At 37.3% G+C, this 67713-nt stretch overlaps 1 protein-coding gene and 1 long non-coding RNA gene across 2 annotated transcripts; one reads left to right on the top strand and one right to left on the bottom strand.

Moving 5' to 3' along the window:
- Positions 1–13303: 13303 nt before the first annotated feature.
- Positions 13304–34779, top strand: LOC118803432 (macrophage mannose receptor 1-like). Its single transcript, XM_036563918.1, has 11 exons — positions 13304–13328; positions 21699–22088; positions 22570–22926; positions 25166–25540; positions 25633–26016; positions 26114–26491; positions 26603–26950; positions 27209–27574; positions 32064–32438; positions 32923–33005; positions 34699–34779. The coding sequence occupies exons 1-11, from the start codon at positions 13304–13306 to the stop codon at positions 34777–34779; spliced, it is 3162 nt and encodes a 1053-aa protein (XP_036419811.1).
- A 6755-nt stretch (positions 34780–41534) lies between these two features.
- LOC118803435 lies at positions 41535–66842 on the bottom strand. The gene is made up of 5 exons (XR_005006858.1): positions 66804–66842; positions 57097–57152; positions 54764–54814; positions 47179–47229; positions 41535–41580 (listed from the first exon to the last, which is right to left on the bottom strand). It is a non-coding gene; the product is annotated as an uncharacterized LOC118803435 (long non-coding RNA).
- Between the last annotated feature and the right edge of the window lie 871 nt (positions 66843–67713).

Here is a 67713-nt window from a genome sequence, read left to right as displayed (position 1 = left end):
ATAATTTGACAATTAACAAAAGACGTCTACATGTCTCTCCCACTGGTGTTCATGAGAAAAGCTGCAACAATGTGATGATTGAGTCATTCAGCCAGCGACACAACCAATTATGTGGCGACAGTGACACCTGGGGATGTGGAGGAGAAACCCCACAAGAGATGTGAAGCACATTTTATCACAAACTTACCCAACATTTACTTTCACTAGATGTAGTGAAATCACTGTAACACAGAACCTCATGAACGTTTGATACTATTCTTAAATTAGACATTTCCAAGAGGCCTCTTCTTATGATCACATGACAAATATTTTAAATTTAGTAAGTAAAATTGGAACAGAATTGTTTTTTGACTGACAACATTTTTTATACCGAAATTTACAATATGGTGGACTGAAAGAACCTCTATTTTTTTACATGACAAAGCAGCTTTTAATACACAAATAATATGTGAACACAGACTCTCTGCTACACCCTGGCCACCACCTGTTCCTGATTCCCTCAGGGCAGTGCTTCAGCCAGATGAGGTTCAGGACATCTGGGCTACAGAGGAGCTTTTTTTCCACAAGCCATCACTTTCTTGAACAGTTAAAATATTACACAAACAATATTCCAGCTTCTAAACTGCACTTTTAATTATATTAGTATATACAGTAGTATCACACTCAACATTCCATCCTCTGAAACTGCCGCCTCAGTATACTTTCAGAGAACAAACATATTTTTAAACCAAACTATACCAACGTATTAAATTCTGTATTTCTAAATATTTTAGAAACATAATATGGTATAATGTAATAAACTACATTTTAAAAACCTCTGCCTACCGTCTCTATTTGGATATAGTTTTGTGTTTTTGTCGTTTAGCCTCTAACAAACATTGCACTTTGGCCCCACTAAGAAAAAATAGTTTAGTCATCACGGATACCTTTTTATTTTTGTTTTGTATTGTTTCATTTAAGGGTTTATTTGAGATTAATAAAACTAGTTAAATTGCATTTTACCACATTAGGTAAGGTTGAAACATTTCTTACAGTGTATTTGTGTGCAGCTGCACTGTGAGAAATAAAGGTTCTGTGAGGCGAGACGGGGTGTGTGGAGTGAGTACAATGTAGACAATATCATTTCATTGGATTATGGTGCAGTTATGTTCCCTGACTAAAGGTACTAAGATGTAGCCTTGAGAGGCTACCACCCCAGCAACAAGAGGGGTCCTGCCCCAGAGACATTCCTTTTTTTCTGAGAGCGTGAGAGTTTCCTTTTACCAGTGCAACATCACCTCTGCACACACATGCAGACGGGTCAGTTTTTGGGTTTTTTTGACTTGCACCAAATTAGCCCACCTATGATACCTCCACTCCAGAAGATCAAAACTTTAAGAAAAAAACACGTCCATGACTTTGTCAAAATACCTACGGAAGTAAGCATTAAAACCATTATCACCCCAGTTACAAAACCTAAAATTATTGATGCAAAAAAATCAGCTATTTCTGAAAAAAATGCTGCCAAAAATGTGCCCAACGAATGTTTCAAATCATTTTTTACTTTTTTTTTTTTGATCACCCGTACTGTCTCCTTTCTTTCATTTTCTCTCCTTCTTTTCTCCTCTTCTTTGACTTTTCTTTGACACATCTCATTAGTGTAATGCTGTCTTCTGTTCTGCTCTACCAGTCTGTCTATCTTCTGCTCTCCATCAGCTTTTTGAGTGTTTTGTTCTTTTTCAGATGCTTTTCTACCGATCTAACCAACTGAAGTCCATTAGTGAAGAGCACCATGGTGAACTTCAGAGCTTCTTTGGAAAAATTCTTCTCAATCCACTTGACAGCGTCTTTCTCTTCTTCTATAAGTTTCCCCAATGTGATGACCAGCAGGAAGACATGAGGACCAGGAGCAGACAGTGAGACACACTGATCTATTTCAGCTTTCAGGTCTTCTTCAGAAAGTGATGTATTGAAGAGTGCAGGAGTGTTAATGACTGTGATCTGTCTGCTCTTCACTGTGTCTTCATGTTTCTCACACTGACTGTTCACAGATTTAATGGAGAAATCTTCCACAAATGCCTCTCTGCCCAGGATGGTGTTTCCTGCTGCACGTTTTCCTGCTCCATTCTCACCCAGGAGAACAATCCTTAAAGCTGACACTGTGGAGATAATATAGGGTATATATAATATAACCAAAGCAAATTGTTAACTTAAACACACCCTCACACTGTAGAACATGATATATACAGACAGAAAATAAATAAATAAATAAAACACCGCAGCAACATACTATGTTCACTCATGCTTTTTATTCCCACTTGCATTTAGTAATATAACACATAATATTTTTGCATTCTGATCATACACTGATCAGGCATAACATTATGACCACCTCCTTGTTTCTACGCTCATTGTCCATTTTATCAGCTCCATTTACTATATAGGTGCACTTTGTAGTTCTACAATTACAGACTGTAGTCCATCTGTTTCTCTGCATACTTTGTTCTTCAGTGGTCAGGACCCCCATGGACCCTCACAGAGCAGGTACTATTTGGGTGGTGGATCATTCACAGTCATACACACTGACGTGGTGGTGGTGGTGTGTTAGTGTGTATTGTGCTGGTACAAGTGGTCCAAGTGCACAGTGAAGCTGAGATTCTAAAATAATAAAGAACAAAACCTAGCTTGCACAGCCACACTTAGCTCCCAGCACTCAATATTTAATAACTTAGTTGAATAATAAATAATAATAATGAATAATATACTGTATAGCCCAAAAACATTAATTATTTAATAATCTTAGTCAAGCTTTGCGTTGTAACTGGAAGCAGTGGTAAGCTTATTCTCTGCGCCTTTCTTTCTAGAACTTATTCCGAATCACCACCTAAACTGAACATAAATGAACATAATGAACATAAACTAAACTACATCCATTTTTATTATTATATTAAAACACCATGTAATATGTTCCCTCATGTGATTTTTGAAACATTGGATCCAATGAAGATCAACAAAGGAATAATCCTCAGTTAAACCATCCTGGAAATAAACAATTAGATTCAACAGATTTTATTCACACCTATACAGTGGTTTTCCACCTGATGGTGGCACCCCAGTGGGCCGAGGTGGTAGTGCAGGTTTTGCCAACTCCGCAGCTTTCTTCTCTTCAGGCTGAAATACAGCACTTGCTGCCAAATTAGCCAAATTAATCATTAAGTGAATCAGAAAAGGCTTTTGTGGTTGTTTTGTGGTCATTCCAGTTTTGTTGATATTCAATTAAAATTCAGCTTCCAGTTACCTCCTATGGAAGCATCACACCCTGCTGGTCTCTACAACAATTTCCAAGTCAACCTATACTAACACTGAGACAAGACCAAGTCTAAATAAGGTTGACATAGAGACAAGACCAATAACACTAGTTTATTGTCTTGAGAATGGATTTGTGTACTACAGCAAGAGAAAAGAAAGAAACCCAAAGTTGTGACCAGCTTGTGTGCAGAGATACTGGGTGGCCAAGTTAAAGAGGTTATAATGTTCCATAATTCTCCATAATTTAGTTTTTGCAGTGAACATCATAGTTTCGACAATGTTTAAATTTTCATTATAGTTTTGTCAACTTTTACAGTTAACAAGTACCCTTTTTCACCGCTTTTTTGTTTTTGTAAAAGTTTTCAAAAAAGATAATAGCCCTGGACCATGGTTGCAGTTTATAAGAGGTAACATATTAAAGTGGAAGGGAGGAAAAACTGATGAGAGTGATCTGGAATCATGCAATATTACATAAATGGTAAAAAGAGGTTTTAGAAATAGAAGTAATATACTGACCGTATCATGTCCATTATAACCCTGAGATTCCTTACACATGATGACAGTGAATTGAATGAACATTTACAGTAAGACTTAATTTCAACCTATCAAAGCTGGCCACAAGTTCCTACAAGAATCACCTTACATTTAGTACTATTCATTTCAAAACATTTCTAGCCATTCAACCACACACCTCAGGCATCTAGTTGCCTGAGGTAAGGCAAGCTGTGAAGTTGGCTGTATTTTTTCTTAATTTTTATTTGGGTTTAAACAATGTTGCAATATATTTTCATACAAAGACCTTTTTTCCCCTAGCTGTATGCATACATTCTTCATTGAATTTAAAATATTGTGTGTACAAACAACAAAGGGGATGTGACAGAACGAACAGACAAGTTTCCCTCATTATACCAGCAGGAGGTATTTAACTTAGAATACTTACAAGAGCTAAACTCTACCTTCCTGATCTGGAAATAGGCCCAAGCTTAGTTTTACCTGTCCTTAAATAATGCCTAGGCAAGTTCAGACATGATCAGTAGAACCTTATTGCCCACTTCCCACACCTGTGCCCATGTGCACTCAGCCATTTGGCCCTTGGGATTCTCAAGAGCCAATTGCTCAACAGGCACAAATCTCTCAGACAGTGCCAGGCCAGAGGGCCAGAGAGATGTCCCGGGCTGAGCCAAAAATGCCTTTTTTTGAAGTTGGGGAGGACACTGAGAATTACCTATTCCTCTTTGAATGGCTGGCAAGAACCTTGGGATGGCCAGTTTAAGAATGGGCTTTTCGACTGACTTCGACTGACTTGGCAATGGGCTTTGCCAATGCTGACAGGCAAGGCCGTTGAGGCATATGTGGCCACAGATGATGAAATGTCTAACTTATATCCAGACCTCAAGGAGGCACTGCTTGCAAAGTTAGACATATCCTCTGAGACCTACCACCAGCGATTCAGGGGGAGGTTAGTACCAGCAGGAGAGACACCAAAGGATGCCTATCATCAACTTAAAGGCCTTTTTCGCCAATGGGTGAAACCAGAATTGCACAGTAAGGAAAATATCATCCTGGAGCAGTTGCTGTTGGTCCTACCAACAGATGTCCGCACCTGGGTCCAGGAGCATGAGCCTTCAAATGGACTGATTGCAGCACGGTTGACTGAACAGTACCTGAATGTTCGACAAGGATTGCCGCGGTCCTCACTGGCACCACATAAGGAAACAAGAGTTGTTGAGGGTAATGTCAGCTCTTATCCAGAACAAGGCCCACCTAAAGACACGTGAGACAGACAAAAAGGCAAAAAGTACCTTGGTTTGTTTTTACTGTCAGCATCAAGGACATAAGGCATCTATATGACTTCTTCAGAAGCCCAAGCTGCCTAGCTGCTGTTACAGGACAGAGAGGGAGAAGTGACAAGTGATCCCAGAGAAATATGTAGCAGCAGTTTGAGAAGTAACATTTTGGTAGTGGTTAATGGACAGCCTTTGCAAGCCATGTTAGATACTAAGTGCAATGACTTTTTGCTGCTTAGCTTGGTTGACCATTCTGAACTGACCAAAATACAATGTGTACATGGTGATGCCCAGTCCACTGTTAACTTATCTTGTGCAGTCTCAAAACACTCCCAAACCTGGTGTTGAGCTACTTCCTACTGTGTCTGATAGCCTGTTTGAGGGTGGGAAGAGGGGTCCAAAAAAGTTACATCATAAATGACATCTTAAGAAAGCTTTAGGATCACTCATGCATCCACCACAAACCACACCTCTTACCACTAGTCAATGGCAGGTCCCCACAAGCATAGACACTCTTCAGTGAGAGGATACTTCCTTGCTCACTTGTATGAACAGGTAGAAGAGCAGAATAGCAATGGGTCACTTAGCTGTAAAGACCGATATGTGCTTGAAAACTCTTTATTTATTTGGCAGATTGACCTGATAACCATTTGGATGTTCCCACTAGTTGCAGATCTTAAGTTCTACATCTTGCACACACACTATTTCATGGGCTGGTCATCTAGGACAAAATAAAACTTACCTCAGGCTTAACTGCTGCTTCTTCTGGCCTTCTATGTATTTTGATGTCTAGAAATACTGTAGATCATGTCCTGACTGCCAAAAAACAGACACATTTGACATTCTGATAAAGCACCTCTGCAGCCCTTGCCCATTATTTCCACACCCTTCAGACATGTGGCTATGGATATCATAGGCCTTCTTGAGAAGAGCAGCTCTGGGTTGAGGTACATATTGTTGCTTGTGATTATGCCACACATTTCCCTCAGGCATTTCTGGTATGCTCCATCACCACCTCACCTGATGGCCTTGTTAAAAAATCAATCAAACTTTCAAATCCATGTTAAAAACATTTGTGTTGGACACTGGAAAGGACTGGGACAAGTGGTTGCCCTTCCTTCTCTTTGCATGTTGGGAGGTACCTCAAGCTTCAACTGGGCTCTCCCTGTTTGAGCTCCTTTATGGGTGGTCTATTCTGGGACACCTTGATCTCTTGCACCACCAGTGGGAGGACAAACCTGAAGTTGGTAAAGAGAAAGGCATAGTCAACTTTGTATTGCAGATGAGAGATTACCTGGAGTCTTATAGAGAGCTGGCCCGTCTTCACCTGGAGAGAGCCAGCACAACCAGAAATCCTGGTATGACCAGAAAGCTCATCCATCTTAAAGATGATGTTCCTATCTGGCAAAGGCCTTATCGAGTCCCAGAAAGATTGCTCAAACCTCTTAAAGTGGAGATCCACACTATGATGGATCTAGGGGTCATCGAGCCTTCTGATAGTGAATGGTATAGCCCAATAGTGTCTGTTCCAAAGCCTGATGGGTTTCTGTGAGTTTGCATTGATTCAGGAGAATCAAAGCAATTTCGAGGTTCGATGCTAACCCGATGCCCCAAGTTGATGACTTACTGGAGCATGCACAGTTTATAACACCATTTGACCTATACAAAGGGTACTGACAGGTTTCGCTGACAAATTAATCTCAGGAATATACAGCATTCCGCACTATGGGCCTCTTTCCCTTCATGGTCATGCCTTGTGGACTACATGGTGCTCCAGGCTCCAGTGACCTTTCAGCGGTAAATGGACCTCATTTTAAGAGGTTATGAAGATTACTGCTCAGCGTATTTTGATGATGTGGTGATATTCAGCAATACCTGAGATGATTGTCTCATGCATGATAACACTGTTCTTAAACACATTGACAGTGCGGGTTTGACACTCAATGTGGCCAAAAGCCCTGTACCTAGGATACTTAATTTTTTTTCCACACCTTTCACCAAATAAACACTCGTGCATTGAATGTGCTCTTGTGGTTTGCCATTAATCTTTATTATAACTTACAACCTTGTCTGAGTGATCTAAACTCACCTGCAAGCAAGGTGTGACAGGGGATATACATAGGTGTGAAGGGTCTGGGTTCATCCATTTAGTAATTCAGGGCTGCTGTAAGCAATGTTCCTAGGAGATATTTCTTCACTCTAGACCATCAAGTATCACACTTACACAGGATCTTGAAGGATATTCTGTTGAAACACTTTTTAAACATATAAAATACCTCTTTCCAAAAGACCTGTAATACAGAGCATAGACAAAATATGTGAATATGATTTCCTATTTGTGTTCTGCAGTTTCTCCAACATGAATTGGTATGTGTTGGACCCAACTTTGACGCTATCTCTGGCGTTCCTAAATATCTAGCAATTACTTTCCATTTAAATTTCCTCCATGTGTTTGAATTGTATTCTGTGTTACACCTATATTTATTTCTGATACCCATCTTTGCTTTATATTTGAGGAGCTATCTAGGTTTACAGACAAAAATATTTGATGTAGTTTACAGATTATTCTCCACTTCCCATTTAACTGTTCAAATGTCTTAAAATTGCCATTGTTCAATATCTGATATAATTCAGTTAAACCATGTTCTAACCATTTTTTAAACATTGTATCTAAGTTGTTGGGAATAAAGATTTTTATGTATCCAATGTTTGTTAGCAGTGAGATTGTTTTGGGTAGCTCAAGTGCTGATTGTATTTTTCCCATATTTTAAGGTAACTGTAGTCCATTGTCCCATTTCTTTTTTTCTTCTACAATGGAAGAATGTGCAGGGGCTCTGGGCACATGCTTTTGCCAGTGTGTACATGTTCTACTCTGGATCCACATTAGTGATGGCTTCATCTGTGCAGCCCACAATTTATATCCTAATTAAGTTTAAGCCCCCATCTGACTGTCACATTTAAGGCCTATTTCCTGGGTGCTTTCTTTGTCACATGAACTGAAAATTTTATTTATCCAGATTATCAAAAGTAGACTTTGGCACTTAAATGGGTAACATCTGAAATAAATAAAGCAGCCTGGGCAAAACATTCATGCATATTAATCATAATCATACATTTTAATACAGCCTAGTAGAGACAGAAAGAATGTAAACCACTGGTCCAAGTCTTTTTTTAATACACTGAAATATTTTCTTGTAACTGGCATCATAAACCCACTTTGTATTTTTATACTTTGTGGTATGTATTCTGCCATTAATATCCAGAGCTTCTGTTTCCTCCACATTGATTTTGTGTCCTAAGTAATATCCATATTGAGAATGTGGTATTGTTGTTGCTGGTCAAATATAACAGCACATTATCTGCATAAAGGGATAATTTATGCTCTTCTTTATTTCAATTCTATTCATGTTAATATCATCTCTAATGAGCTGTGTTAGCAGTTTATAACTAATGGCAAACAAGAGGGGTGAAAGAACCGTCCTGTTTACAGCTGCATTCTAATGTAAATCTCTCTGATCAACAAAAGTTATAAAGTACAGTTAAGCAACACTAGAGCTGTTCAATGCTCTAAAGTTAGACTTGCATTCCAGTCTTGGAGATAGTAGGCAGGGAGATTTTACAATAAAAATTGGTGTGACAGAGACCTGGAGGGGCCATTTTGGCGAAAGCAGTTCCAGTGAGGCCTCCTGGTTCTCCAGTCTTCTAACGTCTTCTGGCATCTCCATAAAGAAGAAACAAGACAATAGACAAAAGTTTGAATGTACAGTTAACCCCTTTCATGGCAGGTCCCACTGGTGGACCCAAAATTTTATTACACACTTCTGTAACTTCTATAAGAATAGCTCAATCAGTTTGCACTGAAGTCCCTGTAGTAACTGAATAATAAGGCTTAGTATGCTATAAGCCTGGGATTTTAAGAGATTAAGCAATATCAGAGATCTGCAATGTATCGAGTATATTTAGACTTGCATGCCTGTGTTTTAAGAAGTCATGCAGGGAAGTTTTATAGTGAAACCAATGTTTTGACAGAGATCTGATGGGGTCATTGTGTGGAAGCCTGCTCCTGTGGAGCCTGCTGGCTTTCCAGTCTTTCTAGCTGGACCAATCAGGGGGTGCAGGGAAATTTATGTCCTCAAAGGACGTCTTACAATGAGCCCCTCTCTTATCCCCGGGGATTCTGGCTTCTGGCTGTTCCATGGAAGGGTGGAAGCAACTTATGTAATTAGTAGAAAAATAGTTTTTGGTGTAAAATAATGTTGGTTTTATGAAACATGTTCTCTGCTACATACCAAATACTTATAATATTCAGTGTCCAGTATACTGGACATTTGGAAGTTATATATGGAAATATGAAAAAAATTATCACAAACACAACAAGACACAAATCAAACACTGAAGTGTTTCTAAAATTTAATAAAAACATTTCTGAACTCTTGGAACTACCAGGACTTCTGCATGAATGGCTTCTAAAATATTAATTCATTTTCATAATAATATTTGTTATTATAATGAACAAAGAGCTTTTCAACACAATTTAAAATATAAAATAGATTTACATTAATATATCTAAAATATATTATATATATAACATATCTAAAAAAAAAAGTTAAACAATCAAGATTGTTGATGAAAAAAGTCAGAAAACATTACACAATCTATATTATACTGTATATTACAGTGGTTCTTGGAAGTTTGTGAACGCTTTAGGATTTTCTATATTTCTGACTTAAAACTTCATCAGATTTCTGTCCTGAGCCAAATTAAATGATACAAAAATATTAAACATGGTCATTTATTTATTGAGGAAAATGATCCAATATTTCATATCTGTGAGTGGCAAAAGTATATGAACCTTTGCTTTCAGTATCTGGTGTGACCCCCTTGTGCTGCAATAACTGCAAATAAACATTTCCTGTAACTCTTGATTTGTCCTGCACATCGGCTTGATGGAATTTTAGCCCTCTGTACAAAACAGCTTCAACTCTGTAACGTTGGTGGGCTTCCACCCATAAACTGCTGCTTCAGGTCCTTCCACAACATTTCTATAGGATTAAGGTCAGGACTTTGACTTGGCCATTCCAAAACATTAACTTTACTCTTCTTTAAACATTCTTTGGTAGAATGACTTGTGTGTTTAGGGTCGTTGTCTTGCTGCATGACCCACATTCTCTTGAGTTTCCGCTCACAGACAGATGTCCTGCCATTTTCCTTTAGAATTTGCTGTTATAATTCAGAGTTCATTGCTTTATCAATGATGGTAGCCCGTCCTGGCCCAGATGCGGCAGAACAGGCCCAAACCATGATACTACCACCACCATGTTTCACAGATGGGATAAGGTTTTTATGCTGGAATGCAGTGTTTTCTTTTCTCCAAATATAACAGTTTTCATTTAAACCAAAAAGATCTGTTTTGTCCATCCACAAAACATTGTTCCAATACCCTCCTGGTTTGTCCATGTAATCTTTAGCAAACTGCAGATGGGCAGCAATGTTCTTTTTGGAGAGCAGAGGCTTTCTCGTTGCAACCCTGCCATGCACACCTTTGTTGTTCAGTGTTCTCCTGATGGTGAACTCAAGAATATTAGCAATAGCCACTGTGAGACGGGCCTTTACTTGATTAGAAGTTATCCTGTGTTCTTTTCTGACCTCAGGGACTATTACATGCCTTGCTCTTGGTGTCATCTTCTTCTCATGTCCTCAGAAATCTCCTTTTTTTGTGCCGTGATACACTTCCTCAAACATGTATTGTGAAGATCAGACAGTAATAGATCCCTGTTCTTTAAATAAAATAGGGTGGTCACACACACCTGATTGCCATCCTATTGTTTGAAAACACCTGAATCAAATTTCACCTTCAAATTATCTGCTAATACTGAAGGTTAACATACCTTTGCCACTCACAGATATGTAATACTTTCCTTAATAAATAAATGACCAAGTCAAATATTTTTGTCTCATTGTTTAACATTTCCTTTATCTACAACCCCATATCCAAAAAAGTTGGGACACTGTGCAGAATGTAAATAAAAATGCAATTATGCAACTGTAGGATGCAATTATATGATAATCATGTAAACCATATATTTAAAGGAAAATACTACAAAGACAACATATCAAATGTTGAAACTGAGAAATATTATTATTTTTTTTTAATATATGCCCGTTTTGAATTTGATGCCAACAACATGTTCTGGAAAGGTTGGGAATTTTAGAGTTTTAACTTGCATTTGCAGATGCAGAGATAAACTGTGTTTAGAGACAGTGGTTTTCAGAAGTGTTTCTGAACTCATGCAGTGATTTCCACTACAGAATCATGTCTGTTTTTAATGCAGTGCCACCTGAGGGCCCAAAGATCACAGCCAGAAAATACTGTTTTTTGGTGTAGTCCCTTGCATACAGAGATTTCTCCAGATTATCTTAATCTTTTAATGATATTATGTATTGTAGATGATGAAAAGCAAAAGTTCTTTGCTATTTTATGTTGAGAAATGTTATTCTTTAATTGTTGCACTATTTGCTCATACAGTCTTTCACAAGTGGTGAACCCCTCCTCATCTTTACTTCTGAAAAACTCTCTGGGATCTCATGTTACTGACCTGTTGCCAATTAAATACCATGTGTTTTTTTTAGCATTGCACAACTTTGCCAGCCTTTTGTTGCCCCCGTCCCAATTTTTTTGAATGTGTTGTTGGGATCAAATTTAAAATGGGCAAATTTAAAGCAAACAAATTCTCATTTTTAACATTTAATATGTTGTCTTTTTTGTACTTTTTTCAAAGAAATATAGGGATTAAATGATTTGTTTTTTATTTACATTTTGCACAGCGTCACAACTTTTTTGGAAATGAGATTGTAGTAGATGCTGCAGAGTAGCAATAATAGAGTTAAACTTCTATTGTTACACTTTAAAAAATATGTCTGTGAGCACATATTCTTGTGTTCTTCACCAGATATTTACTTACATACCTTCTTATGTAAAAATTATGATTTGTGTTATCACTGTGACTTTATATAATAGAAAATGGGGCTAATTTGCCAGTGTGTCTGTCGGTATTTCCATTCATATTAGCATCAAGCTAAACACTGTTAATGTAATGGTGATTATTTACATTTTTACATGCTAGATCTTTTGTACTAAGTATAATATTACTTTATAATATGTCTGGCAAGGTGAACTCAACACACAAGAATTTTGTAATGCATATTTTATTTGTTTCAGTTTTTTATTTGGAAGAACCTGTTGCCTATCTGCTGATCTCGCCGGCATGAGCACTACAACACTTTAACAGTGGCAAAATAGTTAACTTGTAATTCAGCTGTGTTATGCTTTTAATTAAACAAGTTTGATTCTCCATTGTTTTTTTTTTCCTTATATTTTACCAGAACCATCACTTTTGCTCAGTTATTAATAAAATTAATAACAGTACATGCATAGCCTGGACATCACATAAGCCTGTCCCAAATGCTCACACTTTTAGACCGAGCACCCTCAAGAACTTTTGCCCTAAGATGCATATTGACATTGCCAAAGTGCAGACTTAAGAAAACCACAGAACCTAAGCACAGACCATATGTTTATATATCTATAGACACAAGTTAGACAATCTACTCATCATACACTGTATCAAGCCAGGTGCTGACAGATCTGTGCAGGCCTTTAATAAATCAAACAAGTCTTCAAAGAGGTAGACTTTAAAATTTGCCTGCATTCTCAAGTCATGAAGTCCTTTCAGTTACATATATATTTCTTCTACTTTTATTTCATACAACGTCTTGATTTTGGATGAGATAATTATCTGATCTTGCAGATTGGCTTCTTGCTGAAACCTGTATGATCTAAGCCTGTCTTTATAAAGTCTCTTAAGGTAGAAGTCCTATCAGAAAAGCCATCATGAATAAGGAAGTAATCTTATCCTAGATCAACATTCTCAGTGTAAGAAGCTTTATGAATGCAAACTCAGATTTCTGTAAAACTGGAATTTCTAGAAATCTGTTGCTCTATTTCAGCAGAGTTGTTAATGTTTAAACATATCAGACAGGAGAAGAGTGGAGACAGACACAAATCTATAAGGTAAGAGTAATGTTTTATAAAGAATATTTAAATTGATATTAATTATATCACCTCTACTGAGACAGTTTTAGTGGTATAGTTAAATATGTCCATGTAACATATATTTCCTATATTTTTATGTTAATCGTCGATTATTTCTCTATATTTGAACAGAACCATGCTTCAGCTGTTGCTGCTTTTAGGTCAGTAATCTGCTTTTTATTTCTCATGTTTTCTTTTTTCGCATGTCAGACTTGTGAGACTAAATTTTATGTATATCTTTAAACAGATAAATAATTCATTTTCTTTTTGTTTTAGAGCTGGTTTTCCAGGTCTATTTCAAAACTTGCTCAGTATAACAAAAGTTGACATTCTGTCTTCTGGAAGTTTCCAAAGACCCAAACTATGATGCTTTATTTCATTTGATTTTATCATTTCTCTGTCCTGTTTATGGCCAGTGGTCTGTGAAAAAGAAAATGTAAGTTATACTTTATATTACGGTCTGCTTCTTAACAATGAATTAACTATCAGCAAGCAATAATGCCCTAGTAAACATGAATGCATAATTTGTCAGCAAGCTTTGAAATGTGGTATAAATGTATTCATAAGATGTGTTAATATGGTCCAACTAATGAGTTAAATAGTAATTAATACCTGAAATGTTATTTTGTGACATCTTAAGTAAAGAATATGAACAGATAAAAATCATCTGAATTCACTATGACTGAACAGGCTAGTCAGTGGTCATGTTTAATAAATTGCAAGTAGGTCGTTCTACAGAAACATCCATTTTGATGTTCCTAGTGTTTACAGATATATTACACTTGAAAAACATGTTACGGTTACAATTTATTATTTTAACAATTACACCCTCTTGATCCATCAATATAGCAATACTGGTTTTTAAATCAATTATATAGAATTCCACAGAAGAGCTCATCTTCACAGTCATATGTAAAGGGTGAGGCCATATTTTGAGGTAAAAAACATGTTTTTCTGCAATTTTAACTGCAATAATCTATACATGACTATGAAAGATATGATTTAAATGACATAAAGAAAACAAATGTCAAACAAATATTATAAAATATATAAAGAAAGTTGTCACCGGTGTTACTGCGTAACAAAAAATCTCTTATTTTGAAATAAAAATCACACTGATAACATCACGACTTCCTTTTACCTGTTTTCTGAGGGTCTATGAAGAAAAGCACATGGTGAGTCCACTGTGTCTTTCAGTTATCAGAGATTTTCTCATTTAGCTCATGATTTCATATGAAGCTCTTAGCTGAAGTCACTGGTGTGACCGACTTTATTCTGAGGTAATTGTGAAAAAAATAGAATACAAATGGATTAAATTACATATTTTTGTGGATATTCTATGATTGAAAACATGTGGTTTGATACTCTGCAGCAGCCATTTTGTAAAATGCATTTTTCATTAAAAATGTCTCTGGTGTTACCTTTCTTATGAGTCACATTAATGAGGATTGGCAACACCAGTGACTCCTATGGAGTGATAAAAAAAATGTGGACACTTCTGTAGAATGACCCAGGTGCGTAAGCACTGTAATTTTACAGTAACTTACAATTTACAACACCATTTTCTGAAATTACAGCATTTTATTGTATTTTGCAATAAGGTTTGGGAGTTAATTTTTAACAGGTTTTCTGGACATAATAATAATAAGATGAAGAAGATGGAAAATAATAAGAAGAAGAACAATACATACTTATATAGCACTTTTCAAGAACCCAAACACACCTAACATTCTAACAAAACAGAGAAGACCAGAAGACAAATACAGAAGTAAACAATAGAAAAGAAGATAAGGTAGAGCTGTAATGAGAATGTTGGTGTAGGTAGGTGGCATAATGTAGGCTAGAAAGAAGAGATGGGTGTTGAGATTAAATTTAAATATGGAAAGAGAGTTAGACTGCCAGATTTGTGGAGGAAGAGAGTTCCAGGGATGAGGAGCAAATCTAGCAAAGGTTTGATCACCAAAGCCATCCAGTGTGAATGGAAGAATGGTTAGTAAATCATAAATGGGTAAGTAAATGGGTTTATAGAGAAGAAGACAAAACTAGTTTGAATGCAGTACTTTTTAGGACTCCAGTGGAGATCATGGAGAACAGGTGTATTAGAGCAAGTATGAGTAAGAAGATGAGCAGTCCTGGACCATCTGAAGCTTGTGAAAGGAAGAAGAGCCAATGCCTGTAGAGAATTACGACAGTTCAAATGACAAAAGATGGAAGCATGTTTGTAGAGATACATCAGCAGGCTGAGAAAGGAATGCTCGAATTTTGGCTATATTCTGCAGGTGAAAAAAAAGAAAATTCAACTGAGATGACGTGGGCATTGAATGAAAGAGTTGGATCAAAGATAACACTCAAATTTCTAACCTGAGGAGAAGGGGAGACTACGACATCATCAACTGAGAGAGTTACAGAGCCATGTTTGTTGAGAGTTGATTAAGAGCCAATGAGGAGGAGTTCAGTCTTAATCTGAGTTTGTCATCCACACAGCATTGAAAGTCCAGTTTAAAACATTGTATGATCTGTCCAGGGGGAACTAATGAAGATCAGAGGGTCTGAACCCTATGGGACAACTTGACGAACAATGGAAATAAAGCCAGAAAGAGAAATAAACTGCTATGAGTGAGATAAGAGGTGAACCAGTGCAGTGCAGAGCCAACAATGCCTGGAATGACACACAGCGTCAATGTCTGTGCTCAGATCTAATTGCTCCAGTATGTGTGGATGAAGATCACTGATAACCTTAGTCACGAAAGTTTCACTGCTGTGGTACTGAGGGAATTCAGACTGGAAAGGTTCAAAAATATTACTGCTTTCTTATTGAGTCTTAAGTTCATTAGCAACAACTCGTTCCAGAGTTTTGGAGAGAGATGGAAAATTTAGCAATAGGGTGGTGGAGATCCCAATTAGTTGGATTGTGGCTGGGTTTTTAAGAATAGGTGTAACATCACAAAGTTATTGGCAGTGGGGAACTGGCCAAGAAGCAGTGATTTATTAACAAGCTTTGAGGAACCAAAAAGGTAGACAGGCTTTAGTTAAGATGGTCAGTAGAGGATTGAGAGAGCAGGTTTTAGGAGGCCATCAAAGATCTATTGATCTTAGCAATATTAGTCCAAAACAGTGGAAAAGAATTGTGAGGATCAGGGGAAGCAGCTACATTACTCTCCACGTGTTAGAAGCGCTTGATACCTGTTGTAAAGAGATGGAAGTTTTAATTTTCCAGCCCACAGCCAACCTGCTACATTTCGCAGAGTTCAAAAGTATACCTGGGGCAGAGGTGCTAAAACAGAAATATATTCAAGGTCTGCAGTATTTTTTCATTAGCTGATAGTGAGAATCTTCTACACGTTTGCGTGTCATCACACCTGGATTACTGTAATTTTTTATTTTTTTTGGGTCTATCAAAGAGCTTTATCTACATTTATCTCCAGTTTACATAGTTGTTTTCCACTGTACCTTCGTCACCTTAATCGGTGATCTGATTATTAAGTACATTCCGTCACAAGCTCTCAGGTCAGCCAACAGAAATATGTTGGTCATACTTGCTGCCCGACTTAAAAGTGGTGAGGCAACCTTTTCCTGTTATGGCCCTAATTTCTAAAACGTTCTTCCTGACAACCTGAGAGCTCTTAACTCATATATGACTACTTTCTTTTTTATATGGTAAAAACAAGTCAAAAACAGGCCCTGTCATGCTAAAATATCCCAGAAAGGAAAGGAGTTGTTGTAAATCCAAAAAATGTCTTAAAAAGTTTTCTGAAATTTCTTGCTTGTATGCTAACAGCAGCTTTGATGCTAGCATGTTAATAGGCTAAACAAAGGCAGTGTCACACAGGACATTATAATATAAAAACTGACTACTTAAGAAAATATTGGTGAATTAATCTGTTTTACTGTGCAGATAAAGGTGGGGGTATATATCCACCATTACATTTTTGTAAAACATTACCTTTGCATCTAGGTTTTATACAATTACATGAGTGTCTAGCAGTTATTCTGTGCTCATCATCCGCTACAGTTCACCAAAATTTTACTTAAATTTCTTATAGGAATTACAAAATCATGTTAGGAACAATCAGGGACATTTGATCAATAAGCAAATGCTATTTGTGTCAAAGAAATTCATTAGAAATTCATTCTAACATGTACAAATTTGTCTGTGGCAGGACCTGACATTTCAAGAATGAAATGTGAACAAAATGTATTTCATTCAAGCATTGATACATGCTGAGACGACATATGTGTTTCTCATAGTTCAACATGTCCTCCATATGACTCAACCACCCCCCCCCAAGATTTTTGGAAGTGGAAATGTATGTTTGGTCGCACTTTATTTTAAGTGTCTCTAATAACTCTGTAGTTATATGTGAACAACATATGCAACAGCATTGTAACTACTAATGATTTAGTCACTGTTACAGTGGATTACAGAAGTACTCCTTATGTAATTACACACATGTATCAACTTAAGTTTTGCCTCATGTAAGTACACAAGTGTATCTTAATAGCTGTAAAAGCCTATTCTCTCTCATGTAATTACACATAGGTAATAACACATGTATTTACATTTGTAATCAGACTGGAACAGCAGTTTTCATAAGTCTTTTCCAGCAGTAAAAGGAAGGATGTAATAACTTACATTAAGGCATTACTTACACTGTATCTGCCAGCTTTCCTAAAATTTAGCTAGCATTTATGTTGCTAGTGCTATGACACTGTAACCAGTTTCAACTGTAATGTGACAGAACAGCAGACGCCCACTTATATTAACATGTGACTTTAATGACATTAATTAAACATGTTGCATTTCCCCAAATCAACATCTATATTACCACTCCATTATTGCACAGTACCTACATATCAATTACACAGGAACTGTCCACTTATTTTAAAGTGTAACTTTAACACTGCACTACAGGACAGTTCCTGTGTAGTTGGTATGTAGGTACAGTGTAATTACAGAATAGTATTAAACAATGTGATGTAATTAGGTGACCTTGTTACAACACAGTTATTCCACAGTAATTATGTAAAATAAATGTAATGTTATGTAAAACATACTTCCTTTAACTGCTGAAAAAGACTTCTGATCTGTAGCATATCAAAAAGATACGCTTGTGTAATTACATGAGGCAAAACTGACAGTTGACACATATGTGTAATTACATAGGCTGTACTTCTGTAATCCATCTGTAACACTGACTAAATCATCATTAGTTACATGGTTGTTGCATATGTGACTCATGTAACTACACAGTTATTAGAGATAATTAATAGAAAGTGGGACCATAGGTTTCTGGTAGAATGTCTCATGTACAACAATAGTTAATGCTTCTAAAATCAATTGTGTCTTCTCAATGCATATAAAAAAGAGTAAAAAGGAACCTACTGCATGACATGGGGCTCCGCCAATGCTGAAAAATGCTTTGATGCATCATGTGTGATGATATAGTATTCATCCCCAGTAGGGCATTTCACGATTTTAGAGGGCATTTTAGTGACACTTTTTCAACAGTGGGGGCACCGTGGGGCACAGTCGCCCCCTCTAAATATCTAAATATGCTCTCTTTGTAATGATGAATGCAGTTCAGTGTTTCATTGTTCTTTAAGTACTGATGATATCCACAATATGCTCAGAAAAACATATTGTGATGTAAATTATAATGATAACAATAAAGTATCATATTGCCCCCTGCTACCAGCTGTCACCAACACTTATGTCAAATCAAACATTCTCCCCATTATTTTCACCATTAATCAAGTAATATAACTTTTTAAAGGCCAAAAAGTAGACTTAACTGAACAATAACAAACTAAGCTTCACTTTACAGAGATTCCAAAACACACTGGAAAAAAGTAAACTAAGCCTTAAATATATTCATATAATCATATCATTGTGAAAATGCTACTGACAACAAGTAGTTCTGAAACAAAACCACATTCTTACCTAGGGTATGTTTAGTGTGCTTTGGGGCCTTTTACATGATATCTGTACAATCTGTAACTGCATTCATAAGATCCTCCTGCTGTTTCCTTTAAGTCAATGATGCATAAGAAAGACACCTGAGTGCTTATAGCTCCCCCTTGTGGAAAATCTTCACACTTTCTGTTTGAACGGCAATCAAAATTCTTTGATTATTACTGCCAAGTAATCACTGATTCCTAATCACTAATTCAGCAGGTAGAATTTTTACTGTTAAGGTAACATTTCATTGATTTTTTTTTTTTTAATCCAGTATTAATGTTCAGCTTAGTGAGACCTTGTTTAGACAGTACACAGAAATATTTCAGGAATAGTTCTGCAAAAAATGAAATGTATTCAATTTTCCACTTATCTCATATCAGCATTTGATCAGTCAAGTCCAAATTTTGCTTGTTTAGTTTAACATTGGCTAAGTGTTTCGTAATGCTTCTATTACAAACAATAAAAATAAACAAAACTTCAGCTTCTATGGGCAGGCATTCTAGACAACAGGTGCTGTACCGGATTCCGACTCCTCTTTGCACGCACACGTCACCCAGGGATATGGATGCTACAGCAGACATTTGTGGTTTCTGTAGTTTCTATTTAGAAATAACTATTAATCTTCAATTTTAAAGTGAAAATACACACCGACTGGCCACTTCATTAAGTGCACATCCTTATTTCTACACTCATTGTCCATTTTATCAGCTCCACTTACTATATAGGTGCACTTTGTAGTTCTACAGTTACAGACTGTAGTCCATCTGTTTCTCTGCATACTTTGTTAGCCCCCTTTTACCCTGTTCTTTAATGGCCAGGACCCCACAGGACCACCACACAGCAGGTATTATTTGGATGGTGGATCATTCTCAACACTGCAGTGTTGTGGTGGTGGTGTGTTAGTGTGTGTTGCGCTGGTCTGAGTGGATCAGACACAGCAGTGCTGCTGGAGTTTTTAAACACTGTGTCCACTCACTGTCCACTCTATTAGACACTCATACTCCTAGAGAGAGCAAGGCCAATTTTGCTCTCTTGGACTCGGATAGCTTCAGGCCGTTTCTACTCAAAAATGTCATATGAAGTTGTGCTTGACTAACATTATTAAAAGCTTATGAACAAATGTTTTGGATAATTTGATTTTCTTTTAAATATTCTGTCTTGCAAATAAAGTCTCATGCAATTGAATTTATTCTTTGTGAATTCAGATAATTATTATGTTTATGTGCTTTGATTAACACATTACATAAAGACATTTCAAGTATGCTTGTTTCTGAAAGTTTTATTAATAATTGCTTGCTAATACTTTAGTAATTGTTAAGAAGCAGAATCTCAAACAAAGTGTTACCAAAATGTCTTCTGTTCAGGAAAGCATGTTTAATCTTGGTAACATTTAAAAACTATGCTCTGTTATGCTATGTATCTCCATTTCTCTAGGTGGTCACTAAGGGTCTCAACAAGTCAAGCATGTTATATGATATAAAAAGTGGTCTATGTGCCTGCTATTGGATTGCTAAATTAACACTATGCATTAAAGGTGCAGTACAGGATTCTTAAAATTTGAGCTCAACAGCACAACAAATACTCCTCTCCATCCAGGTCTGCTTCAGAAGCTCCGCCCCTCGAATTCCTGGATGTGTATTGCCAAGGCGAATGACACTGGGCTAGCGAACTTTTAGATATTTGTGGCAATAAATCTCTCCACAAATGTTGTACGGACGAATATCATTATATACTGTTAGAGTGAACAATAACACAATAAATAATGTAACTAACGCTAGCTAGGTTGTGGGTTAGCTAACTGTGGCTACAATTGCTGCTGCAAAGCTAACCAGTTGCTATCACAAACACTAGTAAATGGGACAAAACAGTACTGACCTTTTGGTTCTGTGAAACTGCAAAAATAAATGAATGTTACTCACCTGTCAAGCAGAAGCAGAGCAACCTTCTTATCCCTTTTCATGCCTTCCAACTTTCAATGAAGCTGAAGTCTTCCTTGTTGGAATTTTCCCATTCCACCTTACATTTTGCAGCAGTTCCATTCTGGGCTATAACTGCTGCACCATTTAAGGTGGAAGGAAAAATATGAATAGGAAGCCAACTTCAGCCTCATAAACCCTCTGAGGTGTCTTCACTGTTGAAACACCTCACCGTCAACTCTCAGGGTCTCTCCACCGTTGAAACACCCTTGCCTGATCTAAGAACTTCTTTCATATTCTTTGTTCTTCAGATTTTGTACTCTTTTGCTGTTTCTCAGCCATCTCTCCTTCTTGACAATGTGGTGAGTTCAGGACGTAGCCCATCTCCTTCTCCCTGTCATGTGCACAAGCACACATTCCCCCTGTTGCTGATTGGAATAGTGTTGTGTGGCTCGGCCCAAGCCACATTGTTTCCCATTTACAGAGCCAAAGCTATGTACAAACACTGGATTTTTTTCCAGCGCACACACAGAACGGACAGCTAGTGGATCGTGAAGAGTTATTTGCTGAATTTGACAAAAAATTCATTGTATTGAAATTGTGTACTGTACCTTTAACATGTTCAAGATGCAAAAGTGACTTTGTGTCTTTAACAGGGTTTTGCACCCTTGGAGTTTGTCTTCCTCGTCAGTATCACTTTGTGAATGAGAGCAAGACCTGGTATGAAGCACAGAGTTACTGCAGAGAGCATTATGTCGACTTAGCAAGCATTGATAGCGTTGAAGAAGCGCTGCAGCTTATTAGCTTAGTAGACATCAGGAAGAGTGTCCCAACGTGGATTGGCCTGTATGACGATCTGAACAGCTGGAAATGGTCTCTGGAGGATGATGACTTCTACAAGGGGGATGAGAGAAAGTTCAGAAACTGGCACATACAGAAACCTGTAAACTGGTACGGGAACAGCTTCTGTACCTCTATTACAACCTATGATATGACATGGAATGAAGAACCATGCTTTTCAGCACTGCTACCTATATGTTATGATGGTAAGCAAAACTATATCACATATAGACTACATGGCCAAAAGTTTATGGAAATCCCTTCTAATTAGTGGGTTTGGCAATTTCAGCCACACTTGTTGCTAACAGACATATAAAATCATGCAAAAATATGTATAATCTCCATAGAAAAACAATGGCAGTTCATCTAATGTCTGCCCTGCCACCTATGACCAGGTCAAATGCAAGTGCTGTTGTTGTGAAGATCAAATGTCTAGGAACGACAACAATTCGGCCATAAGGCAATGGGCCACACAAGCTTACAGAAAAGGACAGACAAGTGGCGAAGCCTAAGCATAAGATCAGTATGTATAATGTGAAGTGTCAGCTAGAGTGGTCTAATTCATGTTACCATTAGACATCAGAGTAGTAGGGATGCATTCTCTGCAGTGATTAATCATGCTTCACCATCTGGCAGTCTGAGAGATTTATTAGGCATTTTTGTATTTGTTGCATTTGTTTTTCTTAGGACGTGAAAATGCCAGTGAAAGATATGTTGTGATTTATTCACAAATGAACTGGACTGAAGCTCAGACATACTGCAGAGAACATTACACAGACCTCGTCAGTATAAGGAACGAGACTGAGCACCAGGAAATCATCATCTTATTAAAATCATTAACCCGTTATATCATGACCGCATGGATCGGCCTGTATAGAACCAGGTCTTGGTCAGATAAAAGCAACTCTTCTTTCAGCAACTGGAAACCAGGGCAACCAGATAACCTTGGACAGAGGGAATACTGTATAGCTGTGTCATTTGATGACTTTGGCCAATGGACCACTGAAAACTGCATTCTTACTATGCCATTTTTCTGCTACAATGGTGAGTGGACAATTTTACCTTATTATGTTAGACCTGACAGTATTTCTTAATGGGTAAAAATGATGCTTATGCAAATAAGGTCAGCTCCATAATTACTGGCACTCTTGGTCAAAGCTGGCCCAAGCCTTCATGGGGCCCCAAGCAGAATTTGATTTGAGGGCCTCCTCTGCCTCAACACTGCCAATCCTATTGACTATTGTCAATGCTTGATCATTCACACACTGTAAATCTAACACACACATTATCAAAGTTATTAGCTGCAGTTGTGTTGCTTCCATCATATCAATGTCAACCTGGCATGTTTTTACCCTTCAATGGTTTTTAATCTTAAAAGGTAGCAAACTCACAAGAGTGGTCTGGTGTTAATTCGCTCCAGCGCCAAAATACTTAAACAGCACTTCTGGGGAAATTTCATGTAGTATGAGTACATAGTTGTTTATTTTTTTATTTATTAGAATTTATTTATTTTCCCAAACTAAAGAATTTATTTTCCCATCCTAAATTATTGTACTCAGCAAGCCATTTATAAGCCTACAACAAAAACTCTATATCTTTAACTAGCTCATTGAGGCATAATGATCTAAAAAAAATGGTAATGTAAATAATTTTAGGCTGTTATCAGTACCAAGTGTATGGAACAGAAGCTAATTTTCATTACAGAAATTATATACCCAGCAGCAAGTTATTTTTACACAGAAACCTTTAATCTATAACTAGCTGAATAATATGATATCATCTATTACAATGCCAACAATCAACTTTTCTGAGACAAGATATGCTATGTTTGTACCTAACTAGCTAGCTAATGTTAGCTTACAACATAGCGTAGCCAGCATATAGGAAAGTTCATGCTTGATTAAACATAATCTAAACAGACTTGACATCTTACATCCACCTGGCAATATGTATAATAGCAAGAGAAAGTTCAGTTTTAACAGAGGGAATCTAGCTACTGTTGTCTTGTGTTGGCTAATATTAGATTGAAATGATAGCCAGCTAGCTAATGTTTGCTTGACATACCTTGACTGAATTGAAGGCTTGTGGGATACATGGTAAGATACTATAATTTGTCATGCAAACATAAATGTATCTTGTTTTCTTTCTCTTCCTCTAGTTTCTTCTTCTTTTATTTCTCTGCACAAGAATGATGTCCTTTTTTCTGACACTGTTTTTTTTTATGCAGCTACCTCTTCCATCAAATATCTGACTGAGTGTGCTTGCATCCGTTACACTGTAGTCCCTATTAAGTATTTCTGCTGGTTCCTGATGGTTTTGTTATGTGCTTTGGCTTTTTTAATGGGTTGATATCACAGTGTAAAGAACTGTAATGGTTCAACAGGTGACCAATGGCTGGTTCTAAATTCATCTGATGTTTTTTTTAATAGGAATGTGTTCTACAGGAAACTAGCAGTCTCTATTGGAAACCATTAAGCCAATTCACATTTCAAAACAGGTTTTAGTCCTAATGGATTCTAATGGTCCTTTTTCAGCAGGGGTGACACCAGCTCTGACAGAGGCAGTGGGATTTGATAAAAAACAATAGTACTAGCTTGCCAGCCCTTTAACATAGTATTGCATTTTTGTATGATACCATTTACATAATACAATATAGCCCTGCCCCACCAAAAAACAAAAAACAAAACATGCTCTCTTGTGGGAAATTCAATCACTCCTGGGGACCCTCTGGTGGCTGCTTAGTTTGCTTATGCGTCGGGATGGCTCTGCCTTTAGCGTATTGGCATAGAGGCATAGATGGGTAAAAATGGTCATGAAAAAATGTGTGATTAATGAATTCAATCTCATACTAATAATATAATAGAAAGAAAAAACTTTTACAAAATTACATGCCACCTCATTCTCCAGAGGCCCTGGGAAATTTGATAAGATATGGCCATGAGCTACATGAAGTGACAGTAGATTCTAAAAGAAAATCTAGCTGCCTCTGCCAAAATGCTAAAACTGGGTCATGGTTGGATCTTCCAGTATTGATGATTCTGCATTGTGGAGTGGTCTCTGATTGCTTGCTTTGTATTTTCCAATCTTGTCAAGTAATACAGGAGAAGACATAAATACTAAATGCAAGGGTGCCAAGAATTTTAACATATGGGATTTTGTTCAATAAAGGTTTTAGTTTGCTTATACTGCATTTACTTACTTAAGTGTTGGTTTCATTTAAAGAATCACTCAAAATAAAGTGTCACCAAACATCATTCTCATCACGTGATTTGTATTTCTCTAGCAACATCACCCACATCTGTTCGTCAGTATCACTTTGTTAATGAGAGTAAGAACTGGACTGAGGCACAGAGTTACTGCAGAGAGTATTACACTGACCTGGCCACCATAGATAACATGGAGGAAATGAACATGCTCATTAACACAGTAAATGGCAGCTACTCTGGTTTAGCCTGGATTGGACTGTATGATGATCTGGATGGCTGGAGATGGTCTCTGGATAATGATAGTTTCTACAAGGAGGGAGAGAGAGATTACAGAGGGTGGTACCAGCAGCCTGACAACAATGATGGAAATGAGCTGTGTGCTTGTATGAGTTTTTCTGGGACGTGGTTTGACATGCTATGTATCTCAAATTATAAGTTTATTTGCTATGATGGTAAGATTTTTTATTAACATTAATGTATTTTTTTTTTTTTTTTTATTTCCCTATTCTTTAGACGTTGATCATATCACTGATATTTTTTTTAGGAAAGACTAAAAGTTACATCATGATTCACAAGCAAATGTCTTGGCCAGATGCCCAGCATTACTGCAGAAATAATCACACAGACCTGGCCAGTGTGAGGAACATGACAGAAAATCAGAGAATTGCCAATATTGCAGGTGGCTCTGAGGTATGGATTGGTCTATATAGAACCAGACTCTGGTCAGATCAGCACAATTCTTCATATGAAAACTGGAGACCAGACCTCTATGATGTGCCTGAAGAACCTGACAATGGTTTGACTGTTATGGGAGCATACTGTAATCAGCACTGTACCGCTATATCATTCAGCGATTCAGGCCAGTGGACTGATGAAAACTGCTTAGCCACACTGCCTTTTGTGTGCTACAACAGTGAGTTCTTCTCTCGTCAGTTTAATTTTTCCAACAGAACAACAGAATTGCTGCTTCCAAATTCAGAAGTGATACATTCTCCTTTTCTTTAAACATATAGAGTCCTGCGCAGGATCCTCATGTGTCCCTCATCAGTATCACTTTATTAATGAGCCAAAGACCTGGGCAGCAGCACAGAGGTACTGCAGAGAGAATTACACTGACCTGGCCACCTTTGATAATGTGGAGGAGGTAAACAGGGTCATTATGACAGTAGGTAGTAGTTACTCTGGTTTAGCCTGGATCGGACTGTATGATGACCTGAACAGCTGGAGATGGTCTCTGGATGAAGATGGTTTCTACAAGGAGAATGAGAGGAACTTTAGAAACTGGTTCATAATGAAACCTAAGAACCCAGGTGGAAACAGGCTATGTGTGTACTTTTCAGATTTGGATGGCACATGGTATGAGTACCCTTGCAACTCTAACTTAAGATTCATTTGCTATAATGGTGAGCAAAGCCTTGGTATCAATTTAAGGACAAATACTACAGCTTAGAAACAAATGACTAAAGTAACTTTTCCTTCAAAAATGTTTAATATTGCAATCTTTTTCATTTTAGGGAGGGAGGGTGCCAGTGAAAGATATGTTGTGCCTTCTGAGTACCTGACCTGGACTGAAGCTCAGACTTACTGCAGAGACAATCACACAGACCTGGTCAGTGTGAGGAACGACACTGAGAACCAGGAGATAAAATCATTACTTAAGTATTATAATTCACGTTTTTGGATCGGCCTGTACAGGACCAGGTCTTGGTCAGATAGGAGCAACTCTTCTTTCGGCAACTGGAAACCAGGACAACCAGATAATGCTGGGGAGAATGAATACTGTACAGCTGTGTCATTTGATGACTTTGGCCAATGGACTGATGAAAACTGCAATCAGGTCTTTCCTTTTCTCTGCTACAGTGGTGAGTAGAGTCGAGTAGAGTGGAAACTTTTCATAGTAACAATATACCCTCACTAATATTACTTTATTAGGTCCCACATTGTTTGGATGACCTCTTGATTATCTACAAATTGTCCACAATTTTAGGATTTGGTCCTGGGTTAGGTGAAAGGCAAAATAAGCTGCTATAGTAGGCTATCCATATAAAGTGTTCCCTTTATTTATGAGCAAAGCACCAATGGATAAAGGATGACTTTTCTTATTCTTTCTGCTGCTTTAGCAATATCATCTCGTCAGTATCACTTTGTTAATGAGAGTAAGAACTGGACTGAAGCACAGAGTTACTGCAGAGAGCATTACACTGACCTAGCCACCATTGAAAACATGGAGGAAATGGATATGCTCATTAACACAGTAAATGGCAGCTACTCTGGTTTAGCCTGGATTGGACTGTATGATGATCTGGACAGCTGGAGGTGGTCTCTGGATAATGATAGTTTCTACATGGAGGGAGAGAGAGATTACAGAGGATGGTTTCGTGAACCTGACAACTACGAGGGAAAAGAGTTGTGCGTATACATGTCTGGAACAGGAGGGTGGTTTGATATTCCCTGTTTCTACAAATTTGGATTTGTGTGCTATAACGGTAAGGGCCGTTTAAGATTCATTTTTTCACAATGAACAGCTTCTTACAAATGACTGCATTGTTTCAGGGGAAGTGTATGATGACAAAATTAACATTGTAAAAGAAGTAGTTACAGGGGTCATGCCCAGGCCCAGATCATTAAGTTATTGCCCCATGGGCACAGATATTTGTAGGGCCCCTACCTGGCTACCTTTTTTCAATGATTTTTTTTTTTTTTTTAATGATACATGAGGCCTATGCAGCACCATGATGGCAACATACTAATAGCAGTATTGGGCTTTTCACCACTGTAAGTGCATAACCACTGTATGTACATAAAGACTGAGGTCTTCTGACCCCTCACATCTTGTCCTAACAGCAAGAGAGCACCAACAAAACCAACATGCTCCCACTGGAATCAGTAAAGCTGTCTACACCAGTTGCAAATGGCAGTGAGATGCATGCAATGAGACAAGCCATAATCATCATCATCATCGTTAACCGCTTAGTCCAGCTAGGGTCGCGGTAGCAGTTGGGAGAGCAGAGAATCCCAGACGACCCTGTCCCCCGCAACTTCCTCCAGCTCATTCCTGGGGACCCCAAGCCGCTCCCAGGCCAACCTGGAGATATAATCCCTCCAGCGGGTCCTAGGACGACCCCGGGGTCTTGTCCCGGGAGGCCATGCCTGGTACACCCCGACTGGGAGGCGTCCAGGGGGCATCCGGATCAGATGCCCGAACCACCTCCGCTGGCTCCTCTCAATGTGGAGGAGTAACGGCTCTACTCCGAGCTCCTCCCGGATGGCTGAGCTCCTCACCCTATCAAACACAGTGTAGCCTGCCACCCTGCGAAGAAAGCTCATTTCTGCCACTTGTATTCACAATCTCATTCTTTTGGTCATTACCCATAGCTCATGACCATAGGTGAGGGTCGGGATGTAGACCGACTGGTAAACAGAGAGCCTTGCGGCTCAGCTCCCTCTTCACTACTACAGTCCGGTACAGCGACGACATTACTGCTGCCGCCTGTCCCAGCCTGCGGTCGATCTCACGATCCCTCTTCCCATCACTTGTGAACAAGACCCCGAGATACTTAAACTCCTCCACCTGGGGCAAGTCCTTTCCCCTTAGCTCATGACCATAGGTGATGTTATGCCCACTCCTTACCTGGAGTGGGCATACCATCCTTTTCCGGGTTAAGACCATGGACTCAGATTTGGAGGTTGCAAGCTGCTCCAGTGTGCGCTGGAGGCATTGATGTGACCAAGCCAAAAGAACAACATTGTCTGCAAATTGCAGAGACGCCGCCCTCCGGCCTCCACACATAATGCCCTCCTGACCACAGTGATGCCTTGACACCCTGTCCATGAATATCACGAACAGGAGTGGAGACAGGGCACAAACAGAGGTTGAATGGCCCGGAGTAGCAGCCCCGGCACCCCATACTCCTGGAGGACCTCCCACAAGATATCTCGGGGAACACGGTCATATGCCTTCTCCAAATCCACAAAACACATGTAGACAGGGTTGGCAAATTTCCATGCCAACTACCTCAGTGACCTTTACCAGGGAAATGGAGCTTGTCACGCCAGAAGCCTCTGGCCCTGACTCCCGTGAGGGAGGCATGTCTCCCAGATTAAGGAGTTCCTCAAAGTGCTCCTTCCACCGATCGACAATATCCTCATTTGAAGTCAGAGCTTCCCCACCCCTGCCAAATACATCTTGGGTGCAGCCACCCCGACCGCTCCTGAGTCACTGGACAGTCATCCAGAACCTCTTTAAGGCCGACCGAAAGTCTTTTTCCATGGCTTCTCCAAACTCCTCCCATGCCCTGGATTTTGCTTCTGCCACCATTGCGGCTGCCACCTTTTTTGCCTGTTGGTACCTATCTGCTGAGTTGGGAGTCCTTCGGGCCATCCAGTCCCTAAAGTACTCTTTCTTCAGCTTGACGGCCTCCCTCACCCCTGGTGTCCACCAGGGGGTTCTTGGGTTACTGCCCTGAAAGGCACCAACAAGCTTTTGGCCACAGCTACATCTGGCAGCTTCCACAATGGAGGCTTTGAACAGGGTCCTTTCAGACTCCATGTCCCCTACCTCCTCCGGGACATGAGAAAAGCTCTCCCGGAGGTGGGAGTTAAAATCTTTCCGAACAGGGGGCTCCGACAGACGTTCCCAGCACACCCTCACTATTCTCTTGGGCCTACTGGGTCTGACCATCGGTCTTCCCTGCCATCTGCTCCAACTCACCACCAAATGGTGATCAGTTGCCAGCTCAGCACTTCTCTTCACCCGAGTGTCCAGAACATATGGTCCCAAGTCAGATGAAATGACAACAAAGTCGATCATTGACCTATGACCCAAAGAGCTCTGGTACCATGTACACTTATGAACATCCTTGTGTTCGAACTTGGTGTTCGTTATGGACAATCCATGCCTGGCACAGAAGTCCAAGGCCTGGGGGTAGTGTCCCCCGGCGAGCGCCTGGTGGCCGGGCAGCCCACGTAACCCGGTTGGGTTTAGCCCAAAGAGGCAACATGGAGAGGCCATGTAGGCCCACCACCCGCAAGGTCCAGCATGGGGGAGCGGTGCAGTGCCGTATAGGCAGTGGGGCTCCTGGTGGCCTAGGCCCCTGCGGCAGAAACTGGCTCTTGGTATGTGGAATGTAACCTCACTGGGGGGGAAGAGCCGGAGCTTGTGCGGGAGGTTGAGAGGTACCAACTAGATATAGTTGGGCTAACCTCCACCCACAGTGTCGGCTCTGGAACCAAACTCCTTGATAGGGCTTGGTCCCTCTCCTACTCTGGGGTTGCACAGGGTGAGAGGCGCCAGGCGGGTGTGGGGATACTCACGAGACCCCGGCTGGCAGCCGTGCAGTTGGAGTTTGTCCCGGTGGACGAAATGCAAATTAAAATCGCAGAGAGGAAAACTCTGACTGTTGTGTGTGCTTATGCACCAAACAGCAGGTCGGAGTATTCGGCCTTCTTGGAGCAAGTGGGCAGGGTTCTGGAAAGGGTCCTGCCTACAGACTCCATAGTCTTACTGGGAGACTTCAATGCTCAATTTCTAATTTTTGAGGTGTTACATCACTCTGCCATTTCACATTAAAATGGATGAGGGAAAACTTTCAGTATCTATCAGGATGAATGTTAACAGAAAGGAACAACATAAATATATATTTATTTATTTATTTATTTATTTATTTATTTATTTTTAATGTACACAACCGTGAAATATGTACCTGAAATATCCTAATGAAGTGGATTTATTTGTTGGCAATAAATAGTAGAGTGGGGATCCTGATGGATTCTTTTTATTTTATATTCTGAAAGGTCCATGGTTTAGTAACATTTTGACTCTGTGCATTCAGTTAACGTTTCTAGCATAGACTTCCTGAAGACTTTTAGACACAACATGATGCAATACTACATTTAAATGCCTACTTGCTGTTAAGACATGTGAGCCACACCCACCCTGTGAATCATGGGAAGTCCCCTAACGTGGTGGAACATGTCAAGTGTAGTCTATAACTATTGTGTCCATCTCCCCTGTTTCATTCAAATGACAATAGACAGCAAAAGGGATAATACACAGTTGTATGCAAATGTTTGGGCACCTCTGGCCAAATTAAATATTTTGTTGATTTTCTATGTGAAAAGAAGTAAACAAAGTCTCTGTTTGACTAGCATTAATAGTAATAATAATTATTAGTAATAATATGTATAAACAATTCAGGGACCTAAGCATGAATCAGAACAATGAGGCTTATTACACCAGTTTGGTAATTTTTCACACATAGAAGATAAATAATAAGCAGCCAGAGTTAATCAAAGAGTCTCCATCTGTCTTAATTATGCAGCTGGGGTCTTATGATATGATACACACTAAAGTTTATGCATATTGACCTTTTGATATTTATATAATATACAATAAATATGCTACAAAAAATCGACATATAAGACATGACGCAATTTCTGACATATTTTGGAATTGCAAAGATGTTTATTTGTCAGACTTGAATGATTTGATATAATTTGCTAATATACATAGCTAGGCATTTCATTGAAGTTGCATGCCTTGTTACTGATTTTAACCCTGTCTTATGCCTACTGAAAACTGACTGGTGGATGTCAGATATGTTTTAAGACATCAAGCTGCTATTGTTACACAGGTAACATGCACAATTTGAGCTATATATGACTGTCTCTTTTGAGATACGGTTATATAGCTCTCATTGCACTCCTACAGTCTTGTGTTGTTTGAGTCTATGAAGTTTTGTGGAAATTAGAAAAGCGTTCATGATTTCCAGCTGTTTGGCCCTGAACTGATGACAATTCCATAGCATAAATAATTCTAAAATTTTTCAAACCTTTTACTAATAGTAATTTTTATTGTTTACATTTAGACACTTCATATTGTGATTTGTTTTATGTTTTAAAAGTTTTGGCACATAATTACATCCATAAATGTACCACTACTTGGTCTCAAATGTTCTTAAAACGTCCCACCCTTAGGTAAGAACAACACATATGTTTATACCTCTGAAGAAAAGACTTGGTCAGAGGCTCAGATCTTCTGTAGAACAGATTACACTGATCTGGCCAGTGTGAGGAATGAGACAGAGCTACAGGAAATCCTGAAAGTCTCAAATGGACAGAAAGTATGGATCGGTCTGTATAGAAACCGACTGTGGTCAGATCAGAGCAATTCTTCTTTCTTATATTGGAGACCACATGTTGGATCAGCACATTCAGAGCCTGATAATGGTATGTATTCAATGGAATATGGACATTTTAGAGATCAGCACTGTACAGCTGTGGATCTACAACATTCAGCCCAGTGGACCGATGAAAAATGCTTAGTCAGGTTCCCTTTCATCTGCCACAGTGGTGAGCCTCGTTTAAATATTCTTGTTCAAATTACAGCATTTGTTGAGTTTTTAAGTGAAAGGAAGTTCACCTCTACAGAGAATGATCTACTTAAAATTATTAAATATAACAAAAATGTGCCGTAAACATTGAACATGACACCAAATTGTGTTCTCTGTAGCAGATACATTAACTTCTATTTACTTAGAAAATCAACAAAATGTGTGTGTGTGTGTGTGTGTGTGTGTACACATGTTCTTAAAGACAGCTAGAATTGTAATTGTGTCTTCCATTTGTCTTTGGTATTTTGGTAGTGGCCGCTCTTCCACAACAAGCTCCAGGTAAGAAATGTACCTTTTAAATGCTGTGAGATTTTAATTTTACAGGTTATATAATATTAGGCAGACAAAATATTCATTTTAACACCACTGAATGATCAACAGTGACAAGGTATTTCCAAAAGTAGATGTGCATGAATTGTACTGAGACACTACTGTTCCCTCAGGTCCTGTGGTGGGACTGCGAATGAAAGTCAAAGCTGCAGGCAATCTGGCACAATCTCAGATTGAGGACTTGCTGCTAGTGCAGGTGAGTGCACTGTAAAAAGTGGCTCGTCAGATCTACTTAAAAAAAAAAAAATACTTCATGTGGTAACAAGTAAATAAACTAGCTCAAAAATTGACTTTGATTGAAAGAATCATTCATTCAAAGTATTTATTTAGGTTGAATAAAACTAGTTAACTCACTTGTTCCCACATGAAGTAATTTTTTAAGTACATCTGATGAGCCACTTTTGACAGTGTAACGTATTTTACCTCACAGTCTCCATCTAATCTGAAGACACCTACCTGATGTCACAGAGTTTGAGAGCATTGGATAAAACTACCCTGCGTACACTGTAAAAAGTGGCTTGTCAGATCTACTTAAAAAAAAAAAAAAACTATGTCATGTGGTAACAAGCAATTGAACTAGTTTATTCAACTCAAAAAAATACATTGTTTTAAAGAATCGTTCATTGAAAGTATTTATTTAGGTTGAACAAACGTAGTTAATTTACTTGTTACTACATGAAGTAATTTTTAAGTAGATCTGATGAGGCATTTTTACAGTGTATGTAGTGAATCAATACATAGTGAATATGATGTCAGGTACTAACTAGGTCCCTGATACCAAGAATATTGAGACACTGCCTTCTAAAATGTGATACACAGACAGTGCTATCAACAACACTGAATAGGCAGCTGCACCATTATGTTGTCTTTAGTCATATTGTCATCTGTGGGCTTGGATATTCCAGTTGTTTCATGAACCTTTTTATTTTGTTGACACTGAGACCCAGAAACAGCCAAGAGCCAGTCACTGTAGCATGCCGTGTTCTACCCTGAAAGGAGGTAGGATGCAGAGGCGGGTGTGACAGTTGCAGAAAGCTTTTAACTTTAACAAACCAAAAATCCACCATATTTTAGTGGACTATTACTCAGTATGCTGACTTTTCAGTCTTTCTCCCAGAGTTAGCTTTTCACCTGCTCAGCTCTGGTGCTGAACACAGTCCTCATGCTGCCTCTCACCAGCATCTGGGCCTTGGGCGCCATCCTCACATCACCTCTCTTGGGGCTTGGGTGCCTGGCCCAAGCACATATAGCAAATTTTAATGCAATTATCTCACTTCTTAAGTAGCTTTTCTTCATTCAATTAACACCAATAGAATAATGCTAATATCTGCTAGTGCTCCTGTATGGTGCTGTATGTTTTGTTACATTTATGTTATGTAATGTAAGCATTTCATGCCAGCTGTAGCTAAAACAAGGCTAATAGCTTAAGTTTTACAGTGACTTTTCCACTAAAGATTTAACTAAAACTTTTCTGAGTGTTTTCTCAGAGGCAGGTGAAATAAAGTACGGCATTATTCTCCCACTTTATAACTTTCCAAAAGTTGGGCTGTACGGGGAGCATAGTGAACGACTGTTTTCAGTGGTGTATTGGGACAATTTTCAGAGAATGAAAGTTCCAGTGCGCTACTATTATTCTGATAATGGGATGTCCTAAAAAATAGTTCATTTCTTGAGCAGAACCCTAACTACTGAACTAGAAACACACAAAAAATAAAATTAAGGACCTATAATCAGTTTTTTTTTTTCTTATTTATAAAAAATGTAATAGCTATATGCTGTAATTAATGCTTCATTCAATCTCTATTGCTACTACATCACTGTGGCTAACACAGTGAGACATAACACATCTGTTTGTGTTAATATGAGTGTTTTAAGATTTTCTTTTCCAGCTTCAACATGAATTCAGTACATTGGGATTTCCCAGCAACTTCACTGTAAAAGTGAAAAAAATCAGAAAGACCAGTCCATGAGAGAGGCCAAAATCTTTTATATTCACCAATACTTTATAATAAATGGGGAAATAATTGTGGAAATGATTATATACTGTATTCCATTTAGATTGTATATACCACATATGAAAGCTAATCAAACTGATATCTGTCTTTTGGGGTTTTGTGTTTGATTTCTTTAATTTCTTTTTTACTTATTTTACTTTATTGTATTTAGACTTTTTATTAATCTTTAACTATTTCCCTGCAGCTAACTAGGAAACTGCTCTAAAATTCAGAGAGAACTAGAGAGAACTAGAGAAAAAAGAACAGCTGTGTTTGGATCACAGGATTGACTCAATGTTTTAGCTTAAGTTTTTAAAGCTTTCAGTGGTGCTCTATTGATTTCTGGATGTCATATTAAATATGAAAATCACTCTTTAAGATCAACTGCAACCTCATTGAATATCAAACTGCATTACATATTTGTCTGGTGTCCAGTAGTTACCAGTTTTACAGAACCTCGAGACACACTTTGAGTTTTTTTGTAATTTAATTACAAATTTCCTTATCATGATTCTTAGTGTAATTACATTTTTAATTCACGTATAATGTTTGTTTTAATTGTTGGTTGATTGAGGGTTTGAGGTTTTATATGTGAGGGTTTAATCATTTATTTAGATTATTCTGTGATGTTTGATGCTGTGTTCTTTAAATGCTTTAGTCTTGATTCATTGTGATTAAAACATGATCTTCTATATAATAATACATATCTAATCATAAATCTTCTCTAATCAAGTTGTTTGTTACAGTGTTTATCTTGGTAACATTTACATTTGAATTTATTTGAAGCGGTCCTGTTGTACATAATTGGTAAAACATGAAAAAACTAGCATAAAATATTAAAAACAAATCTGCAGAGTAGAAGTAGTGAAGCATCTGTAAACACTGTAAACATGTATTTTTGTCACAGTTTGTAGATATGCAATTTATGGAACATTTGAGTACTCTGATGTAAACAGATAGATTACCCTTCACAAATATTGGCCCCACTGGTAAACACGAGCAAATCAGGCTGTAAAAAACACTTTATATTGCTTTTCCATTTGATCTTTCATTCAAATAGTAACAAACATCCAGCCTTTATTTCAATTATTTTAATCTTCTTTCAACTTTTATTTTTGTGATTGAAAGAGAAAACTATCCTTATTCTGATTCTAAATAATGTTCTTAGATGACTTGTGCACAGTAATGTATTAACGTATACATGTAGTATACCATTTTCTATATTTTATATATCATTTGGCTGTGTGTTCATTTGTGTGATTGGCCTTGAGACCTTAGACCAGGAGTTACCGCTGTCATCCATAAATGGCTGGTGTGGCTGCATGTTTTCATTCCAATCAAGCAGAAGCACTCCTGCTCCCAGTAGTGAAATCAGTTGTTCTCAGTCTTCCTATTAGCTGATAAGTTATATGAGATGAGCCGTACCCTAGAGAGTCTAAACCAGACTGACAGGCTTTGTGTAGACTGTTGTCCAGGTGCACACCCAGATATTTGTAGGTCCCCACCACCTCCACATCAACTCCATCAGTGGTGACTTCCTAAAGTCCAGCACCATCTCTTTAGTCTTACTGATGTTTAGCTGCAGCTGGTTCAGCTTACACCAGTGAACAAAGTCCTTTGGCTGCCGGCTGCCAAAGCTGCCGGCTTCCGCGGCACGATCAGCTGATTCCTCGTGTAGACAATGCTAGGGCACACGGTGCAGTCATAGTCTGAAACTTCTGTTGAATGATTCATTGAAAAGCCAATAAAAGTTTTAGAAAGTTGTGTAACAACTTTAGACCATGCCTCACTATCCAGAAAAGAAAGAAAGTGGGTTAAAAGAGGCTATTTACAAAAACAATAGAAGACGCAGACACTGAGCTACTGGAACAGTCAGCCACCTTGAGCAGTGCCAGAAGGGGATTAGAGCTGTCTGTTATATACAAACCCCAATTTCCAGAAAAGTTGAGACATTTTGTAAAATGAAATAAAAACAAGAATCTGTGATTTCATAATTCTCTTGAAGCTTTATTTAACTGAAAAAAGTACAAAGACATAACTTGCAATGTTTTGGCTGATCAACTTGATTGTATTTTGTAAAAATAAACACATTAAAAATCTTAAGCCTGCAGCACAGATAAAACATAATATAGAGCATTTCAATGAAACACTCCACAATAAGCAGGTGAATTGGTAACAGGTAAGGGTACCATGAGTGAATATAAAAGGAACATCCACCAAAGGTTCAGTTTTTTCAAACAAAAAGGGGGCATATCGCACCACTCTGTGCCAAAACCTTGTGAGGGAATTGTCAAACAGTTCAAAAAGGACATTTTTCAAAGAAAGATCACAAATAATTTCTGTCTTTCACCATCTACTATATTCAATGTTGTGATAATATTCAAGGAATCCAGAGAAATCTCAGTTTGTGTAGGGCAAAGCTGGAAACTGCTATTGAATGTGCATGACCCCTCGACCCCTCCGATGGCATTGCATGAAAAACCATCATGATACAGTATTAAATGTAACCACATGAGCTCAGGAATACTTCAGAAAACCACTGTCTCTTAACACAATCTGCTGTTTCATCAAGAAATTCAACTTTATTATGCAAGGAGAATCTCTTCTGTGCAGAAATGCTGCCAAGTTATTTGGGCTCTAACTCATCTGAGATGGTCTGAAAGACAGTAGAAATGTGTTCTGTGGTCCACATTTTAGCTTGTTTTTGGGAACAAAGGGTGGTGAGTTCTCCGTGTCAAAGACGAAAGGGGCCATCCAGACTTTTATCAGTAAAAGGTGCAAAAGTCAACATCTGTCATGGTATGGGGTGCATCAGAGCCCAAGGCATGAGTGACTTGTACATGAAGGTGATGTACTGATGTGGAGACGTACATTGGGATTTTAGAGAAAGAGATATGCTGTCATCAAGATAACATTTTTTTCCCGGGAAGTTGATGGAAACGATGGAATGAAACATTCCCTGATTAACAATCAATAAACTAAATATTGACTGACTAGAGAGCTGACTTAGAGTTGTACCAGATGACAGATTAAGTTATAGCTGGGGTAAACTGTTGAACATATATGGAAGAAGTGTTTAAGATGGCCCTATGGAGAGTTGTGCAAGAGGGCCTTGTAAGGGGGGAACGTCCTGGTACTAGAGTAGTTTTTTTTAAAAAAGGACATCATACACGTTTGGGTTTTAAGCGTTATCAAAAAAGGTGTAAAATGTGGATATGATGGGGACTAAAATGGTATGGAATTGTGTAAAAGGGGTGGGGAGATTACCTCATCACCCCAGAGGGGAATAAAAAAGGGATGTTTTGAGATGATACTTGCACTGTGGTTGACGGGGAACCATCTTGCCACTTGATGCTCAGCAAAGCAAAGGCCTTTTCTTTCATTCCACAAGAACTCAGTGGCTAAAGTCTTTTTCATCCTTTTTCATTTTTGTTGATATTCTTTGATTCTTTTCATTCTTTTGAAATATGTTAGATTACAGATAGTTATTAGGGCAAATAGTATAGACAATATTAGAGTTACTTATAAATGTTCAGACCCTGGGCAAAAAGAGAGATCTGTTGGCTGCAACAAAGTCCATGGTTATTTCAACAAGACAACACCAGACCTCATTCTGCACGTTCTACAACAGCATGGTTTTGTGGACCCAGAGTGTGAGTGGTTGTCTGGCCTGCCTGTCTCCTATTAAAAATGTATACACTATATGGACAAAAGTCTTGGGATACCCCTCCTAATTATTGAGTTCATGTGTTTCGGCTACATTGCTAATAGGTGGATCAAATTAAGCACATAGCCTTGCTATCTTAATAGACAAACACTGGCAGTAGAATTGGTCGTACTGATTATGGAAGGCAAATCCAGCCAAAAAAGAAATTAAAATCAAAACAATAAAATGTAAATGCAGACCTCTTTTTTGCTATTTCTTTTTCCAAACATCTGCACAAATATCCTGCCAAAATTGAAAATGAAATGAAATACCTACATTTGCAGTTTCATTTTTCACATAAGTATGAGCCATTTGTGACAAAAATAAAAATAAATTTAAAACAGCTATTTGTCATTTCATTTTAGTCGTTATTCTGGTATTTCATCGCCAAATCTAAGATGGAAAAGCTAATAGAGAAAAGAAAATATAAGCTTCACTTTGGCTTTGCCTTTTCTTCATGAAATGCAGAATACGGGTCAAAACAAAAATCAGAATGCAATGTTTACGTTCTCATTCTTTTTCATAGTAATCGGCTGCATATCTGACAAAATTAAAATGAAAATACAAAACTGATAAATCAACAGCAAAGTGACAGTTTGTGATTCAGTTTTCGGCGGGGACGCGCTTTAAGTGTCAAAATGAAAATGCAAATGCAAACAAACATCGACGCCACCTGCTGGAGATTTACTTTTCATTTCCCACTTTGCTTTTTCGTTTTCAAACTGACCAACATGCAAATATATGTTAATTAGCACTAGGCAGGGATTTTGAGTCTCGGAGAAACCACCGTCATGTCTCAGATATGGTGAAACTGAACATCAGACCAAATGCCGCCAGAAACAACTGAAAATGTTATACTGGCACTTCTATGGAGAATACCCAATAGTTTTCTAAGTTATACAAACCGGTATATGCTCAACCAGTCTTGCGTTTGGTCTGATACCTTTTTTACCTTTAGAAATGGCTCATGCTTATGTGAAAAGTGAAATTGCAAATGTAGTTATTTCATTTCATTTTCAATTTTGGCAGGATATTTGTGCAGATGTTTGGAAAAAGAAATGGCAAAAAGAGGTTTGTATTTACATTTTATTGTTTTAATTTAAATTTCTTTTTTGGCTGGATTTGCCTTCCATATACTGATGAGCTCAGTGACTTTAAACATGGTGCTGTCATGGGATGCCACCTCTGCTGCAAGTCAGTTTGTGAAATTTCTGTCCTGTTAGATCTGCCTGTCAACTGTAAGTGCTATTATAGCAAAATGCAATCGTCTAGGAACAACAACAGCTCAGCCACAAAGTGGTGGACCATACAAACAGTTTTGGCAAGGCCCTTTTCTGTTCCAGCATGACTGAGCCCCAGTGCACAAAGCAAGGTCCATAAAGGCCTGGCTGGGTAAGTTTGGTGTGGAAGAACTTGACTGGCCCTCACAGAGCCCTGACCTCAACCCCATCAAACACCTTTGGGATGAACTAGACTGGAGATTGTGAGCCAGGCCCTCTCATCCAACATCAGTGTTTGACCTCACAAATGCTCTTCTGGATAAATGGGCAAAGTCACATTTCCTTTTGTTCTTATAGATGCACCACCCTACCACTACACCAAAGACAGGACATAGTATAAATGTAATAGGTGGCACTATGAAGAGTGCTGGTGTGCATGTTACTACTCCTGCTACACCAAGTGCTGAAGCACCAGCAACTCCAAACCCTCCTCCTGCTGTTGCTCCTTTCCCTATATCAGTTGCTTTCTGAATTTTTTCCCTTACAGAGTTTATCCATGGCAAACAGCAATTTTCATTTTCCCTCATAAGTTCCTCCCTGATCCTTTGCTTTTCTTCCTCTCTTTGCCGTGCTTCTTCCTGTCTCCTCCTCTCTTTTTCCTCTCTGATCTTTCTCTGAGCCTCCTCGTACATTTCATTAGTGTAGTGCTATTTTTCATGGTTCTTTTCTATCATGTCCTCAATCTTTCTCAGTAGTTCATCAACCTTAGTGCGGTTCTTTGTATCCTCATTGTTAAAAAAGTGGTACCTGCCTCCACAACTATTAACAATTTTTCTGAGATATCCACTATTATATATGTATTGTTCTACAGGTTTTCCTTTCACATGATCTTTAAAAGTAAACAATATGATTGTGAACATTGAGGCATCTTCTCCAAAGTTTTCCTGAATCCACTTCACAGTGTTTCTCTCTTCTTCTGTAAATTTTACTCCAAGTCATATCACCAGTAGGAACACATGTGGACCAGGAACTGACATGTAGATACATTTTTCTACCTCTTTTTTTACTGACTCAGGATGCATTGATGTGTCACAAAGTGCTGGAGCGTCAATGATCAAGATGGCTCTTTCATTGACTACAGCATTTTGCTTCTTACAGGTTTTAGTGTGTGACTCAGGAGAGCAGTCCACTGTGAAAGCCTCTCTGCCCAAGATGGTGTTTCCTGCTGCACTCTTTGCTGATCCAGTTTTACCCACCAAAACCATCCGCACTGCAGGCTGCTCCAGTTCTATAAACACAGCCTGCGAAACCAACCACTGCTTCTTTTCGAAGTGCCGCTCACGCAACGTCATTGGACAGCTGAACGCACTCGGAGGAAAGCGCCAACCGCCAGATCTGTTACATCAGCTAACAGACGCCTGCACTGACTAGCATCGCTTTGAGTGATGGGGGGAGAAGCGGGGGCCATCCTACCCACCCAGAGAGAGCGAGGCCAATTATGCTCTTTTGGACTCCCGAGAAGTCGCGATCTCCTGATGATAGGGCCAACGCTTAGACGATGGAGCCACTCGGGAGCCAAGTTTCGGGATCTTTAATCTTAAAATTGTTTTATATTTCATTAGTTTCAGCTTCTTTTTTTCAAGCTAGCTAGTTGTGTTTGGGGTCCCTGCAATGTTACTCGGTCACTAGGAGAGGAGCATGAGCATATTTCAACATAAATTATGCTTTGACTGCATTCTCCTACCTTGTCTCCTTCTTAAATAGACAATTTGTCACAATCCTGAAAGATTACATGCTTACCCTTTTCAGAAGGACCAATCTTCTTTAGATCCGGAAACTTAGGTGGAGACGCTGATGATTACAGAAACAACATTTCACTGAACAAGCTTGAAACTGAATCCAATAAGAAATACATAGAAATATCAATAGTAATGTGTTACAGAATACACCTAACATTGAATTGGTCTGAAAGAGGTCAGTAAATGTGGGGTGAATTTCTCAAAAAATGGAGCCTTAAGATCTAGAAAAAATGATCATTTGTTTATGTCTCATATAGACTTACATAAAAAAATAATAACAGTAATACTTTCTGCATTGCTGTAAGGTCTAGATACACTTAAACAGGTAAGTGTATAGTAGAAACTCATATGCTAGATTAATATTTTTGTTTGCAGTTTTAGCAGTTTTCTGGTTTGTAGTACAGTATGCAAAATACTTTATAATAATTTTTGCCAAGGCTGTCTGACAAGATCACATTGAGATGTCTAACAGGTTTGTACATATTAAGATGACAAAGGATCTAGAAAAATATTGCAAAATTGCACATTCTACATACAAAGTTGTATTTGTAGTCACAAGGTGATAAATACAAACATGCTCTCACTAACTTTCACTGTAATGTTGCATATTTATGAAGGAAAGTAAATGAGAAGAATCAGAGTAAGGACCCAGTAAACTCCTGTTCTATAAACACAGAAGATTAATGAAACAATTTTAAAAGTAGGTGTATAATTTGTAAAACGCAGTTGGTGATGGGTTTTTTTTTTCATCGTGTATTAGAAACCTAATTTCCAAAAACATTGAGAAAATGCTAGTAAGAAACAGAAAGCAGTGATTAGTAAATTTTGTTTGACCTGTATTAAAATGAAAATTACAGTGATTGATAATATCATATGCACAATACAAATAAAAATGATTACAAATGTATAAATGTGCAACAAATTCAGAAAACATTTCGATCAATGTGACCACACCTGAGCTACATTTCACAAACATACTACAAACACAGAAAACACATGCAGCTTTGAAATGCTGCAAAGCCAGTCACAACACTGTCGTTGTTTTTGGAAGACTCTCAAAGGAGAAGGAATATCTGTGATGGAAAATCACTGACAAACTTGATAAGATCACAAAGACTCACATTCCAGAAAGTCCAAGAGTAACTTGCTGGCTAGTTAGCTCTCTGACATGTCATATCTATACACCAGTAGTGATGCTATTTGAAATATTACTGTTACGTTACACAGCTAGGGTTCTTTTTGGATACAGTGATGTTATCTGCTCAAGTTTTACTGGTTTACTTACTTTTACCATTGCCTGTTTATGCTGCAAGTTTGAATGGCTCCATCAGCTTTTAGTGTCCTATATATTTGTTATGTTGTGACAGACTCCTCAGCACTTCTAAAGTTGCTTGTGTCCTCTGTGTTTGCAGCACATTTGTGAAATGTAGTATTGATGCTGCCATTTTGATGAATGTATTTTCTCTATCTGCATTGTGTGAAATGTTTTGCTGGTGTCCTTTTTATGAAAGTGTTTTCTCAGTTTGCAGAGTGTCTAAATGTGATGCATGTTTTATTATTTTGCAATCCATTTGTAAAATACACCACCTATGTTGTCATTTTGATGAAAGTCTGTTCTGCTTTTGCCAGCCTCATTTTTATATGCAGTTCATTGGGTCTTCTCAGCCACTGTAGGAAACAGTATGTAAACATGGTATATGATGTTTAACCTTATACAGTTATAACTGTTTGTAAATATACACTAATTCCAAATTTTATGCCAGCAGCACATTCCAAAAACATTGAGACCATTCCTGAGCCCTTGCAGTAATATCAACCTACCCATAAAAACATCCTGATTTTCAAGTGTTTTCTGAGGGATGGAAGGTCACAAGGGTTCAGTTGTTGTTTTTGCCCTTTATGTACAGAGATTTCTTAGGATTCTCTGAATTTTTATGAGACTATACACTGTAGAGGATGGAATACCTAAAAATCTTGCCTAAGCTTATTGAACAATGTTGTTCTCACACTGGTGGATGAATCACTGATGCTTTTTTTGGCAAAATGGCAAGCCTGGATGCTCCTTTTATACTCATGGTTGTATCACCTGTATAAGATGTTTTTGAACTTTTTAGAACATTTGTAGTTTATATCACCCCATCTAAATACCAGTCAAAGTGGATTTACAAATCATTGCTTTCTGTTTTCATTTGCATTTCATAAACTGTCCCAACTTTTTATTTGGAATTGAGTTTTGTATTTTCAAGTTTAGGGATCTTAGGGATTTTGTATGTATGTATGTATGTATGTATTTATTTATTTATTTATTTATTACCAATATACCAGTTTTCTCCCCAATTTAGTCGTCTCCAATTCCACCCACTTGTTAGGACTCCCCCAATCACAAGATACTACCAACGCTAGGAGGGCGAAGGCTAAGACAGGCTTCCTCTGAGACCTGCGAAACCAGCCACTGCCTCTTTTCGAACTGCTGCTCACGCCTCTTCATTGGACAGCTGAATGCACTCGGAGGAAAGCACCAACTGCCAGATCTGTTACATCAGCTAACAGACGCTTGCGCAAACTAGCATCGTGTTGAGTGATGGGGGGAGAAGGGGGGGCCATCCTACCCACCCAGAGAGAGCGAGGCCAATTATGCTCTTTTGGACTCCCGAGAAGTCGCGATCTCCTGATGATAGGGCCAGCGCTTAGACGATTGAGCCACTCGGGAGCCAAGTTTCGGGATCTTTAATCTTAAAATTGTTTTATATTTCATTAGTTTCAGCTTCTTTTTTTCAAGCTAGCTAGTTGTGTTTGGGGTCCCTGCAATGTTACTCGGTCACTAGGAGAGGAGCATGAGCATATTTCAACATAAATTATGCTTTGACTGCATTCTCCTACCTTGTCTCCTTCTTAAATAGACAATTTGTCACAATCCTGAAAGATTACATGCTTACCCTTTTCAGAAGGACCAATCTCCAGTAGATCCAAAATCTCAAGTGGAGACGCTGATGATTACAGAAACAACATTTCACTGAACAAGCTTGAAACTGAATCCAATAGAAATACATAGAAATATCAATAGTAATGTGTTACAGAATACACCTAACATTGAATTGGTCTGAAAGAGGTCAGTAAATGTGGGGTGAATTTCTCAAAAAATGGAGCCTTAAGATCTAGAAAGAACAATCATTTGTTTATGTCTCATATAGACTTACATAAAAAAATAATAACAGTAATACTTTCTGCATTGCTGTAAGGTCTAGATACACTTAAACAGGTAAGTGTATAGTAGAAACTCATATGCTAGATTAATATTTTTGTTTGCAGTTTTAGCAGTTTTCTGGTTTGTAGTACAGTATGCAAAATACTTTATAATAATTTTTGCCAAGGCTATCTGACAAGATCACATTGAGATGTCTAACAGGTTTGTACATATTAAGATGACAAAGGATCTAGAAAAATATTGCAAAATTGCACATTCTACATACAAAGTTGTATTTGTAGTCACAAGGTGATAAATACAAACATGCTCTCACTAACTTTCACTGTAATGTTGCATATTTATGAAGGAAAGTAAATGAGAAGAATCAGAGTAAGGACCCAGTAAACTCCTGTTCTATAAACACAGAAGATTAATGAAACAATTTTAAAAGTAGGTGTATAATTTGTAAAACGCAGTTGGTGATGGGTTTTTTTTTTCATCGTGTATTAGAAACCTAATTTCCAAAAACATTGAGAAAATGCTAGTAAGAAACAGAAAGCAGTGATTAGTAAATTTTGTTTGACCTGTATTAAAATGAAAATTACAGTGATTGATAATATCATATGCACAATACAAATAAAAATGATTACAAATGTATAAATGTGCAACAAATTCAGAAAACATTTCGATCAGTGTGACCACACCTGAGCTACATTTCACAAACATACTACAAACACAGAAAACACATGCAGCTTTGAAATGCTGCAAAGCCAGTCACAACACTGTCGTTGTTTTTGGAAGACTCTCAAAGGAGAAGGAATATCTGTGATGGAAAATCACTGACAAAACTTGATAAGATCACAAAGACTCACATTCCAGAAAGTCCAAGAGTAACTTGGCTGGCTAGTTAGCTCTCTGACATGTCATATCTATACACCAGTAGTGATGCTATTTGAAATATTACTGTTACGTTACACAGCTAGGGTTCTTTTTGGATACAGTGATGTTATCTGCTCAAGTTTTACTGGTTTACTTACTTTTACCATTGCCTGTTTATGCTGCAAGTTTGAATGGCTCCATCAGCTTTTAGTGTCCTATATATTTGTTATGTTGTGACAGACTCCTCAGCACTTCTAAAGTTGCTTGTGTCCTCTGTGTTTGCAGCACATTTGTGAAATGTAGTATTGATGCTGCCATTTTGATGAATGTATTTTCTCTATCTGCATTGTGTGAAATGTTTTGCTGGTGTCCTTTTTATGAAAGTGTTTTCTCAGTTTGCAGAGTGTCTAAATGTGATGCATGTTTTATTATTTTGCAATCCATTTGTAAAATACACCACCTATGTTGTCATTTTGATGAAAGTCTGTTCTGCTTTTGCAGCTCATTTTTTATATGCAGTTCATTGGGTCTTCTCAGCCACTGTAGGAAACAGTATGTAAACATGGTATATGATGTTTAACCTTATACAGTTATAACTGTTTGTAAATAAAATCTTGCCTAAGTTTATTGAGCAATGTTGTTCTCACACTGGTGGATGAATTACTGATGCCTTTTTTGGCAAAATGGCAAGCCTGGATGCTCCTTTTATACTCATGGTTGTATCACCTGTATAAGATGTTTTTGAACTTGTTATAACATTTGTAGTTTATATCACCCCATCTAAATACCAGTCAAAGTGGATTTACAAATCACTGCTTTCTGTTTTCATTTGCATTTCATAAACTGTCCCAACTTTTTATTTGGAATTGAGTTTTGTATTTTCAAGTTTAGGGATCTTAGGGATTTTGTATGTATGTATGTATGTATGTATGTATTTATTTATTTATTTATTTATTTATTTATTACCAATATACCAGTTTTCTCCCCAATTTAGTCGTCTCCAATTCCACCCACTTGTTAGGACTCCCCCAATCACAAGATACTACCAACGCTAGGAGGGCGAAGGCTAAGACAGGCTTCCTCCGAGACCTGTGAAACCAAACACCGCTTCTTTTCGAAGTGCCGCTCACGCAACGTCATTGGACAGCTGAATGCACTCGGAGGAAAGCACCAACCGCCAGATCTGTTACATCAGCTAACAGACGCCTGCGCAAACTAGCATCGTGTTGAGTGATGGGGGGAGAAGGGGGGGCCATCCTACCCACCCAGAGAGAGCGAGGCCAATTATGCTCTTTGGACTCCCGAGAAGTCGCGATCTCCTGATGATAGGGCCAGCGCTTAGACGATTGAGCCACTCGGGAGCCAAGTTTCGGGATCTTTAATCTTAAAATTGTTTTATATTTCATTAGTTTCAGCTTCTTTTTTTCAAGCTAGCTAGTTGTGTTTGGGGTCCCTGCAATGTTACTCGGTCACTAGGAGAGGAGCATGAGCATATTTCAACATAAATTATGCTTTGACTGCATTCTCCTACCTTGTCTCCTTCTTAAATAGACAATTTGTCACAATCCTGAAAGATTGCATGCTTACCCTGTTCAGAAGGACCAATCTCCAGTAGATCCAAAATCTCAAGTGGAGACGCTGATGATTACAGAAACAACATTTCACTGAACAAGCTTGAAACTGAATCCAATAAGAAATACATAGAAATATCAATAGTAATGTGTTACAGAATACACCTAACATTGAATTGGTCTGAAAGAGGTCAGTAAATGTGGGGTGAATTTCTCAAAAAATGGAGCCTTAAGATCTAGAAAAAATGATCATTTGTTTATGTCTCATATAGACTTACATAAAAAAATAATAACAGTAATACTTTCTGCATTGCTGTAAGGTCTAGATACACTTAAACAGGTAAGTGTATAGTAGAAACTCATATGCTAGATTAATATTTTTGTTTGCAGTTTTAGCAGTTTTCTGGTTTGTAGTACAGTATGCAAAATACTTTATAATAATTTTTGCAAAGGGTTTCTGACAAGATTACATTGAGATGTCTAACAGGTTTGTATTTGTAGTCACAAGGTGATAAATACAAACATGCTCTCACTAACTTTCACTGTAATGTTGCATATTTATGAAGGAAAGTAAATGAAAACAATCAGGGTAAGGACCCAATTAAGCAATAATATGAAATTTTGCTTCATTTTATGGCCCAGATTCACATCAATTTAATATTTATATTAAACAGGTACATACTATATAGCACTTATGTTTTGAAGTGTCTTTATGCAGTCCGTTCACCTCATGTAATTTGGTACTTGGTTAGTGTTAGGTTTAGGGTTGACGTTAAGGTTAGGTTTAGGAGTAGGTGTAGGTTTAGTGTTGAAGTTTAGGTTAAGGTAACATTTACGAGTAGGTGTAGGTTTACTGTTGAAGTTTAGGTTAAGGTAAAGTTTACGAGTAGGTGTAGGTTTAGTGTTGAAGTTTAGGTTTAGGTAAAGTTTACAAGTAGGTGTAGGTTTACTGTTGAAGTTTAGGTTTAGTGTTTAAGTTTACGAGTAGGTGTAGGTTTAGTGTTGAAGTTTAGGTTTAGGTAAAGTTTACAAGTAGGTGTAGGTTTACTGTTGAAGTTTAGGTTTAGTGTTTAAGTTTACGAGTAGGTGTAGGTTTAGTGTTGAAGTTTAGGTTTAGGTAAAGTTTATAAGTAGGTGTAGGTTTAGTGTTAAAGTTAAGGTTAAGGTAAAGGTTACGAGTAGATGTAGGTTTAGTGTTAAAGTTAAGGTTAAGATAAAGTTTAAGAGTAGGTGTAGGTTTTCTGTTGAAGTTTAGATTAAGGTAAAGTTTACGAGTAGGTTTACGAGTAGGTGTAGGTTTACTGTTGAGGTTTAGGTTAAGGTAAAGTTTACGAGTAGGTGTAGGTTTACTGTTGAATTTAAAGTTTATGAGTAGGTGTAGGTTTACGGTTGAAGTTTAGCTTAAGGTAAATTTTACGAGCAGGTGTAGGTTTACTGTTAAAGTTAAGGTTTAGGTAAAGTTTACGAGTAGATGTAGGTTTAGTGTTGAAGTTTAAGTTAAGGTAAAGTTTACGAGTAGGTGTAGGTTTAGTGTTGAAGTTTAGGTTAAGGTAAAGTTTACCAGTAGGTGTAGGTTTAGTGTTGGATTTAGGTTTAGGTAAAGTTTACGAGTAAGTGTAGGTTTACTGTTGAGGTTTAGGTTAAGGTAAAGTTTACGAGTAGGTGTAGGTTTACTGTTGAGGTTTAGGTTTAGGTAAAGTTTACAAGTAGGTGTAGGTTTAGTGTTGAACTTTAGGTGAAGGTAAAGTTTACAAGTAGATGTAGGTTTAGTGTTGAAGTTTAAGTTAAGGTAAAGTTTACGAGTAGGTGTAGGTTTAGTGTTGAAGTTTAGGTTAAGGTAAAGTTTACCAGTACGTGTAGGTTTAGTGTTGGATTTAGGTTATGGTAAAGTTTATGAGTAGGTGTAGGTTTAGTGTTGAGGTTTAGGTTAAGGTAAAGTTTACGAGTAGGTGTAGGTTTACTGTTGAGGTTTAGGTTAAGGTAAAGTTTACGAGTAGGTGTAGGTTTAGTGTTGAAGTTTAGGTTAAGGTAAAGTTTACCAGTAGGTGTAGGTTTAGTGTTGGATTTAGGTTTAGGTAAAGTTTACGAGTAAGTGTAGGTTTACTGTTGAGGTTTAGGTTAAGGTAAAGTTTACGAGTAGGTGTAGGTTTACTGTTGAATTTAAAGTTTATGAATAGGTGTAGGTTCACGGTTGAAGTTTAGGTTAAGGTAAAGTTTACGAGCAGGTGTAGGTTTACTGTTAAAGTTAAGGTTAAGATAAAGTTTACGAGTAGATGTAGGTTTAGTGTTGAAGTTTAGCTTAAGGTAAAGTTTACGAGTAGGTGTAGGTTTAGTGTTGAAGTTTAGGTTAAGGTAAAGTTTACCAGTAGGTGTAGGTTTAGTGTTGGATTTAGGTTTAGGTAAAGTTTACGAGTAAGTGTAGGTTTACTGTTGAGGTTTAGGTGAAGGTAAAGTTTACGAGCAGGTGTAGGTTTACGGTTGAAGTTTAGGTTAAGGTAAAGTTTACCAGTAGGTGTAGGTTAGTGTTGGATTTAGGTTTAGGTAAAGTTTACGAGTAGGTGTAGGTTTACTGTTGAGGTTTAGGTTAAGGTAAAGTTTACGAGTAGGTGTAGGTTTACTGTTGAGGTTTAGGTTAAGGTAAAGTTTACGAGTACGTGTAGGTTTACTGTTGAATTTCAAGTTTATGAATAGGTGTAGGTTCACGGTTGAAGTTTAGGTTAAGGTAAAGTTTACGAGCAGGTGTAGGTTTACTGTTAAAGTTAAGGTTAAGATAAAGTTTACGAGTAGATGTAGGTTTAGTGTTGAAGTTTAGCTTAAGGTAAAGTTTACGAGTAGGTGTAGGTTTAGTGTTGAAGTTAAAATTTATGGGTAGGTGTAGTTTACTCTAAGTTTAGGTTAAGGTAAAGTTTACGAGTAGGTGTAGGTTCAGTGTTGAAGTTTAGGTTAAGGTAAAGTTTACAAGTAGGTGTAGGTTAGTGTTGAAATTAAAGTTTAGGAGCAGGTGCAGGTTTAGTGTTGAAGTTAAGGTTAAGATAAGTTTACAAGGAGATGTAGATTTAGTGTTGAAATTTAAGTTAAGGTAAAGTTTACGAGTAGGTGTAGGTTTACTGTTGAATTTTAACGTTTACCAGTAGGTGTAGGTTTAGTGTTGAATTTAGGTTTAGGTAAAGTTTACGAGTAAGTGTAGGTTTACTGTTGAGGTTTAGGTTAAGGTAAAGTTTACGAGTAGGTGTAGGTTTACTGTTGAATTTAAAGTTTATGAGTAGGTGTAGGTTTACGGTTGAAGTTTAGCTTAAGGTAAATTTTACGAGCAGGTGTAGGTTTTACTGTTAAAGTTAAGGTTTAGGTAAAGTTTACGAGTAGATGTAGGTTTAGTGTTGAAGTTTAAGTTAAGGTAAAGTTACGAGTAGGTGTAGGTTAGTGTTGAAGTTTAGGTTAAGGTAAAGTTTACCAGTAGGTGTAGGTTTAGTGTTGGATTTAGGTTTAGGTAAAGTTTACGAGTAAGTGTAGGTTTACTGTTGAGGTTTAGGTTAAGGTAAAGTTTACGAGTAGGTGTAGGTTTACTGTTGAGGTTTAGGTTTAGGTAAAGTTTACAAGTAGGTGTAGGTTTAGTGTTGAACTTTAGGTGAAGGTAAAGTTTACAAGTAGATGTAGGTTTAGTGTTGAAGTTTAAGTTAAGGTAAAGTTTACGAGTAGGTGTAGGTTTAGTGTTGAAGTTTAGGTTAAGGTAAAGTTTACCAGTACGTGTAGGTTTAGTGTTGGATTTAGGTTATGGTAAAGTTTATGAGTAGGTGTAGGTTTAGTGTTGAGGTTTAGGTTAAGGTAAAGTTTACGAGTAGGTGTAGGTTTACTGTTGAGGTTTAGGTTAAGGTAAAGTTTACGAGTAGGTGTAGGTTTACTGTTGAATTTAAAGTTTATGAATAGGTGTAGGTTCACGGTTGAAGTTTAGGTTAAGGTAAAGTTTACAAGGAGATGTAGATTTAGTGTTGAGGTTTAGGTTAAGGTAAAGTTTACGAGTAGGTGTAGGTTTACTGTTGAATTTCAAGTTTATGAATAGGTGTAGGTTCACGGTTGAAGTTTAGGTTAAGGTAAAGTTTACGAGCAGGTGTAGGTTTACTGTTAAAGTTAAGGTTAAGATAAAGTTTACGAGTAGGTGTAGGTTTAGTGTTGAAGTTAAAATTTATGGGTAGGTGTAGTTTACTCTAAGTTTAGGTTAAGGTAAAGTTTACGAGTAGGTGTAGGTTCAGTGTTGAAGTTTAGGTTAAGGTAAAGTTTACAAGTAGGTGTAGGTTTAGTGTTGAAATTAAAGTTTAGGAGCAGGTGCAGGTTTAGTGTTGAAGTTAAAGTTAAGATAAAGTTTACAAGGAGATGTAGATTTAGTGTTGAAATTTAAGTTAAGGTAAAGTTTACGAGTAGGTGTAGGTTTACTGTTGAATTTTAACGTTACCAGTAGGTGTAGGTTAGTGTTGAATTTAGGTTTAGGTAAAGTTTACGAGTAAGTGTAGGTTTACTGTGAGGTTTAGGTTAAGGTAAAGTTTACGAGTAGGTGTAGGTTTTACTGTTGAATTTAAAGTTTATGAGTAGGTGTAGGTTTACGGTTGAAGTTTAGCTTAAGGTAAATTTTACGAGCAGGTGTAGGTTTACTGTTAAAGTTAAGGTTTAGGTAAAGTTTACGAGTAGATGTAGGTTAGTGTTGAAGTTTAAGTTAAGGTAAAGTTTACGAGTAGGTGTAGGTTTAGTGTTGAAGTTTAGGTTAAGGTAAAGTTTACCAGTAGGTGTAGGTTTAGTGTTGGATTAGGTTTAGGTAAAGTTTACGAGTAAGTGTAGGTTTACTGTTGAGGTTTAGGTTAAGGTAAAGTTTACGAGTAGGTGTAGGTTTACTGTTGAGGTTTAGGTTTAGGTAAAGTTTACAAGTAGGTGTAGGTTTAGTGTTGAACTTTAGGTGAAGGTAAAGTTTACAAGTAGATGTAGGTTTAGTGTTGAAGTTTAAGTTAAGGTAAAGTTTACGAGTAGGTGTAGGTTTAGTGTTGAAGTTTAGGTTAAGGTAAAGTTTACCAGTACGTGTAGGTTTAGTGTTGGATTTAGTTATGGTAAAGTTTATGAGTAGGTGTAGGTTTAGTGTTGAGGTTTAGGTTAAGGTAAGGTTTACGAGTAGGTGTAGGTTTACTGTTGAGGTTTAGGTTAAGGTAAAGTTTACGAGTAGGTGTAGGTTTAGTGTTGAAGTTTAGGTTAGGTAAAGTTTACCAGTAGGTGTAGGTTTAGTGTTGGATTTAGGTTTAGGTAAAGTTACGAGTAAGTGTAGGTTTACTGTTGAGGTTTAGGTTAAGGTAAAGTTTACGAGTAGGTGTAGGTTTACTGTTGAATTTAAAGTTTATGAATAGGTGTAGGTTCACGGTTGAAGTTTAGGTTAAGGTAAAGTTTACGAGCAGGTGTAGGTTTACTGTTAAAGTTAAGGTTAAGATAAAGTTTACGAGTAGATGTAGGTTTAGTGTTGAAGTTTAGCTTAAGTAAAGTTTACGAGTAGGTGTAGGTTTAGTGTTGAAGTTTAGGTTAAGGTAAAGTTTACCAGTAGGTGTAGGTTTAGTGTTGGATTTAGGTTTAGGTAAAGTTTACGAGTAAGTGTAGGTTTACTGTTGAGGTTTAGGTGAAGGTAAAGTTTACGAGCAGGTGTAGGTTTACGGTTGAAGTTTAGGTTAAGGTAAAGTTTACCAGTAGGTGTAGGTTTAGTGTTGGATTTAGGTTTAGGTAAAGTTTACGAGTAGGTGTAGGTTTACTGTTGAGGTTTAGGTTAAGGTAAAGTTTACGAGTAGGTGTAGGTTTACTGTTGAGGTTTAGGTTAAGGTAAAGTTTACGAGTAGGTGTAGGTTTACTGTTGAATTTCAAGTTTATGAATAGGTGTAGGTTCACGGTTGAAGTTTAGGTTAAGGTAAAGTTTACGAGCAGGTGTAGGTTTACTGTTAAAGTTAAGGTTAAGATAAAGTTTACGAGTAGATGTAGGTTTAGTGTTGAAGTTTAGGTTAAGGTAAAGTTTACGAGTAGGTGTAGGTTTAGTGTTGAAGTTAAAATTTATGGGTAGGTGTAGTTTACTCTAAGTTTAGGTTAAGGTAAAGTTTACGAGTAGGTGTAGGTTCAGTGTTGAAGTTTAGGTTAAGGTAAAGTTTACAAGTAGGTGTAGGTTTAGTGTTGAAATTAAAGTTTAGGAGCAGGTGCAGGTTTAGTGTTGAAGTTAAGGTTAAGATAAAGTTTACAAGGAGATGTAGATTTAGTGTTGAAATTTAAGTTAAGGTAAAGTTTACGAGTAGGTGTAGGTTTACTGTTGAATTTTAACGTTTACCAGTAGGTGTAGGTTTAGTGTTGAATTTAGGTTTAGGTAAAGTTTACGAGTAGGTGTAGGTTTAGTGTTGAAGTTTAGGTTAAGGTAAAGTTTACGACTAGGTGTAGGTTTGGTGTTGAAGTTTAGGTTAAGGTAAAGTTTACCAGTAGGTGTAGGTTTAGTGTTGGATTTAGGTTTAGGTAAAGTTTACGAGTAGGTGTAGGTTTAGTGTTGACGTTTAGGTTAAGGTAAAGTTTACGAGTAGGTGTAGGTTTACTGTTGAGGTTTAGGTTAAGGTAAAGTTTACGAGTAGGTGTAGGTTTATGGTTGAAGTTTAGGTGAAGGTAAAGTTTACGAGCAGGTGTAGGTTTACTGTTAAAGTTAAGGTTTAGGTAAAGTTCACGAGTAGGTGTAGGTTTATGGTTGAAGTTTAGGTTAAGGTAAAGTTTACGAGCAGGTGTAGGTTTACTGTTAAAGTTAAGGTTTAGGTAAAGTTCACGAGTAGGTGTAGGTTTAGTGTTGAAGTTTAGTTTAAGGTAAAGTTTACAAGTAGATGTAGGTTTAGTGTTGAAGTTTAGTTTAAGGTAAAGTTTACGAGTAGGTGTAGGTTTAGTGTTGAAGTTTAGGTTAAGGTAAAGTTTACGAGTAGGTGTAGGTTTAGTGTTGAAGTTTAAGTTAAGGTAAAGTTTACAAGTAGGTTTACGAGTAGGTGTAGGTTTACTGTTGAGGTTTAGGTTAAGGTAAAGTTTACGAGTAGGTGTAGGTTTAGTGTTGAAGTTAAGGTTAGGGTGAGCTTTAGGAGTAGGCGTAGGTTTAGTGTTAGGTTTAGTGTCGGAGTTAGGTAAATTCGGAGTTAGTGTTAGGTTTAGTGTTGAAGTTAAGGTTAGGTTTAGCAGTAGGTCTAGGTTCTGTGTTAAGGTTAACGTTTGGGTTCATTTTAATGTAATCCTTCACATTCAACTTTAAGTTCAGTTACATTTAATAGATATTTAGTTAAATGTTACTTAAACACAGACTGAGCTTCTACCAACCATCTACAGTGGACCATCATTTATTTATTCATTTATTTATTTATTCATTTATTATTCAATTTACTTGTTCTTTATATTCTTTGTAGCTAGAACATGTTCAGTATTTCAGTGTGATTTACTTACTTTCTGGTAATTTACCATTGTTTTACTCAAAATAATATAAAAGATGTTTTTGTTGTCTTTTGAGTAACAATAGTAAACTGTGTCCAGTGTTTGAAAATTTGTAAGAAATTATTTTTAAATGAGACCAAACTCACCATTATGTACTTTATCATCTTCATAGCTGTCATTGATTAGTGAATGTTCTGCTACATATAGAGATAATAAAAAGATTTTGTTGGAATATGACAGAACATTTGCCTAACAAATTAAATGAGTGAATATTCATTTCATAACTCTTTCCAGTAACTACATGTACATGATGCATTCAGTAACACAACTGCACAATTGTTTTGAAACATTTATTTAACACATAGTAGTAAATGTTTAATGCAGTGAATTGAAAATCCACTGAGTGATGTTGTGTGTAAGCTTCATATTATGATCATTTATAAATTTAAAACACAGTACAGGGGAATAAACATGACTGACAGGAAAGCTGTACGAATCACAATACCTATTTGTACATTAAAAATTCCTGTGGTATTAATGAACTATACAGTATCTTTACAAGTGAATTATGTCATTCTGGTTTAACGTCACTAGGTTTTTCTTTTCTTTTTCATTGTGCTCTAGGAACAGTGATTTAGTGAAGTCTTAGTGAAGGCATAAGGCTAATGGCTCATTATCCGGCTGGAAATATTACTTTAATGTTTCCAATATTTCTAATATTATGTCTAAAAATGCCATTATGTTATATGTGGAAATTTATGCATGTTATTTTTTTAAATATACTGTAGACTGGAGATTTCTATGTTTGTGAGTGTAGAGGCTAGCAATGTTCCTGACTGAAATTACATCTTTACTTCTCTGTATTTGTATGCTGTAAAATGGCTGTGGTTGTTATATTTTTCAGTCATTCAGTGCCAACATCTTTACATTAAGTACCTCAGAATTGCTTCATTTTTTGAACTAATATTCTAGCATTCAGTGCTCTTAAAAGAAACTGACTGATGCACTGTAAACAGATCTCCTGCTAGCGTCAAACAAAAACAGGAAAGCTAATGCATCATCGGTCAAAGTGTCGGCTGTAGGGCTTTCTGTTCATCGGACCACTCAAACGATTTGGCTACCTGTTCAAAGTGTGTATGGAAAGCCTCCTGCCTGCTTTACTGGAATATTTTAGCATCTTATCTTGTACCCGTATGTGTCTATATTCTGTCCATATGCGCCACCATCTTTATTTACATCTGCATGCAGATCTTCCCCTGATGTTGTGGGGGTTTAGAATGGCATGTGGCAGGTAGCCTCTGAGCTAGCTGGTGCTTGCAAGCATGAGCACCACACCAGCTCTTCTTTCACCACCACTGCTTTCTTACAGTGACTCCAGGTGACTGTGGTGTTCTTTAAGATGGAAAACTAAATGTACTCTTCTCATTTCACACAGAATGTTCCATATCCTCTCGGCAAGCAGTGTAGCTTGGCGGCTAGAGGCTAGTGGCCAAATAGTAAAAATCCCTCCCACAGTGAAACTTTTTTATTACTTCTGCCACCAAAAGAGACACAGCTTTTGGACAAGTCATTGTGCTTTATTAACCAGCTGTTGTTGACCACAGCCATGCTATACTTAAATAACGCTTTGGCTCGCTCTATACTCAGCTTGCGTCTGCACTCTCTCATTTCAAGCTCTCATCTGACTCGCCTCTCAAAATAACAGCTCTAAACATTGGTAATGACTTTACATTAACTACAGAATTGCTAAATGATAATTTAGTTCATGTATTTTAAAGATTACATTATCCCTCGTATTATCTTTGGGGTCAGTTTGACCGCTTTTAATGATTAATGCCTCTTAATAAATGATTGATATCTTTTTTTTTGGTTCATATTTAATGACTTTTCCTAATTTAATAGGGACAATTGGGTATGCATAAAATTAACATGATGCATTGTTTTCAATGTCCTGTACATGTTTTATACACATCATCCAGGTTCTCTGGGGTCAATTTGACCCATTGCTGTTTTAGCTGTACAAAACATGAGACATTTCAACATTGTTTTAATTATTTTTGAAGATATTGAGGTCACTGTAACATGCAGTTTTATAACCTTTCTAATAAATTTCCCTCTACCTTTAGTGCCTTAACCTAACACAACCATACCTGTAATAGTGCAAAAATCGATGATAGTTCACATGACAAGGGAAAGGAAAACATTATTCCCATGAAAACTTTAATATTTCCTGAAGGTTTAAATTGCTGGGGTCAACCTGACCTCAAGGATAAAAGATGTTAGTAAATTTGAAGATAACAGGAGGGTTAAAAAGAAGACTTCAATAGAGACTTCATATGAAATGAATTAAGGTTATACTGTTTATGAATATACATAGAATGCTTCATGTACATGTATTCCCTGTAAAGCGTTATTGTTAATTTTGATGCAATCTGATATTAAATACTGTTTTTACACTAAAGCAAAAATATGTACTTACGGAATTCTTCCATCCTGATGTTATGAAAGTCTCAATCAAAATATAGTTGAACAATCCTACAATTAAAAAATAACATATTACATGTATATTCCGTAATAATTAAATTTGGTTTGTGAATGAGCATCTTACATTTTTTAAAAAATTATTTTTACCCAATTTTCTCCCCAATTTAGTCGTCTCCAATTCCACCCGCTAGTTAGGACTCCCCCAGTCACATGATATTACCAACACTAGGAGGGCGAAGGCTAACACAGGCTTCCTCCGAGAACTGTGAAGCCAGCCACCGCTTCTTTTTGAACTGCTCTTTTGGACTCCTAGCTACGGATGGCTGTAGCATCACCAGGGATTGAACTCACGATGTCCTGATGATATGCTTAGATGGTTGTGCCACTTGGGAGCTAGTACATTTGTTTTAACAAACCAGGATTTTAGTTTTAAGATATTTATTTTGCTACAATAAATATACCATCTTTGTTTCAGAATCAGGACTTTATAGTTCACACAGCATATTTTAGATAACATTTAAAATGAAATATAAAATGTGCTATAACTTCTGTACAGGCCACATACTGGTTTATTTATTTATTTTTTCAATGTGTTAAATTCAGTAAATAAACTGGAATTGTCAATTACATTGTGCAGAAGTTTGTTCTCTGTGGAAGATGTGATTTTGAATATCAATTTCCCACTTTCATGTAATTATGGGCTCAAAAATATAATTCAGTTTTACCATATTAATTTGCTATTTGGTACACTAGTATGGACATTTGCTTTACACAGAGATTTAGATGCTTTCCAAGTAGCTTTAATTAAATTAAAATGTGTTTTCAGAACTGCATGGTTACGCTTCATGTGATTATGGAATTATTAAAATGATAATTAACATGTTATCTAAGAGAACAAGCTACAAAGATAGTACATTTCAAATATTAAAAGCAAAACAGCATCTCCTGTTTCTGTGTATTCTGTGGCAAAATGATTTTGAAAATTCATTTGACTTGATTGTATTTTCATTTTCGTAGACTTCCCAATGTATCAATCATTCAGTCAGTATGGACCAAAGGCATGCTTAGCAAAAACGACTTGGCAGTTGAAGCATAAAACATGGCAGCTGAAGAGTTTATAGCCATTCTTATATTAGCAGTTTCACGTGCTTACTGTCTTTATACATGACCCCATGAGAAAGTGTTAAATCAAATGTGTGGCAATGTTCTCTGGCTTATCAATCTGGTTGACAAAATGAGGCTGAATTATTTGCGTCATATTTGCCAGCTTCTATTTTTAATTTTTAAGGGCTTTTTAGGTGCCTAAATGTGCTTGAATATTACAGCAACACCATTAAATGTGAAACAGAAAAATTCTAAAAAGAAGCTAATTTCAGCCTTATGTCATAAACTGAGAGTGATGGCTCAAAGACTGTGTTTATAACCAGGGAAGCAATGAGACCCATCACACAGATTCCAGTTGATGTCATACAGAAATATCCTCAACAAAATAAACATCAGAATATACTGAAGGAATATATTGCTCTGCCATCACCTCACCTGCATGAATTTGGGAAGAGTGCAGAATTAAGATAAGGCTTTTATCTCTTTTTTTTTCCAGGCCCTCACGTTTTACAAATATCCAGAAAATTGTCTGCTGTTTTAGTGGTTGGTATAGTGTAGTCAGTAACACCTTTGCCTTCTATGCTGTAGACTAGGGTTCAATCCCTGCCTGGGTAACCACTCTACATTATACCAATAAGAGTCCTCGGGCAAGACTCCCAACACTACCTTCACCTAACTGTGTAAAATGTTCACTTTGTAAGTCGCTCTGGATAAGAGAGTCTGCCAAATGCCGTAAAAGTTAAGTAGTAAAACAAAAACATTATAATGGTTGTTGTACACACAGGAGTAAATAACATACAGTATCTACTGCTGAAGGAGCATTTTTCTAGACTACTACACGACATAGGAAGGACAAAAAAAGCAAAAATGTTTTCAGAAGAGGATGTAAGTTTTTAGCAGAATGTTTGCGCTGAACTGTTGGTTAAAAGATTTGCAACGATAACAACATAGGGCTTTTTTTGACAATTGGGATGATTTTGGGAAAGAATCTAATTTTATAGTACAAAGAGTTTGCATTGGAATCAAAGTAGATCACTTATTTTATCAGAAAACTTTGCTATGGTTGCAAACCAAGTATAACTCAAATAGAGGGGGGTAATTAAAATACAACCAAAGTAGAATGTTACTCCCCTCCTCCTACTCCTCCTATGCCTATTCTACTAGTAATAAACTGGTGCAGCACAAAACCTCTTAATAACATTAAAGGTCAAACAATGTCCAACCTGATTAAAACTAATGTTGAATCTAAGTGTTTGAGAACAGAAAACCCTAAAGAATCTATCAGGATGGCCCTTTATATGTTAGAGCTCTGAACAATTAGTTTTTTCTTGTATAACAAGTCAAGTCAAAGTTTACTTATACAGCGCTTTTTCTAACAGGTATTGTCACAAAGCAGCTTTACAGAAAAATCCAGTCCAAGCTCCCATGAGCGTCGCCAATGGTGATGCTAATTAACCATTGCTCCACCTGTTTTTCCCCGTTTTGTACTATAATACTTTATACTAATGCTGTTTGCTATCAGGTGTCGACCACAGGAGGATGGGTTCCACTTTTGAGTCTCGGTTCCTCTCAAGGTTTCTTCCTCCTGCTCTTAGGGAGTTTTTCCTTGCCACTGTCGCCACTGGTAACATGAAACTCCATGGTGGTCAAAACGTTGCAGATCAGCCAACAGAGATGGAGACTCTGGTGACTCTAACAACTCTCATGGCTCCCATGTGGCAAGAGAGAGTGAAACAGCGAGAGAGAGACAGAGTGAAAGAGAGAGAGATAGAGACAGAGAGAGAGAGAGAGAGAGAGAGAGAGAGAGAGAAATTGATTAACAGAATAGGTCCATTTATGGAGAGATAAGAGAAGAGAGAAAAGTTTTAAGTCTAGTTTTAAATGTGGAGAGTATGTCTGAGTCCCTGAGAACAGAGGTTGGGAGATGATTCTACAATTTTGGAGCTACGTTGGAAAAAGCTTGACCACCTGCTGTGGTTTCTCTAATTCTAGGAGCTGTCAGCAAATATTACGTAGTTTAGTGATGTCATGCAAGTGAAAGAATGTGGTTCTAACAATGCCTAGATTTTTTACAAATATATATGATTTTATATGTGAGTGAAAATTAGATTTCAAGTTTATGACTGAAATGTAGCTTGACTCGAGTGGAGCTGCCTCTCTTATTGAAACTGCACCACAGAACTACAACTTCACTTATACTATATGAAAAGATAAGAAAGGGGATGGACTATCAGCTGTTTTTAATAACTCATTTAACTACAAAAATGTATCCTTTGGTCTCTTCCAAACATTACTATCACAAGGGCAAGAGTCAGTAAGTCCACCAAAGCACACACCCTCCTTCTTGCCTGAATTCTCTGTACTATTATCCATGTTACTTATGATAAAAATCATAAGTAACATGGATAATATGGATAATGCCTCAGGCAGAAAAGCCATGGATTTTATACAGCTTTTAAAAACACTGTTTTAACCAGCATGTTACAAACCCCGCCCATAACTGAGCACATAAATTGCATTTAGTTATTTCCTGCAGTTTGTGATTAAACATACAACCTTATTTCTGAAAAAGTTGGGATGCTGCACAAAATGTAAATAAAAACAGAATATGTAAATCATTTAATAGATGTGCAAATCATTCAAACCCTACATTTAATTAAAATTATTCACATTCAAAATGGCCATATATTTTTCAAAATACAACAGTTTCTTAGTTCCAATGTTTGATTTGTTGTCTTTGTACTATTGTCAGTTAAATATAGGGTTTAAATGATTTGCACATCATTGCATTCTGTTTTATATATATTTTCCACAATGTCCCAACTTTTTTGGAAACAGGGTTGCAGATGAAATTACAGACATTGCAGTGTCAGATCACAACTGTATGTTTTTAACAACATTAATAAATACAAATAAACAAAAGCTAGAAATTTGAATACTAAAAAAATGGTACTTTATTGCATCAACCTTGGATGATTTCATTAATGCTTTCATCAATAGACCTCTTTTTCCTAAACACATAGTGGTGCATGAAATGGTTGCACCACTATGCAACTCAAAGATGAGATCAAATCACAATGTTGTTGAAAAGGATGTCTCTGCTTACACACAGGAAAACAGAGGGTGCAGCAAATCAAAATGAGCTGCCATAAGGCTGAAAGGGATTGGAGGAAAATTAAATTAAACATACACTATGACGTTCTAAAAAGTTGTATTGCCACGTCTAATAATGTAATGTGAAAAAGTAGGCAATTACACTTATCAAATATAATAAATGAAAACAGCAACAATGCAAAACTTTTATTTTTGATTGTTGACTGCCTTTTACATCCCACTACAGTGAATGAGTGGTTATCTTAAGCATCTATGTCAAAATGTGAATCTTTTACCCTATTTTTAACGATAAAATCACTAATATTCCTGAGGAACTCAAGACCTGAAATTATGACATTTTTTTAACTACAAGCCACAATGCATGATTTTAGAAAGAGCTCCTCAGATTTTTCAGAAGTTCTTCCATGTGTATTTAGATCCAATTCCAACTTAATTTATTAAACAAAATTGAGCTATCCTTATTTTTAATGTTATAAACAAAAATTTCCTTGGAAACTTAGATCTTCTCAAAGTTTGCCATGGTTAGGCTCTGTTAAAGAAACTCAATCTACAGTCATCTGATTTAACCAAACAAACCATTTTTAAGTAAAATACTAGGAAAAGTTATTTCTTGCATGAATAAAGCAGCTCATAAATGCAAATTATATTTTCAAAAAATTCCAGTCAGGTTTCAGATTAGGTCGTAGTATTGAAACAGCATTGCTAAAGATAATAAATGATCCTGGTATCTTTACGAATTGCCTCAAAAATTGGGTAGGCCTTTCTAGAACTGTGTAAAAGTAGTTTTATACATACATGGTGTTCCGTAGGGTCTGTATTAGATCCACTTCTTTTTTTTATTTTTCTTCCATTAGTTTAAAAGCATGAAGTCAGTTATCACAGCTATGCCAATGATACATAATTATATATTTCTGTAGAGCCAAACCATCCAAGTGCTAATATATATATATATATATATATATATATATATATATATATATATATATATATATATGCCTAAATATATATATATATATATATACACACTATATTGCCAAAAGTATTCACTCGTCTGCCTTCACACGCATATGAACTTGAGTGACATCTCATTTATAATCCATAGGGTTTAATATGATGTCGGCCCACCCTTTGCAGCTATAACAGCTTCAATTCTTCTGGGAAGACTTTCCACAAGGTTTAGGAGTGTGTTTATGGGAATTTTTGACCATTCTTCCAGAAGTGCATTTGTGAGGTGAGACACTGGTGTTGGATGAGAAGGCCAGGCCTGCAGTCTCCGCTCTAATTCATCCCAAAGGTGTTCTGTCAGGTTGAGGTCAGGACTCTGTGCAGGCCAGTCAGTTTTTCCAGACCAAACTTGCTCAACCATGTCTTTATGGACCTTGCTTTGTGCACTGGTGTGCAGTCATGTTGGAACAGGAAGAGGCCATCCACAAACTGTTCCCACAAAGTTGGGAGCATGAAATTGTCCAAAATCCTTCGGACAAAAGATTAAGGGGCTGAGCCCAACTCCTGAAAAACATCCCCACACCATAATCCCCCCCTCCACCAAACTTTACACTTGGCACCATTCTCCATCGGATTGTCAGATGGAGAAGTGTGATTCCTCACTTTTACGACTGGACTTGTTGCACAGGTGGCATCCTTATGTTTAATATACATATTATATATATTAACACCATTAACAATATTTCCAAAAGTATTCAGTCACCCATCCAAATCATTAATTTCAGGTGTTCCAATAACTTCCATGGCCAGAGGTGTATAAAACCAAGCACCTAGGCATGCAGACTGCTTCTACAATCATTTGTGTAAGAGTGAATTCCAGCATGGTACCATGATAGGTTGCCACCTGTCCAGTCCAGTCCAGTCGTGAAATTTTCTCACTACTAAATATTCCACAGTCAACTGTCAGTGGAATTATAACAAAGTAGAAGCAATTGGGAACGACAGCAACTCAGCCATGAAGTGGTCAGCCACGTAAAATGACAAAGCGGGGTCAGCAGATGCTGAGGCGCATAGTGTGCAGAGGTCGCCAACTTTCTGCAGAGTCAATTGCTACAGACCTCCAAACTTCATGTGGCCTTCAGATTAGCTCAAGAACAGCATAGAGAGCTTCATGGAATGGGTTTCCATGGCCGAGCAGCTGCATCCAAGCCTTACATCACCAAGCGCAATGCAAAGTGTCGAATGCAGTGGCATAAATCGCCGCCACTGGACTCTAGAGCAGTGGAGATGTGTTCTCTGGAGTAACAAATCACGCTTCTCCGTCTGGCAACCCGATGGATGAGTCTGGGTTTGGCGGTTGCCAGGAGAATGATGCTAAGTGTAAAGTTTGGTGGAGGGGAGTTGAAGAAGAGTTGAAGCTGTTATAGCTCCAAATCTATAACAGGTTTGTAAGTCTCTTACTGGTTTAGTTACCTACATATATTTCTGAATGCCTGTAATTTTTTTTTTACAAATGTTCATCCAGTGCTACTTTATTGAATGTTCCAACGAATCAGTTGCTTTTTAATTTAGCTTAGCTTAGTTTTCACTTATTCTATTATTCGTATTTTTTCTTCTCATTTTTTGTTTATTTTATGTCAAAGTGACAGGTAGGCAGATGGAAGGCATGAGAATCTATGAAACATGAAACACAAAAACCCTAGGTAATAAGATGTACATAAACAGGTTGGAAAAACAAAGAAACGACCAAAACACATATAAAAAAGAAAACACTGAGCTGTGAAAAAGTATTTGTCTTTCCAAATTGTTGCTTTTTTTGCATAATTGTCGAACTTGTAAGTTTCAGATAATCAAACTACTTTTAATATTAGACAAAGAAAACCCAACTAAACACAACATGCTATTTTACTGAAGGAAAAAGGCCCAACCTGTCCTTATGTAAAAAAGTAATCCCCCCTCATCTACTAAATCAACGAGTAAACCAAATTCAATTGACTATTGTGCCCAATTTCACTAGCCACACCCAGACATTATAACTGCCAGACTCGTTGAATTCAAACATCACTTAAATAGAACGTGTGTGGCAATGTGATGCAGCTAGAAGCAAGACGCACCACATGATACCAAGTTCTAAAGAGATTCAAATAAAGATGCAAAACTGAGTTATTGAAATCGACCAGTCTGAAATTGGTTACAAAGCCATTGCTAAGACTCTGGGACTCCAGCAAACCACAGTGAGAACAAAAACTTGGAACAGTGGTGAACCTTCCCAGGAGTAGCATACCTACCAAAATGTCACCAACAGTGCATTAATGACTACTGCAGGGGGTCACAAAAGAACCCAGACCAATATCTAAAGAACTGCAGGCCTCTCTTGCCTCAGTTAAGGTCAGTGTATTTGATTCCACAATAAGAAAGAATGGCAAAAATGGCATTGATGAGAGAGCTGCAAAGTGCAAACCACTGCTGGCCAAAAAGAACACAAAGACTCATCTCACATCTGCCTAAAACATCTAGATAACCCCCAAGATTTTTGCGATAATATTCTGTGGCCTGACGAGTCAAAGGTAGAACTTTTTGGAATACATAGGTCCCATTACATCTGGTGTAAACGCCACATTCCACCATAAGAACATCATACCAGTAGTCAAATATGGTGGTGGTAGTGCGATGGTCTGGGGCTGCTTTGCTTCTGCAGGGCTGGATGACTTGCTCTAATTAATGGAACCATGAATTCTGCTCTCTATAAAAAAAATCCTGAAGTAGAATTTCTGCTCATCAGTTTGTGACCTAAAGCTCAAGCACAGTTAAGTTATGCAGCAGGACAATGTTCTAAAGCACACAAGCAAATCCAGCTCTGAATGACTCAGAAGAAACAAAATTAAGGTTCTGAAGTGGCCGAGTCAAAGTTCTGACTTAAATCCCATTGTGATGCTGTATCAAGACCTTAAACAGGCAGTTCATGCTTGAAAACCCTCCAGTGTAGCTGAACTAAAACAATTCTAAAAAGAATTCCTCCACAGTGATGTAAAGGACTTGTAAGTTATCGCAAATGTCTGATTGCAGTTGCTACTGCCAAGGGTGACACAAACAGTTATTAGGTTTAGGGGGGCAATAGATTTTTCACATGGGTGATATAGGTTTTCAATAAATCTTTATCTTCAATAAATAGAATGATCATTTAAAAGCTGCATTTTATGTTTACTTGTGTTGTCTTTATCTTATATCAAAATTAGTTGAATGGTTTGAAACATGTAAATATAACAGATTATCAAAAATAGAAGAAATCAGGTGAACAGCAAACATCTTTTCACACATTTCTAATGCTTAATTGTTAACATTTCTATTTATTTATTTATTATGAGTAGTTTTATTAAACAACAATTTCTTGTAATTGCTTTTATTTTGCAAATTTGCTGTTTTACTTACATGATTTTTATCCATTGTGAAGCACTTTGTACTGCATTTCTATGCATGAACGATTCTATATAAATAATGTTACTATTAGTACAGTTATTATTAAGCTAGTACTGTTATTATTCTCTTTCTGTTTCATTTAGAATTGACAATGCTGACCTGCCATGGTTGCATAAAAGGAAAGCAAGTTGTCAGGCAGTTTGTTTTCCATATGAGGAAATGGTCAGTTGACATGTAGCAGGAAATGTGAGGAAAAACATGAAAACTGAAACTGACCTGAAACTAAAGCATGCTGCCATGGCAGGCATGAAATTGTTTATGCACCATTTATGTCTTGCCTTTGATGACTTTATGCATGGCAGTTCACAGATCACAACTGCTGAATATGATGCAGCAATGTTTAAAAAAAATCAGAATGACAAGTTCAAAATACAGTCACAGAACCTTCAGCTCAGAATTCAGTTCAGAATTTCTCACTGGTGCTACCTTGTAGCTTGGACCCTTGGGATGATCCAGCCCTGGCCACAGTAACAATACTTGTGTCTGATAACAATTTTCAGCAACTCTGTACTTCTCTGTCCAGAACTAGAATCTGATTTCAAACTTTTTACACTGGCCTGTTGCACTCCCACTGGCCATACTCTTGTACAGCTACTTTATCTCCATGCAAATAAACTGGTTTATAAGCAGTGGTTAGCAGTGCCTAACAACTGCATAAGTGAGTTTTTCCCATTACATTAGTATTTAACATTGTCATATGTTGGTTATGCAACCAGAGATCATTCTACATTTCTACATGTTTCCAAAGGAAGACTTGAGAAATGTCTACTTTTTGAATCCACTTGAAATGTAGATTAAGGTTACCGTCCTACCAAAATCAGAAAAAAGACCTCCGGTGAGTCATTGTTTATTTTTCAGTAAATATTGACATGAAGTAAAAATGAAACTAAGCAAATAGGACAGAAATACAAACACAGAACAAAGTCAAAGAAGTCACTATGACTGTTGCTGTTTTTATATCATTGTGCTTCAGAGCTCAAGGTCATGATACTACTTACATATCATAGATAACAGATGTCAGAAAATGATGTTAAAGCAATATAATATGAAATGAGAGCTTACCTGAACACTGAGATGTTGCTACTGATTTTTTACCCGTCCTTTTGTAATGAGGAAGTGAATGTGCTAGACGTTTCCTCAGTGTTGCTGACCACTGAAATGGCTTAAGTGTGCCATCTGGTGTTTGTTCAGGAGAAGAACTTCCAGCAACAAAAATACAAACCTAAAATTTACTTCTACTGTTTTTGCACATTATATTTACATACATGACAAACAATCAAATGTGACTATTTAAATCAGACCTTGAATAATATCTATATTTCTCTTAATAACTATAATAATAATGAACAATATCCAACTTAGCTTATTTTTAGAAGAAACACTACTACCTAAAATCAGGGGTGGAAAGAGTAGCAAAATTCCTAAAGTAAGAGTACTTTTACTGTACTGATACTCTGGTGATAATTTACCTGTATGTAAGTAAAGGTATTAATAAAAGAAATGACTTAAGTATGAATAACTAAGTAGTTCATTGGAAAACTACTTGACTAATCAAGTTACTTTTCTGTATATCCACAGTCAGGCCACCCTGTGATACCATGTGGACCAGTCGAAGCCAAAAGGAGGTCTCAGAACAAATGACAAAATCAGTAGAAGTTCTGTTCAGCAAGCAGCACACACACCACACTGCACTGAACACTAACCACCAAGTTGTTTTGGCTCATGTGCCCACAGAGACTAGTATGCAATACTCATACTTGTTTATATTCATTTTTGATTGTCTGGACATTTTTTTCAAGACAACAGTAGCTGCCACTAAGAACCTGAATTCTTTTGAGATGACTGAGGGGGTACATATATTGTCAAAATCAAAATTTCAGTGGCTGTTTGGTAAGAAGACACTATAATGTAGTGATTAAGCAAGTTAATAAAGAGTTTAAAAGCAACTTATTTTTATTTTGCTCCACTTGTA

This window comes from Colossoma macropomum, unplaced genomic scaffold (genome assembly GCF_904425465.1).
Source record: "Colossoma macropomum unplaced genomic scaffold, Colossoma_macropomum, whole genome shotgun sequence".
NCBI classification, from domain to species: Eukaryota; Metazoa; Chordata; class Actinopteri; order Characiformes; family Serrasalmidae; genus Colossoma; species Colossoma macropomum.
The sequence above is the reverse complement of the archived record's forward strand: the minus strand, read 5'-3'. Positions and strand labels throughout refer to the sequence as shown.

Coding starts and splice junctions, on each gene's coding strand:
- LOC118803432 (XM_036563918.1), top strand. CDS start 13,304: ATGCTTCAGCTGTTGCTGCTTTTAG. Junction 13,329..21,698: donor TCAGCTGTTGCTGCTTTTAG/GTCAGTAATCTG, acceptor TGTCTTTAACAG/GGTTTTGCACCCTTGGAGTT. Junction 25,541..25,632: donor TAAGTTTATTTGCTATGATG/GTAAGATTTTTT, acceptor TATTTTTTTTAG/GAAAGACTAAAAGTTACATC.